Below are 70,800 nucleotides of genomic sequence, written 5' to 3'. Positions count from 1 at the left end.
GAAAGCTGGGGGTTGCGCTCGAGTCACTGCAGGGCCGAAGAGACCTCACCTAGGCGTGTGTCCGGGACCTAATATTCCTCTCCAGGGAAGGCAGGGATCTCGGGGTTGCATTCCAGGCTCCCCCGGGGAGTCAGGCCTCGTCTCGAGGGGAAGCCAAGGACTCCGCTCTCCTCTCGAATCGCGACGCGGGTCTCTTGGAGCCCCCTGAGCGGCCTCAAGGGAGTCCAGCCTCCTCTTCCATTTGGAGAGAGGACCCGGGATTGCTCTCCAGGCCATGCAGGAAAAGAAGGCCCTCAGCTCGCATGGACGGGGGCGTCTCCGGGGTTTCCTCGAGCTGCGGCGCCTGTGGGGGTTTTCTCCCGAGGCACGACGAGGATCTCAGGGAGCCTCTCGTGCGGCGCCAGGGAAGTCAGGTCTCCATGCGCGTGGCGAGGGGGAGCGCGTCCTGGCTCTCGAGTCACGGGAGGGGCCTAGGGCCTCGAGACGCGTTGAAGAAGGACTCTCGAGGTCTTTCTCGGTGGGCGGCGGGAAACCGTCGTTTCCCTCGCCTTCTGCTGGGGACCTTAGGGAACCTCCCAGGGTGCCTCTGAGAGGCGAGGGATCCTGTGGAGGTGGCGGGGCCCCTCGGGACTCCGCTGGGTCTGGCGCAACGGAAGAGGGCCTCACCTCGAGGGGAGGCAGGCACCTCAGGCTTCCTCTCCGTTTCAGACTCCGACCGCAGGGTCCCTGCAGAGTTGGGACAGGAGAGTCAGGCCTCGTCTTGTCAGAGGAAGGGAACCCCGCTGGCCTCTCGAGTTGCTCAGGGGGTCTCAGGCCCCTCGTCGAGCTGTGTGTGGAACCCGCGGGTCTTTGCGGACGATGCACGGGGGTGGCAGTGCCCCTTCGTGTTGTGCCTTCACCCACAGGGTTGCCTTCGAAGAGGGGTCCGGGCCTCGGGTCCTTCTCAAGAGCGGACCGGGGACTCGGGGGCGTTCAGCATGTGGCCCCACCCACGTGGCTCGTCTCGAATTTCCTCGTGAGACAGGCCTCATCCTGAGGTGCGCCGGGAAGGCCGGGAACCCCTTCCAGACGACGCAGGAGAATCGCCTCTCCTGTCGCGATCAGGAGGGGAGAAGGGGCTCAGAGGAAGCGGTGCCGGGACCCTCGGTGTTCCCCTCGAGGGACCCCGGCGTGTCGGGGGACTTTTGGGGGTCGCAGGAAGGCTGTCAGGGACCGTTTCGCCCTTCAGGGCGGAACAGAGGACTTCCCTTGAGACGCCGTGGCGGGCAAGGGCCTCATCTTGCCAAGAGGTGGGAACCACGTGGTTTTTCTCGAGTTGCGGCGGCATTCTCGAGTTACGCCGGGGATCTCAGCCTTCCCCTTGGGTTGGCCCTTGGAAGCCCAATCTTCCCCTCGGGTTGCGAGGGAAAGCTGGGGGTTGCGCTCGAGTCACTGCAGGGCCGAAGAGACCTCACCTAGGCGTGTGTCCGGGACCTAATATTCCTCTCCAGGGAAGGCAGGGATCTCGGGGTTGCATTCCAGGCTCACCCTGGAGTCAGGCCTCGTCTCGAGGGGAAGCAAAGGACTCTGCTCTCCTCTCGAGTCGGACGGGTATGTCTTGGAGCCCACTGAGTGGCTTAAAGGGAGTCAAACCTCCTCTGGTGTTTGGAGGGAGGACATGGGATTGCTCTCCAGGCAATGCAGGAAATGAAGGCCCTCATCTCCCGATGACTGGGGCGTCTCGTAGGTTTTCTCGAGCTGTGGCCCTACTGTGGGGTTTCTCACGAAGTAAGACTGGGAGCTCAGTGAGCCTCTCACGTGGTGCCAGGGCAGTCAGGTCTCTATGCACGTGGTGAGAGGGAGCCCGTCATTGTTCTCGAGTCATGGTAGGGGAATTGGGCCTGAAGACGTGTTAAAGAAGGACTCTCGAGGTCTTTCTTGGGTTGCAGCAGGAAACCCTGGCTTCCATCAACTTGTGCCAGTGACATCAGGAAGCTTCTCAGCGTGCCTCTGAGAAGTCAGGGTCACTGTGGAGTTGGGAGGGGCCTCTCGGAACTCCACTGGGTTTGGTGCAATGGAAGAGGGCCTCATGACAAGTTGAGGCAGGAACCACAGGGTTCCTCTCCTGGCATCGAATGCGCCGGATCTGACTCGGATCGCAGAGTCCCTGCAGAGTTGGGACAGGAGAGTCAGGCCTCGTCTTGTGTGGAGGAATGGAACTCTGCTTGACTCTCGCGTTGTTCATGGGGTGACAGGCCACTTGTCGATTTGTATGTGGAACTTGCAGGTTTTTCTGGACGATGCACCAGGGTGTCACTGCCCCTTCGTGTTGTGCCTTCATCCACAGGATTGCCTTCGAGTTGGGTTCTGCCATCGGGTTCTTATCAAGAGCGGACCAGGGAATCGGGGTCTTTTGGCATGTCGCACCACCCACGAGGCTATGTCTCGAATTTCCTCGTGAGACTGGCCTCATCTTGATGTGCGCCAGGAAGGTCGGGAACGCCTTCCAGACAAAGCAGGGGAATCGAACCTCCTGTCGCGATCAAGAGGGGAGAAGAGTCTCAGATGAAGTGGTGCCAGGAACCTCGGTGTTCTCCTCAAGTGAGACTGTTATGTCGGGGAACTTTTGGGGTCGCATCAAGGGTTCCAAGTAACTTTTCGCTCTTCAATACGGAACGTGGGACTTCTCTTGAGACGCTGTAGCGGGCAAGGGCCTCATCTTTCGATGACGGGGGAACCACGTGGTTTTTCTTGAGTTGCGGCGGGATTCTCAAGTTACGACGGGGAATTCAGGCTTCCTCTTCAACTGGCCCAGGAAAGTCCAGTTTTCATTCGAATTGCGAGTTAGAACTGGGGATTGCTCTCGAGACACTGCAGGGCCAAATAGACCTCATCTAGGCTTGTGTCTAGCACTTAATGTTCGTCCCTAGGGGCGACAGGGATCTGGGGGTTGCATACCAGACTCACCCGGGGAATCAGGCCTCGTCTCGAGGGAAGCAAAGAACTCCGCTGTCCATTTGAGTCGCGATGGGTATCTCTTGGAGCCCACTGTGTGCCCTAAAGGGAGTCAAGCCTCCTGTGGTGTTTGGATAGAGGACTCGGGATTCCTCTCCAGGCCAGGCAGGAAAAGAAGGCCCTCATCTCGCAATGACGGCAGCGTCTCGTGGGTTTTCTAGACTGCCGCGCTAGTGCCGGGTTTCTGACGAGGTACGAGAGGGAGCTCAGGGAACCTCTCTTGTGGCGCCAGGGAAGTCAGGTCCCCATGAGATGGCTAGGGGGAGCTCGTCATTGCTCTCGAGTCATGGTAGGGTAATCGGGCCTCAAGACGGGTTGAAGAAGGACTCTCGAGGTCTTTCTCGGGTCACTGCATAAAACCCAGGGTTCCCTTGACTTGTGCCTGCGACCTCAGGGAGCTTCTCAGAGTGCCTCTGAGAAGTCAGGGATACTGTGCAGTTTGGAGGGGCCTCTCGAGACTCCTCTGCATTTGGTGGAATGTAAGAGGGACTCATCTCGAGTTGAAGCAGGAACCTCAGTGTTCCTCTCCATTTCTGACTCAGATCGCAAGGTCCCTGCATGTTGGTACAGGAGAGTCAGGCCTCGTCTTTTCTGGAGGATGGGACTCCTCTTGCCTCTCGAGTTGTTCTCGAGGTGACAGGCCACTTGCCGAGCTGTGTGTGTAACCTGCCCATTTTTCCGGATGATGCACAGGTGTGTTAGTGCCCCTTCGTGTTGTACCTTCATACTCAAGGCTGCCTTCCAAGAGGTGTCCGAGCATCGGATTCTTATCAAGAGCGGACCGGGAAATTGGAGTCTTTCGGCAAGTGGCACCACCCACAAAGCTACGTATCAAATTTCCCCATGAGACCGGCCTCATCCTGAGTTGTGCAGGGAAGGTCGGGCCCCCTTGCAGACAAAGCAGGGGAATCGACCCACCGGTCACGATCAGGAGGGGAGAAGGGGCTTAAATGAAAGTGGTGCCGGGAACCTCGGTGTTCCCCTTGAGTGAGACCGACGTGTTGGGGGACTTTTGGGGTCGCATCAAGGGTGCCAAGTACCGTTTCGCATTTCAAGACGGAACCTGGGACATCTTTTGAAACACTGTAGCGGGCAAGGGCCTCATCTTGCGATGACGGGAGAACCACGTGGTTTTGCTCGAGTTGCGTCGGGATTCTCGAGTCATGACCGGGAATTTAGGCTTCCTCTTGTTGGCCTTGAAATCCAATCTTCCATTCAGGTTGCGAGGGGGAGTTGGGGATTGCGCTAGAGTCACTGCAGGGCAAAAGAGACCTAATCTAGGCTTGTGTCCAGGATCTAATGTTGCTCTCCAGGGGCGACAGGGATCTCGGGTTTGCATTCCAGACTCATCCGGGGAGTCGGTTCTCACCTCGAGGGTAAGCAAAGAATTCTGCTCTCGTCTCGAGTCGCGATGGGTATCTCTTGGAGCCCACTGTGTGTACTAAAGGGAGTCAAGCCTCCTGTGGAGTTTGGAGAGAGGACTCGGGATTGAACTCCAGGCCACGCAGGAAAAGAAGGCCCTCATCTCGAGATGACGGTGGCGTCTCGTGGGTTTTCTCGAGCTGCGGCGCCAGTGTGGGGTGTCTCATGAAGTACCACGGGGATCTTAGGGAGCCTCTTGTGTGGCGCCAGGAAAATCCAGTATTCCATTCGAGTTGCAAGTTAGAACTGGGTATTGCTCTCCAGTCACTGCAGGGCAAAATAGACATCATCTACGCTTGTGTCCAGGACCTAGTATTCCACTACTGGGCCGACAGGGATCTCAGGGTTGCATTCTCGACTCACCCGGAGAGTCAGGCCTCGTCTTGAGGGGAAAAAAAGGACTCCGCTCTCCTGTCGAGTCGCGACGGGTATCTCTTGGAGCCCACTGCGTGGCGTAAAGGGAGTGAAGCCTCCTAAGGAGTTTGGAGAGATGACTCGGGATTGTTTTCCTGGCCATGCAGGAAAAAAGGCCCTCATCTCGCGATGACGGGGGCGTCTCGTGGGTTTTCTCCAGCTGTGGCGCCAGTATCAGATTTCTCACGAGGTATGACGGGGAGCTCAGAGAGCCTCTCGTGTGGTGCTAGGGAGTCAGGTCTCCGTGCGTGTGGTGAAGGGGAGTGCGTGATTGCTCTCGAGTCATAGTAGGCGAATCGGGCCTCAAGACACATTGAAGAAGGATTCTCGAGGTCTTTCTCGGGTTGCGGCAGGGAACCCTGGGTTCCCTCGACTTGTGTCGGTGACCTCAGGCAACTTCTCAGGGTGCCTCTGAGAAGTCAGGGACACTGTGGATTTGGGAGGGGCCTTTCGTTACTCAACTGGGTTTGGTGAAATCGAAGAGGGCCTCATCTCGAATGGTGGCAGGAAGCTCAGGGGTCCTCTCCATTTCTGACTCGGGTCGCAGGCTACCTGCAGAGTATGGACAAGAGAGTCACGCCTGGTCTTCTGTGGAGGAATGGATCTCCGCTTGCCTTTCGAGTTGTTCACGGAGTGACAGGCCACTTGTTGAGCTGTGTTTGGAACCTGCGGGTTTTTCCGGACGATGCACGGGGGTGTCAGTGCCCCTTCGTGTTGTGCCTTCATCCAAAGGGTTGCCTTCAAAGAGGTGTCTGGGCATCGGGTTCTTTTCAAGAGCGTACCAGAAAATTGGGGTCTTTCAGCATGTGGTACCACCCACGAGGCTATGTCTCGAATTTCCTCGGGAGACCGGCCTCATCCTGAGGTGTGCCAGGAAGGTTGGGAACCCCTTGCAGACAAAGCAGGGGAATCGACCCACCGGTCGCGATCAGAAGGGGAGAAGGGGCTCAGATGAAGTGGTGCCGGGAACCTCGGTGGTCCCCTCGTGTGAGACCGGTATGTCACGGCACTTTTGAGGTCGCATCAAGGGTGCCAAGTACAGTTTCGCACTTCAAGACGGAACGTGGGAATTCTCTGGAGATGCTGTAGCGGGCAAGGGCCTCATATTGCGATGACGAGGGAAACACGTGGTTTTTCTCGAGTTGAGGCGGGATTCTCCAGTTACGACGGGGAATTCAGGCTTCCTCTTGTGTTGGCCTAGGAAGTCCAATCTTCCATTCAACTTGTCAGAGAGAGCTGGGGGTTGCTCTCGAGTCGCTTCAAGGCAAAGAGTCCTCATCTAGACTTGGGTCCAGGACGTAATGTTCCTCTCCAGGGGCGACAGGGATATCGGGGTCGCATTCCAGTCTCACCCGGTGGGTTATGCCTCGTCTCGAGTGGAAGCAAAGGACTCCACTATCCTCTCGAGTCGCGACACATAACTCTTGGAGCCATATGAGTGGCCTAAAGGGATTCAAGCGTCCTGTGTAGCTTGGACAGAAGGTTCACGCTTGATCTGCATACCATGCAGTTAAAGATGGCCCTCCTCTCGTGATGACGGGGGCGTCTCATGGGTTTTCTCGAGCTGCGGCGCCAGTGTGGGGTTTCTCACGATATATGATGGGGAGCTCAGGGAGCCTCTCGTGCGGCGCCAGAGAAGTCAGGCCTCCATGCGTGTGGCCAGGCAGATCGCGTCATTGCTCTCGAGTCATGGGAGGGACTAGGACCTCAAGACGCATTTAAGAAGGACTCTCCAGGTTTTTCTTGGGTTGGGGCGGGAAACACTCGCTTCCCTCGACCTCTACCGGGGACCTTAGGGAACTTTCCAGGTGCCTCTGAGTGGTGAGGGATACTGAGGAGTTAGAGGGGCCTCTCGGGACTCCGCTAGGTTTGACGAAATGAAAGAGGGCCTCATCTTGATTGGAGGCAGGAACCTCAGGGTTCCTTTCCATTTCTGACTCCGATCGCAGGGTCCCTGAAGAGTTGGGACAGGAGAGTAAGGCCTCGTCTTGTGTGAAGGAATGCAACTTCACTTGCCTCTCGAGTTGTTCACGAGGTGACAGTCCACATTTGGAGCTGTGAGTGGAATCTGCGGGTTTTTCCAGACGATGCATGGGGATGTCAGTGTCCCTTCGTGTTGTGCCTTCATCCACAGGGTTGCCTGCGAAGAGATGTCTGGGCGTCAGGTTCTTATCTAGAGTGAACCGGGAATTCGGGATCTTTCAGCATATGGCACCAACCATGAGGCTACTTTTCGAATTTCCTCATGAGACCAGCCTCATCCGGAGGTTCGCGGGGAACGTCAGGAACCCCTTGCAGACAAAACATGGGAATCGACCCTTCTGTCGCGATCAGGAGGGGTGAAGGGGCTCACAGGAAGTGGTGCCGTGAACTTTGGTGTTTCCCTCGAGTGAGACCGGTATGTCAGGGAACTTTGGGGGTCGCATCAAGGGTGCCAAGTACCGTTTTGTACTTCAGGATGGAACGTGGGACTTCCCTTGATACGCTGTAGCGGCCAAGGGCCTCATCTTGCGATGACGGGGGAGCCACGTGGTTTTTCTCGAGTTGCGGCGGGATTCTCGAGTTACGACGGGGATTTCAGGCTTCCTCTTGTGTTGGGCCAGGGAAGTCCAATCATCCATTCGAGTTGCGAGGGAGAGCTGAGGGTTGCGCTCGAGTCACTGCAGGGCAAAGGAGACCTCATCTAGGCTTGTGTCCAGGACCTAATGTTCCTCTCCAAGGGCCACAGGGATCTCAGGTTTGCATTCCAGACTCACCCAGGGAGTCAGGCCTCGTGTCGAAGGGAAGCAAAGGACTCCGCTCTCCTTTCGAGTCGCGACGGGCACCTCTTGGAACCCACTTTGTGGCCTAAAAGGAGTCAAGCATCCTGTGAAGTTTGGAGAGAGGACTTGGGACTGCTCTCCAGGCCATGCAGGAAAAGATGGCCCTCATCTCGCGATGACGGAGGGGTCTTGTGGGTTTTCTCGAGCTGCGGCGCCAGTGTGGGGTTTCACACGAGGTACGACAGGGAGCTCAGGGAGCCTCTCTTGTGGCGCCAGGGAAGTCAGGTCTCCTTGTGCGTGGCGAGGGGGAGCGGGTTATTGCTCTCGAGCCATGGTAGGGGAATCTGACCTCAAGACGCATTGAAGAAGGACTCTCGAGGTCTTTCTTTGGTTGTGGCAGGAAACCCTTATTTCCCTCGACGTTTGCCGGTGGCCTCAAGGAGCTTCTCAGAATGCCTATGAGAAGTCAGGGATACTGTGGAGATGGGAGGGGCCTCTCGGGACTCCACTGGGTTTGTTTTAATGGAAGAGGGCCTCATCTTGGGTTGAGGCAGGAACCTCAGGTTTCCTCTCCATTTCTGACTCAGATCGAAGCGTGCCTGCAGAGTTGGGATTGGATACTCAGGCCTCGTCTTTTCTGAGGAAGGGAACTCCGCTTGCCTCTCTCGTTGTTTAAGGGGTGACAGGCCAGTTGTGGAGCTGTATGTGGATCCTGTGGGATTTTCCGGACGATGAACAGGGTTGCCAGTGCCCCCTTGTGTAGTGCCTTCATCCACAGGGTTGCCTTAGAAGAGGTGTCCGGGCATCGGGTTCTTATCAAGAGCAAGACCGAGAAATCGGGGTCTTTCGGCACGTGGCACCAACACGAGGCTTCATCTCGAATTTCTTCGTGAGACTGGCCTCATCCTGAGGTGCGCCATGAAGGTTGTGAACCCCTTCTAGACAAAGCAGGGGAATCGACCTTCCTGCCGTGATCAGGAGGGGAGAAGGGGCTCAAATGAAGTGGTGCCAGGAACTTTGGTGTTCCCTTGGAGTGAGACCGGTATATTGGGGAACTTTTGGGGTCGCATCAAGGGTGCCAAGTAGCATTTCGAACTTTATGACGAAACATGGGACTTCTCTTGAGATTCTGTAGCGGGCAAAGGCCTCATATTGCGATGAATGGGGAACCACGTGGTTTTTAAGAGTTGCGGCGGGATTCTCGAGTTACAACGGGAAATTCAGACTTCCTCTTGTGTTGGCCCAGTGAAGACTAATCTTCCATTCGAATTGCGAGGGAGAGATGGGTGTTGCTCTCGAGTCACTGTAGGGCAAAATAGACCTCATCTAGGCTTTTGTCCAGGACATAATGTTCCTCTCCAGGGGCAACAGGGATCTCGGGGTTGCATTCCAGACTCACCCGAGGTAAGGCCTCATCTCGAGGGGAAACAAAGTACTCTGCTCTCCTCTCAAGTCGCGACAGGTATCTCTTGGAGCCCATTGAGTGGCCTAAAGGGAGTAAAGCCTCCTGTGAAGTTTGGAGAAAGGACCAGGGATTGCTCTCCAGGTCAGGCAGGAAAAGAAGTCCCCAATCTCGCGATGACGGTGGCGTCTCGTGGGTTTTCCCGAGCTGCGGCACCAGTGTGGGGTTTCTCACGAGGTATGACGGGGAGCTCAGGGAGCCTCTCATGTGGCGCCAGGGAAGTCAGGTGTCCATGCGCATGGCGAGGGGGGGCGTGTCATTGCTCTCGAGTCATGGTAGGGGAATCCGGCCTCAAGACGCGTTGAAGACGGACTCTTGAGGTCTTTCTCGGGTTGCGGCAGGACACCCTGTGTTCCCTCGACTTGTGCCGGTGACCTCAGGGAGTTGCTCAGGGTGCCTCTGAGAAGACACTGATACTGTGGTGTTGGGAGGGGCCTCTCGGGACTCCACTGCGTTTGGTGCAATGGAAGATTGCCGGGAGCCAGCGAGAGACATTCCACTCGTGACAAATGTCATGAGGAAAGAGTCTCGGCATACGCAAAGGCGGGATCGAGCCTCCGGGAGTTCCCCCGTATATTCTTCAGCATCTACCCCCAAAAACCAAAGTCTGCCTTCTTTATTGCTTTGTTCTCTCACCTCTGACATTACTGGGGATGTCTCCCACCACCATCTCACTCTCTCTGTCAAAGAGCTAACTTACAGCTCCAACTAATAATGTTCCTGTGCAATTAGTAGTGTTTAAATCCAAACCCCTCGGATGGTTTTCTAACTCGCCTGACAAGTTTACCCGGTCTCCTACAGCTATGCATACGACTGTGTACAGTCTCCCAGCCTCGAGACGCACGGGAAGTTTAAGATATTCAAATAGCTTAGAGGCTCTCAGAGAGTTAGAAACTGTCAGAATAAAACTAGTAAAAGATTTCATTGATGAACCAATGCTTTTTGCCAAGTTTCCGCATCCCCTGAATTGTATCCTTGAATGTGTGTTAATTAATATAGTTGGTATGTAGAAAAAATAAGTAGTGGCCTTGATGTTGGTAACTTTAGACCCTTAAGGTAATAAATTCTTTTCTTTGTTGTAAACCCATTACACATCCGCCCTATAGGAATGCAATTTTATCTTCGAAAGATGGCGCCAAACCTTAAACAATTACTCTTAGAGAAAATAACTCTTATGGTTGATAAGTCTTTGTCAAGAGTCATAAAATGTTAATAGGTCTTCTGGCCAGAAGATGATGTAAATCATCTAAACCATTTTTATACGATAAATCTGCAGAAAAGAAACCCTGGTTTTTGATAAGGATTAAAGACTGCTGACTTTGCATCCCCTATTATCCTCTATGTGTAACTTAGGGTATTAAAACCTGTGTTGAAAATAAAGCTACGGGCCTTGCTCGCCAACGCTTGGTCTCCCCATGTCATTATTCCCCTCAATTTTCAGATGAGTGTCCATCTGGAGCGCGGATATCCTCTGCGACCATTTATTTGCCTGGGCTTCGAAGACCCACTCGATAAGGTGTCTAAGGTGGGGCACCTTCCTCTATTCTAGAGGGCACTTGCAGCCTCCGTGGTCAGAGCTAACCTGGTGTCACGGGTTATATTGATTTTCCGCATAAACCAAGCTACTCAGCTGCTTTTCTCCACTGAATTTTCCTACTGAGCTATCCTCATTCTATTACTCTTTATATCTTTGATGAATAAATAAATAAATACATAGGTCGCCTACTCCATCTTCCCTTCGAATACCCTGGATCAGCTGGGGCTGGACCTCTGCAGGTGGTGCCCGAGACAGGCATTTCGAAGGTAAATCCCCAACCCCATTCCCCCAGTGTTCAGTTTTCGGGACAGATAGGATCCCACTTAGGGGGCTGCAGATCCCCCTGTAGAATTGACAGGGCGAGAGGAGTGGGAAGTGTTGAAGAGTTAGAGAGAAAAAACGGTTTCTAAAAAGGCTGACAAAAAAGGCCTAATCTTTAGATAGCTAAAAGCAAAATCTTTTACTATCCTTAAGTTTCTGACATGGGCAACACTGAATCAAATGAAAGACAGCTCTTTATAGGAGTAATTTTACAGTTATTAAGTAAAAGAAGAATCAAGGTTAAAACATCTTCCATTCAATCATTTTTTACATTTGTACAAGACCACTGCCCTTGGTTTCTACAACAAGGCACTGTTAACCTAGGTATCTTGAAAAAACTAGGAAGACAGCTAAGAGCTTATTGTGCTCAGCAAGGTTTGGAAAAAATCCCTACTTACACCTTTCCTCTGTGGAATATGACTAGAGATGTTTTAGATCCAGCTCATGAATTTGAAAAGGTACCTGTTAAAGAGGAAAGTAAAGTTGGAAAAGTACCTGTTAAACAAAAAAGCAAATCTGAAAAGGTACCTGTTATAAAGAAAAGTGAAAATGAAGAGGCTATACCTAGCTATCGACAGCTAAATGAATGGCTAGCCGCTATGACTGCCAATGAGCATGTAAAAGATAGGGATGAAAAGAAAGATCAGCTCTCCCCTCAATTTGAAAAAGGTTTAGAGGAAAGAGCAGCTCGATGCCATTCTGATGAGGATTGTTTTTTTTTTAGCTAAAGATGCTCCTAAAAGTTTAAGAAAACATCCCTAATCAGACCATCCGCTCCTAGGAGGTTGAGGGAAACATCCCCGATCAGACAGTTCGTAAGATTTAGTTACCAAACAGTTAAAGGATCTCCGGAACAGAAGAGGAAAACTTCGGGACGCTCCCATCCCCCTATGCCTCCTCCTCCATGTCAGGGTAAAGGGCCACCGCTAGGAGTTTCCCAGAGAAGGATTTTCTCTAGTCCCAAGGATGAACTTGATCCTCACCTTGAGGCTTCTTTTCTAGTCCCCTCTGCAGTTTAGCCAGGGTAAAGAGGTTACAAAATAAATAAAAATATTCTCTAAAATTAAAAAAAAAATTAAAAATGGATTTCTCTGCATCAAAGAATAGACAAATATTTATTGACTGTGGAATATGATTAGAAATGTCCTGGACCTCCGTCACGAGGCTGTTAAATAGCCTATGGGGGAGGTATAGAGGTGGATGGTGGTGAGTCTCCATTTACTGCACAGATCATATTTTCTGCCATTGAAAAAAAAAAAGGAGGGAGAAAGTGGTCTACCTCCCGAGGAAGGAGAGGGCTTACAGGACGCTGCGGCCGAGAGCCCTGGCGAGCTCCCTCCCCCTCTGCGCAAACGTTTAAAAAACTTATCCACCACTTTCTGATTTAAGGAGACCGCCACCGCCTTCGATTGTGCCTCCCAGGACCCAGGAGTTCCCCACTTTGCCCCAAATGCCTCCCAAAGTGTTGCCTAAGGCTGAGGAAGATAAAAAGTTTTTTAAACAAAGGAGCTTTTAGTACACAATATTCAGAGCGTGCTCCTTGGAGAAAACTCCCTCAGGGGGGTCTCACCCAGGCTAGGAGAAAAGCGAAAAGGCAAGGAGATTTAATAACAATATTAACCCCTGATGTGCCGCTTACTCCAATTCCAACCGGAGTGGCTGGCCCCCTATCTGAGGACATTGTAAAATTTGTCCTGGGGCGTAGCTCGCTTTCTTTTAAAAAAAAAATAAACAAAAAAAAAAAAAAGAAAGAAAAGAAATTTCGCTGGTGCATGGTGTAGTAGATTCTGATGATATTGAGAAATTAAAGTCTTGATCTCACTGCCTATCAAAACTGTACAAATTAATAAAGGTCAAAGAGTAACACAGCTTTTACTTTTACCTTACTATCAGACAAGGAAAAACTTGACTTCTCAAGCTAAGAGCCACAAAACATTTGGATCTAGTGATCTAGCCTTTTGGGTGCAGGAAATTACAGTTCCAAGGCCTTTAAAAGATCTTTTACTTCAAGAGAATAAAACGCCAGGGCTATTAGACACAGGAACAGACGTCTCTTAACATTGCTGGGAAAGACTGGCCCAGCTCCTGGCCAACACATAATACTGAAAATGAGTTGGTGGGATTAGAGAAAGTGGTATGTGGGGTGGAGATGCTGTACAGGTGGTACACTTAACAATACATTATATATTTTTATAAATACATAATATAAATATATTTGCCTAATTACAGTTTGCCTAATTAGGTATGGGTATAAATAAAATATAATACAGGTATACCTAATTCTATTTATAGATCTATACTTAATTAATTTGTATATAAATTAATATGTATACTATATACACACACATATATATATACTGTATAATTAAATATATATGGCAGTAATATAATGTGTGTGTGGCTGATATTAATTGGTATGGATTGATGTGCTGTGATGATATAAGTTCTATATACTGTATAATTATAAATGTGTGACATGTATTATTACAGTATATTGGTTTGTGTTGGTTGGTATTAGCTGTGTATGTGTTGTATTGCTGTAATATATATTAATTAATATATTAATTATAAAGATTAATTCAAGTATATTGATTTATATATATTATATGTCAATAACTTTATACTTGTTGCCATATATAAATACATATATAAATGCATTTTGCATTTAGGTATATCTGTATACCTGTATACCAAAATGAGATAAGGAGGTTATACATTTATTACTTTAATTTATACAGAGACCTAAACTAAACATTAGACCTAAATTAACATATCCATAGGGAAACAGCTAGACAAATAGTGAAGTTATGTTCCAATTGTAATTAATCACTTAAACGTAAACACACAGGGGCAGACTACAATGATGAGACACTAGATGCCTGAATTACAGGCTACGACTTGGCCCCTGGTCAAGTAAAAAGGCCTCCTTACGGGAGAGTGAAAAAGCCAGATGTGTTGCTAACTTGTGGGAGAGGGTATGCTTGTATATTTCTACAGAATGCAGATTCTCCGGTTTGGATCTCAGATAAATTCGTCATGTCACATTCCCCAAAGACCAGGTTCGCGGCGTGCGCACTCACTTGCTCCCCCTCCCCCAGCCAGCTCTCGCCTCCATGCCACCAGCAGCGCCTCGCACCCTCCTCGCTGCACCCCGTGACCTAGAGCAAAGAAGTCTGTGCAGCGAGTGAGGGCCAGAGAGGAAAGCGCGCCTGCGGAGTGCCATCCAGACCAGCATGGCCCCACTGGCAAGAGGGGACCGCCTTGAGCCCAAGCGGTGGCGGCTAGCCCTAAACCATGAACCCTGCCCCTCCGCCCGCCATAGGCGCCTTGGCCCACAGCCTGCCGCTCGCGTTCTGCCTCCTGATGCTGGGGACACTGCTCCCCCGGGCCGACGCCTACAGCTGCTCCCTGGTTCATCTTGTTTAAACCCTCAATATAATGTTTGCTCCTTTGTAATGCTACAACATCCACCTTATCTTATGATGTAACCACTTATTGAATTATGGTCTTGCTGTATTACAACAACTACAGGATTTAATGCAAACACGACGGTTTGTGGGCTTAATTATCTTGGGAACAGCAGCTTTGATAAGTGCAATCACTTCTGTTACTGTGGCAGAAATATCATTGACTCAACAAGTACATACTGCTCAATATGTTGATTCTATGTCCAAAAATGTTTCTTTAACATTGGCAACACAGGAAGCTATAGAGAGAAAATTAGAAATGAGGGTAGACGCCCTAGAGGAAGCAGTAATACATATTGGGACTGAATTGCAGGCTTTAAAGGTGAAAATGGCATTGTCTTGTCATGCTGACTATCGGTGGATATGTGGAACACCCCTGAAAGTAAATGAGACAGATTTTGAATGGGAAAAGATTAAAAACCATATTTCAGGTATCTGGAACAGCTCTGACATTGGTTGAGACGTAGGGAAACTTCACTATCAAATAGCAACCATGGAGCACTCCCGATTAGATTTTACTGCTGCTGGAACAGCAAATGATTTCTTCCATACTTTCCCTAACTACATCTCAGGAAAGAATATTCTGTCTAATGTCTTTAGCTATGCTGCGGTGGCTGCTTTAATTCTGCTTCTCATAATCATTCTTCCTTGTATTGTCAGGATTCTTCAGCAGAGTATTCAGAGGTTCGCGACTGAGCTACATCTGGCTGTTTTAAGAAATAAAAAATGGGGAGATGCCGGGAGCCGGCGAGAGACATTCCACTCGTGACAAAGGTCATGAGGAAGGAGGCTGGGCATACACAAAGGCGGGATCGAGCCTCGGGAGTCCTCCCGGATATTCTTGAGCATCTACCCCCCAAAACCAGAGTCTGCCTACTTTATTGCTTTGTGCTCTCACCTCTGACTTTCCTGGGGTCTGTCCCCCACCACCATCTCCCTCTTTCTGTCAAAGAGCTAACTTACAGCTCCAGTTAATAAAGTTCCTGGGCAATTAGGAGTGTTTAAGTCCAAACACGTCAGATGGCTCTCTAACTCTCCTGACAAGTTTACCCGGTCTCCTACAGCAAGGCATACAATTGTTTACAGTCTCCGAGCCTCGAGAGGCACGGGAAGCTTAAGATATTCAAATAGCTTAGAGCCTCTCAGAGAGTTAGAGACTGTCAGAATAAAACTAGTAAAAGATTTCATTGATGAACCCATGCTTGTTGCCAAGTTTCCACATCCCCTGAATTGTATCCTTGAATGTGTATTAATTAATATAGTTGGTATGTAGAAGAAATAAGTAGTGGCCTTGGTGTTACTAACTTTAGACCCTTAAGGTAATAAATTCTTTCCTTTGTTGTAAACCCATTACACATCCGCCCTATAGGAATGCAATTTTATCTTCGAAAGATGGGGCCAAACCTTAAAATAATTACTCTTAGAGAAAATAAGTCTTACGGTTGATAAGTCTTTGTCAAGAGTCATAAAATGTTAATAGGCCTTCTGGCTAGAAGATGATGTAAATCACCTAAACCATTTGTATACGATACATTTGCAGGAAAGAAACCCTGGTTTTTGATAAGGATCAAAGGCTGCTGACTTTGCATCCCCATTATCCTCTATGTGTAACTTAGGGTAAAAAAAAACCCTGTTGAAAATAAAGCTACGGGCCTTGATTGCCAACGCTTAGTCTCCTAATGTCATTCTTCCCCTCAATTTTCAGATGAGTGTCCATCTGGAGCGCTGATATCTTCTGCGACCATTTATTTGCCTGGGCTTCGATGACCACTTGAGAAGGTGTCTAAGGTGGGGCACTTTTCGCTATTCGAGAGGGAGCCTGCGGCCTCCGTGGTCAGAGCTAACCTGGTGTCACGGGTTATACTGATTTTCCGCATAAACCAAGCTACTCAGCTTCTTTTCTCCACTAAATTTTCCTACTGAGCTATCCTCATTCTATTACTCTTTATATCTTTGATAAATAAATCAATAGGTCGCCTACTCTGTCTCCCCTTCGAAAACCCTGGACCAGCCGAGGCTGGACCTTGTCAGAAGAGGGCCTCATCTCGATTTGAAGCAGGAACCTCAGGGTTGCTCTCCATTTCTGACTCTGAACACAGAGTCCCTACAGAGTTAGGACAGGAGAGTCAGGCCTCGTCTTGTGTGGAGGAATGGAACTCCACTGGACTCTCGAGTTGTTCACCGGATAACAGGCCACTTGTCGAGCTGTGTGTGGAACCTGCGGTTTTATCCGGACGATGCATGGGGGTGTCAGTTCCCCTTTGTTTTTTGCCTTCATACACAGGGTTGCCTTCGAAGAGGTATCCAGCCTTCAGGTTCTTATCAAGAGCAGACCAGGAAATCAGGGTCTTTCGGCATGTGGCACCACCCACAAGCCTACGTCTCGAATTTCTTCTTGAGACGGACCTCAACCTGAGGTGCACCAGGAAAGTCGGTAACCCTTTCAGACAAAGCAAGTGAATCGACCCTCTTGTCCCGATCAGGAGGGGAGAAGGGGCTCAGATGAAGTGGTGCCGGGAACCTCGATGTTCCCCTCGAGTAAAACTGGGATATCGGGGAACTTTTGGGGTCGCATCAAAGGTGCTAAGTACCGTTTCAAACTTCAAGACGGAACGTGAGATTTCTCTTGAGACGCTGTAGCTGGCAAGGGCCTCATCTTGTGGTGACGGGTTAACCACGTCGTTTTTCTCGAGTTGTGGCGGGATTCTCGAGTTAGGTCAGGAAATTCAGGCTTCCTCTTGTGTTGGCCCAGGGAAGTCCAGTCTTCCATTCGAGTTGCGAGGGAGAGCTAGGGATTGCGCTTGAGTCACTGCAGGGCAAAAGAGACCTTATCTAGGCTTGTGTCCAGGACATAATGTTCGTCTCCAGGGGGGACAGGGATCTCGGGGTTGCTTTCCTGATGCACCCGGGGAGTCAGTCCTTGTCTCGAGGGGAAGCAAAGGACTCGGCTCTCCTCTCGAGTTGCGACGGGTATCTCTTGGAGCCCACTGAGTGGCCTAAAGGGAGTCAAGCCTCCTGTGGAGTTTGGAGAGAGGACTCGGGATTGCTCTCCAGGCCATGCAGGAAAAGAAGGCCATCATCTCGCGATGAAGGGGGCATCTCGTGGGTTTTCTCGAGCTGCAGCGCCAGTGTGGGGTTTCTCATGAGGTACTACGGGGAGCTCAAGGAGCCTCTCATGTGGCACTTGGGAAGTCAGGTCTCCATGCGCATTGCGAGGGGGAGCGCGTCATTGCTCTAGAGTCATGGTAGGTGTATCGGGCCTCAAGAACCGTTAAAGAAGGACTTTCAAGGTGTTTCTTGGGTCACGGCAGTAAACCCTGGGTTCCCTCGACTAGTGCCGGTGGCCTCAGGGAGCTTCTCAGTGTGCCTCTGAGAAGTCAGGGATACCCTGGAGTTGGGAGGGCCCTCTCGGGACTCCACTGGGTTTGGTGCAATAGAAGAGGGCCTCATCTCGAGTGGAGGCAGGAACCTCAGGGTTCGTCTCCATTTCTGACTCTGATCGCAGGGTCCCTGCAGAGTTGGGACAGGAGAGTCAGGCCTCGTCTTGTAAGGAGGAATGGAACTACGCTTGCCTCTCGAGTTATTCACGTGGTGACAGGCAACTTGTCGAACTGTGTTTGGAATCTGCGGGTTTTTCCAGACAATGCACGAGGGTGTCAGTGCCCCTTCGTGTAGTGCCTTCTTCCACAGGGTTGCCTTTGAAGAGGTGTCCGGGCATCGGGTTCTTATCAAGAGCGGACCGGGGAATCGGGGTCTTTCAGCATGTGTTACCACCCATGAAGCTACGTCTCAAATATTCTCGTTAGACCGGCCTCATCCTGAGGTGCGCCGGGAAAGTTGGGAACCCCTTCCAGACAAAGCACGGGAGTCGACCCTCCAGTCGCAATCAGGAGGGGAGAAGTGACTCAGATGAAGTCGTACCGGGAACCTCGGTGTTCCCCTCGAGAGAGACCAGGGTGTCGGGGAACTTTTGGAATCGCATCAAGGGTGCCGAGTTTTCACACTTGAAGTGTGAAAACACTTCAAGAAGAAACGTGGGACTTCTCTTTAGACGCTGTAGCGGGCAAGGGCCTCATCTTGCGATGACGGGGTAACCATGTGGTTTTTCTCGAGTTTCGGCGGGATTCTCGAGTTACGATGGGGAATTCAGGCTTCCTCTTGTGTTGGCCCAGGGAAGTCCAATCTTCCATTCGAGTTGCGAGAGAGAGCTAGGGATTGCTCTCGAGTCACTTCAGGGCAAAAGAGACCTCATCTAAGCTTGTGTCCAGGACCTAATGTTCCTCTCCAGGGGCGACAGAGATCTCGGGGTTGCATTTTAGACGCACCCGAGGAGTCAGTCCTCATCTCGAGAGGAAGGAAAGGACTCTGCTCTGCTCTCGAGTCCCGACGGGTATTTCTTGGAGACCACTGAGTGGCCTAAAGGGAGTCAAGCCTCCTGTGGATTTTTTTTTAAATTTTATTTTATTTTTAAACTTTACATAATTGTATTAGTTTTTCCAAATATCAAAATGAATCCGCCTCAGGTATACATGTGCTCCCCATCCTGAACCCTCCTCCCTCCTCCCCCTCATAGCATCCCTCTGGGTCGTCCCAGTGCACTAGCCCCAAGCATCCAGTGTCATGCATCAAACCTGGACTGGCAACTCTTTTCATACATGATGTTTTACATGTTTCAATGCCATTCTCCCACATCTTCCCACCTTCTCCCTCTCCCACAGAGTCCATAAGACTCTTCTATACCTCAGTGTCTCTTTTGCTGTCTCGTACTCAGGGTTATTGTTACCGTCTTTCAAAATTCCATATATATGTGTTAGTATACTGTATTGGTGTTTTTCTTTCTGGCTTACTTCACTCTGTATAATAGGCTCCAGTTTCATCCACCTCATTAGAATTGATTCATTCTATTCTTTTTAATGGCGGAGTAATACTCCATTGTGTATATGTACCACAGCTTTCTTATCCATTCATCTGCTGATGGACATCTAGGTTGCTTCCATGTCCTGGCTATTAGAAACAGTGCTGCGATGAACATTGGGGTACACGTGTCTCTTTCCCTTCTGGTTTCCTCAGTGTGTACGCCCAGCAGTGGGATTGCTGGATCATAAGGCAGTTCTATTTCCAGTTGTTTAAGGAATCTCCACACTGTTCTCCATAGTGGCTGTACTAGTTTGCATTCCCACCAACAGTGTAAGAGGGTTCCCTTTTCTCCACACCCTCTCCAGCATTTATTATTTGTAGACTTTTGGATTGCAGCCATTCTGACTGGCGTGAAATGGTACCTCATAGTGGTTTTGATTTGCATTTCTATGATAATGAGTGATTTTGAGCATCTTTTCATGTGTTTGTTAGCCATCTGTATGTCTTCTTTGGAGAAATGTCTATTTAGTTCTTTGGCACATTTTTTGATTGGGTCACTTATTTTTCTGGAGTTGAGCTGTAGGTGTTGCTTGTATATTTTTGAGATTAGTTGTTTGTCAGTTGCTTCATTTCCTATTATTTTCTCCCATTCTGAAGGCTGTCTTTTCACCTTGCTAATAGTTTGCTTTGATGTGCAGAAGCTTTTAAGGTTAATTAGGTCCCATTTGTTTATTTTTGTTTTTATTTCCAATATTCTGGGAGGTGGGTCATAGAGGATCCTGCTGTGATGTATTTCAGAGAGTGTTTTGCCTATGTTCTCCTCTAGGAGTTTTATAGTTTCTGGTCTTACGTTTAGATCTTTAATCCATTTTGAGTTTATTTTTGTGTATTGTGTTAGAAAGTGTTCTAGTTTCATTCTTTTACAAGTGGTTGACCAGATTTCCCAGCACCACTTGTTAAAGAGATTGTCTTTAATCCATTGTATATTTTTGCCTCCTTTGTCAAAGATAAGGTGTCCATATGTGTGTGGATTTATCTCTGGGCTTTCTATTTTGTTCCACTAATCTATATTTCTGTCTTTGTGCCAGTACCATACTGTCTTGATAACTGTGGCTTTGTAGTGGAGCCTGAAATCAGGTAGGTTGATTCCTCCAGTTCCATTCTTCTTTCTCAAGATCGCTTTGGCTATTCGAGGTGTTTTGTATTTCCATACAAATTGTGAAATTATTTGTTCTAGCTCTGTGAAGAATACTTTTGGTAGCTTGATAGGGATTGCATTGAATCTATAAATTGCCTTGGGTCGTATACTCATTTTCACTATATTGATTCTTCCAATCCATGAACATGGTATATTTCTCCATCTATTAGTGTCCTCTTTGATTTCTTTCACCAGTGTTTTATAGTTTTCTATGTATAGGTCTTTAGTTTCTTTAGGTAGGTATATTCCTAAGTATTTTATTCTTTCCATTTCAATGGTGAATGAAATTGTTTCCTTAATTTCACTTTCTGTTTTCTCATTATTAGTGTATAGGAATTCAAGGGATTTCTGTGTGTTGATTTTATATCCTGCAACTTTACTATAGTCATTGACTAGTTCTAGTAATTTTCTGGTGGAGTCTTTAGGGTTTTCTATGTAGAGGATCATGTCATCTGCAAACAGTGAGAGTTTTACTTCTTCTTTTCCAATTTGGATTCCTTTTGTTTCTTTTTCTGCTCTGATTGCTGTGGCCAAAACTTCCAAAGCTATGTTGAATAGTAATGGTGAAAGTGGGCACCCTTGTCTTGTTCCTGACTTTAGAGGAAATGCTTCCAATTTTTCACCATTGAGGATAATGTTTGCTGTGGGTTTGTCATATATAGCTTTTATTATGTTGAGGTATGTTCCTTCTATTCCTGCTTTCTGGAGAGTTTTTATCATAAATGGATGTTGAATTTTGTCAAAGGCTTTCTCTGCATCTATTGAGAAAATCATATGGTTTTTATTTTTCAATTTGTTAAGGTGGTGTATTACATTGATTGATTTGTGGATATTGAAGAATCCTTGCATCCCTGGGATAAAGCCCACTTGGTCATGGTGTATGATCTTTTTAATGTGTTGTTGGATTCTGATTGCTAGAATTTTGTTAAGGATTTTTGCATCTATGTTCATCAGTGATATTGGCCTGTAGTTTTCTTTTTTTATGGGATCTTTGGCAGGTTTTGGTATTAGGCTGATGGTGGCCTCATAGAATGAGTTTGGAAGTTTACCTTCCTCTGCAATTTTCTGGAAGAGTTTGAGCATGATAGGTGTTAGCTCTTCTCTAAATTTTTCGTAGAATTCAGCTGTGAAGCCGTCTGGACCTGGGCTTTTGTTGGCTGGAAGATTTTTGATTACAGTTTCCATTTCCGTGCTTGTGATGGGTCTGTTAAGATTTTCTAGTTCTTCCCTGGTCCAGTTTTGGAAAGTTGTACTTTTCTAAGAATTTGTCCATTTCTTCCACGTTGTCCATTTTATTGGCATATAATTGTTGATAGTAGTCTCTTATGATCCTTTGTATTTCTGTGTTTTCTGTTGTGATCTCTCCATTTTCATTTCTAATTTTATTGATTTGATTTTTCTCCCTTTGTTTCTTGATGAGTCTGGCTAATGGTTTGTCAATTTTATTTATCGTTTCAAAGAACCAGCTTTTGGTTTTGTTGATTTTTGCTATGGTCTCTTTTGTTTCTTTTGCATTTATTTCTGCTCTAATTTTTAAGATTTCTTTCCTTCTACTAACCCTGGGGTTCTTCATTTCTTCCTTTTCTAGTTGCTTTAGGTGTAGAGTTAGGTTACTTATTTGACTTTTTTCTTGTTTCTTGAGGTGTGCCTGTATTGCTATGAACTTTCCCCTTAGGACTGCTTTTACCGTGTCCCACAGGTTTTGGGTTGTTGTGTTTTCATTTTCATCCGTTTCTATGCAAATTTTTATTTCTTTTTTGATTTCTTCTGTGATTTGTTGGTTATTCAGCAGCGTGTTGTTTAGCCTCCATATGTTGGAATTTTTAATAGTTTTTCTCCTGTAATTGAGATCTAATCTTACTGCATTGTGGTCAGAAAAGATGCTTGGAATGATTTCTATTTTTTTGAATTTACCAAGGCTAGCTTTATGGCCCAGGATGTGATCTATCCTGGAGAAGGTTCCATGTGCACTTTAGAAAAAGGTGAAATTCATTGTTTTGGGATGAAATGTCCTATAGATATCAATTAGGTCTAACTGGTCTATTGTATCATTTAAAGTTTGTGTTTCCTTGTTAAATTTCTGTTTAGTTGATCTATCCATAGGTGTGAGTGGGGTATTAAAATCTCCAACTATTATTGTGTTAGTGTTAATTTCTCCTTTCATACTTGTTAGCATTTGTCTTACATACTGTGGTGCTGCCGCGTTGGGTGCATATATATTTATAATTGTTATATCTTCTTCTTGGATTGATCCTTTGATCATTATGTAGTGACCTTCTTTGTCTCTTTTCACAGCCTTTGTTTTAAAGTCTATTTTATCTGATATGAGTATCGCTACTCCTGCTTTCTTTTGGTCCCTATTTGCATGGAAAATCTTTTTCCAGCCCTTCACTTTCAGTCTGTATGTATCCCCTGTTTTGAGGTGGGTCTCTTGTAGACAACATATGTAGGGGTCTTGTTTTTGTATCCATTCAGCCAGTCTTTGTCTTTTGGTTGGAGCATTCAACCCATTTACGTTTAAGGTAATTACTGATAAGTATGATCCCATTGCCATTTACTTTATTGTTTTGGGTTCGAATTTATACACCGTTTTTGTGTTTCCTGTTTAGTATTTGTTGGAGAGCTGGTTTGGTGGTGCAGAATTCTCTCAGCTTTTGCTTGTCTGAAAAGCTTTTGATTTCTCATTCATACTTGAATGAGATCCTTGCTGGGTACAATAATCTGGGCTGTAGGTTATTTTCTTTCATCATTCTAAGTATGTCTTGCCATTCCCTCCTTGCTTGAAGAGTTTCTATTGAAAGATCAGCTGTTATCCTTATGGCAATTCCCTTGTGTGTTATTTGTTGTTTTTCCCTTGCTGCTTTTCATATTTGTTCTTTGTGTTTGATCTTTGTTAATGTGATTAATATGTGTCTTGGGGGGTTTCGCCTTGGCTTTATCCTGTTTGGGACTCTCTGGGTTTCTTGGACTTGAGTGAGTATTTCCTTCCCCATTTTAGGGAAGTTTTCAACTATTATCTCCTCAAGTATTTTCTCACGGTCTTTCTTTTTGTCTTCTTCTTCTGGGACCCCTATGATTCGAATGTTGTAGCGTTTAATATTGTCCTGGAGGTCTCTGAGATTGTGCTCATTTCTTTTAATTCGTTTTTCATTTATCCTCTCTGATTCATTTATTTCTACCATTCTATCTTCGAATTCACTAATCCTATCTTCTGCCTCTGTTATTCTACTATTTGTTGCCTCCAGAGTGTTTTTAATTTCATTTATTGCATTATTCGTTATATATTGACTCTTTTTTTTTTCTTCTAGGTCCTTGTTAAACCTTTCTTGCATCTTCTCAATCCTTGTCTCCAGGCTATTTATCTGTGATTCCATTTTAGTTTCAAGATTTTAGATCCATTTCACTATCCTTATTCGGAATTCTTTATCAGGTAGATTCCCTATCTCTTCCTCTTTTGTTTGGTTTGGTGGGCATTTATCCTGTTCCTTTATCTGCTGGGTATTCCTCTGTCTCATCTTGTTTAAATTGCTGAGTTTGGGGTGTCCTTTCTGTATTCTGGCAGTTTGTGGAGTTCTTTACTGTGGCATTTCCTCGCTGTGTGTGGGTTTGTACAGGTGTCTTGTCAAGATTTCCTGGTTAGGGAAGCTTGTGCCCGTGTTCTGGTGGGTGGAGCTGTATTTCTTCTCTCTAGAGTGCAATGAAGTGTCCAGTAATGAGTTATGAGATGTCTGTGGTTTTGGGGTGACTTTGGGCAGCCTGTATCTTGAAGCTCAAGGCTGTGTTCCTTTGTTGCTGGAGAATTTGCTTGGTATGTCTTGCCCTGGAACTTGTTGGCTCTTGTGTGGTGCTTGATTTCAGTGTCGGTATGGAGGCATTTGATGAGCTCCTGTCAATTAATGTTCCTTGGAGTCAGGAGTTCCCTGGAGTCAGGGTTTGGACATAAGCCTCCTGCTTCCAGTTATCTGTCTTACTTTTACAGTAGTTTCAAAACTTCTCCTTCTATACAGCACCATTGATAAAACATCTACGTTAAAGAAGAAAAGTTTCTCTACTGTGAGGGCCACTCAGAATGGTTCACAGCGTTACATGGAGAAGAGAAGAGGGAGGAGGGAGTTAGAGGTGACCCAAATGAGATCAGGTGGAATCAATAGTGGAGAGAGTGGGCTGGCCAGTAGTCACTTCCTTATGTGCACTCCACAACTGGACCGCTCAGAGATGTTCACAGAGTTATACAGAGACGAGAAGAAGGAGGAAGGAGACAGAGGTGGCCAGAAGGATAAAAGGGGGGAATGAAAAGGAGGGAGACAGATCCAGCCAGTAATCAGTTCCCTAAGTGTTCTCCACCGTCTGGAATACACAGAAATTCACAGAGTTGGGTAGAGTAGAGAGGAGTTAGGGAGGAGACACAGGCGACCCGGTGGAGAAAAAGGAGAGTCCAAAGGGAGAGAGAGCAGTCAAGCCAGTAATCTCGTTCCCTAGTTAAAAATGGGTACTGAAGATTGGGTTCTTAAAGGTACAAAATTGGTAACAAATACATAAAAGCAAAAAAATCTAGAGTAGAGTTTGGAATTTCAAAAATACGATGTTAAAGAAAAGAAGAAGGAAAAGAAAGAGAGAAAAAACGAACAAAGAAAAACAAACAAGGTCGCAAAAATTATCAAGAAAATACAGGTACAAAATTGATAACTAATACCAAAAAGCAAAAATTAAAAATCTAGAGTAGAGTTTGGAATTTCAAAAATACAATGTTTAAAAAAAGGAAGAAGAAAACTAAAGAGAAAACAAACAAACAAAAACAAGCAATGTCGCAAAAATTATAAAGAAACTACAGGTACAAAATTGATATCAAATACCAAAAAGCATAAATTAAAAATCTAGAGTAGAGTTTGGAATTTCAAAAATACAATGTTAAAAGAAGGAAAAAAAAAACAAAACAAAAAAACAAGGTCAAAAAATTATTATATATATATATATATATATATATATATATATATATATATGAAGTTTGCTGAAGAAGAAAAAAATAGGGTCTTTTTTTTTGCAAAGTAATAGGTTATAAAAGTGAAAATTAAAGGAACAATAGAGGACTTAAAATTAAAAAAATTAAAAAAAAGAAAGAATGATCATAAAAATATATCTAGGACTTTCTCTGGTTTTGTTGTGAGTATCGTGGGTTCAGTTCATTTTTGGCTAGTTCCTTGGTCCGACTTATATTTCTCAAGATCTATAGGCACCTTCCTATGTAGTCCTAGTAACCACAGGGTTTTAATCTATTGCCTGTAGCTTCCAAGGCGATTCCCTCTGTTATAGCTTCTTTTGTTTGCTGGTCTCTTCAGTGTCTGGTTTACGCCCTGACACAAAGGGGACGGTGGAGGACACTTTTTTTTTAGGCTCACTTGTTCAGTTGCACTGTGGGGAGGGAGGGAGGGATGCTGCAAACAAATAACAGTGGCGTGCGGTCACAGTGCCTCAGCCACACTGGGTCTGCCCCCGCTCACGGCGCGTGTAGCCTCCCTGCCCACACTGCTCTGGCTCTAGGTTGTTCCACCGGGAACAATCCGAGGCTGGCCCTGGGCTACATGCACCTCCCAGGTCCAAGCCACTCAGGTTCAGGCACTCAGGTAGTCCTCAGAGGCACAGGCTCGGTTGGGCCTGCGTTTTGTGCTCTTCCCAGGTCCGAGCAGCTCAGGTAATGAGATGTTTGGCGAGCGCCAATGTTGTGACTTATCGCCTCCCTGCCACTCGGTTATCTGGGTGTAAAACAGGCGCACCTTCTCAGGCAGATGTTGACCGTCCAGATCCCCAAGAAGTTTTAGTTAGCAAAGAAGCCTGCTTACAGTTTTATAGATAATGTCTCTCTGGGGCTGCGATTGCCCCCTTCCGGCTCTGGCTGCCTGTCACCAGAGGGGGAAGGTCTGCAGCCAGCTATCTCTGTTCAGTCCTTTGTTCCGTGCACGGGCCTGGCGGTGTCTTAAGTTAGGGCTGGCTTTTTGCGTGGTAGATATCCCAGAGTCTGGTTTGCTAGCCCAAGTTATTTCGTTCAGATAGCGCTCAGGGTATTCAGGCCAGATTCTTACTCTAAGCGATGCAGCCCGCGCCGCGCCTCCCTGCCCAGCCCCTGCTTGCTAATGGTGTGAGCAGGCGTCTGCACTGCTTCGCGGCTGGGGGAGTTACCGTAGGGCTTGCAATCTGCGAGTTTTAATTGTTTATTTATTTTTATCCCCCTTATGTTGCCCTTTGTGCTTCCAAAGCTTGGCAAAGATTTGGCAGTGAAAAGCTTTCCTGGTGTTTGGAAACTTTTCTCTTTTTAAGACTATCTTCCCAGGACGGAAATCCCTCCCTCCCTCTTTTGTCTCTTTTTTTGTCTTTTATACTTTTTCCTACCTACTTTCCAAGAGTTGGGTTGCTTTTCTGGGTGCCTGATGTCCTCTGGCAGCATTCATAAGTTGTATTGTGGAATTTACTCGACGTTTAAATGCTCTTTTGATGAAATTGTTTGGGGGGGAAAAGAGTTCTCCCCGTCCTACTCCTCAGCAATCTTGGCTCCTCTCTTGTGGAGTTTGGAGAGAGCACGCGGGATTGCTCTCCAGGCCATGCAGGAAAAGAAGGCCCTCATCTCGCGATGTCGGGGGAGTCTCGTGGTTTTTCTGGAGCTGCGGTGCCAGTGTGGGGTTTCTCACAAGGTACGACCGGGAGCTCAGGGAGCCTCTCGTGTGGTGTCAGGGAAGTCAAGTCTCCATACGAGTGGCGAGGGGGCGCACGTCATTGCTCTCGAGTCATGGTAGTGGAATCAGGGCTCAACACAATGAAAAAGGACGCTCGAGGTCTTTCTCGGGTTGCGGCAGGAAACCCTGTGTTCCCTCGACTTGTGCCTGTGACCTCAGGTAGCTTCTCAGGGTGCCTCTGAGAAGTCAGGGATACTATGGAGCTGGGAGAGGCCTCTCGGGACTCCACTGGGTTTGCTGCAATGGAAGAGGGCCTAATCTTGAGATCAGGAAGGAACCTCAGGGTTCCTCTCCATTTCTGACTCAGATCGCAGGGTCCCTGCAGAGTTGGGACAGGAGAGTCAGGCCTCGTCTTGTGTGGAGGAATGGAACTCCGCTTGCCTCTCAAGTTGTTCAAGGAGTGACAGGCCACTTGTCGAGCTGTGTGTGGAACCTGCGTTTTTTTCCAGACAATGCACGGCGGTGTCAGTGCCCCTTCGTGATGTGCTTTCATCCACAGGGTTGCCTTCGAAGTGGTGTGCGGGCATCGGGTTCTTATCAAGAGCGGACCAGGAAATCGGGGTCTTTTGGAATGCGGCACCACACACGAGGCTACGTCTCGAATTTCCTCGTGAGACGGGCCTCATGCTGAGGTGTCCCTGGAAGGTCGGGAAAGCCTTCCAGACAAAGCAGGTTAATCGACCCTACTGTCGTGATCAGGAGGGGAGAAGGGGCTCAGATGAAGTGGTGCCGGGAACCTCGGTGTTCCCCTCGAGTGAGACCGGTATGTCAGAGAACTTTTGGGGTCTCATGAAGCTTGCCAAATACTGTTTCAAACTTCAAGACGAAACGTGGGACTTCTCTTGAGACGCTGTGGTGGGCAAGGGCCTCATCTTGTGATGAAGGGGAAACCACGTGGTTTTTCTCGAGTTGCGATGGGATTGTTGACTTACGACGGGGAATTCAGGCTTCCTCTTGTGTTGGCCCAGGGAAGTCCATTCTTCCATTCGAGTCGCCAGGGAGAGCTGGGTGGGAATTGCTCTCGAGTCACGGCAGGTCAAAATAGACCTCATCTAGGCTTGTGTCCAGGACCTAATGTTCCTCTCCAGGGGCGATAGGGATCACGGGGACGCATTCCAGACTCACCCAGTGAGTCAGGCCTCGGCTCGAGGGGAAGCAAAGGATTCTGATATCCTCCTGGGTCGTGATAGATATCCCTTGGAGCCCACTGAGTGGCCTCCAGGGAGTCAAGCCTCCTGTGGAGTTTGGAGAGAGGACTCCGGATTGCTCTCCAGGGTATGCAATAAAAGAAAGCCCACATCTCGCGATGACGTGGACGTCTCGTGGGTTTAATCCAGCTGGGGCGCCACGTTGTGTTTCTCACGAGGTACGATGGAGAGCTCAGGGGGCCTCTCGTGCAGCACCAGGGAAGTCAGGTCTCCATGCCCGTGGTGAGGGGGAGCGGGTAATTGCTCTCGAGTCATGTTAGGGGAATCCGGCCTCAAGACGCGTTGAAGAAGATCTTTCGAGGTCTTTCTGGGGTTGTGGCAGGAAACGCTGGGTTCCCTCGACTTCTGCCGGTGACCTCAGAGAGCTACTCAGGTTGCCTCTGAGAAGTCAGGGATACTGTGGAGTTGGGAGGGGCCTCTCGGGACTCCACTGGGTTTGGTGCAATGGAAGAGGGCCTCATTTAGAGTTGATGCAGGAACCTTACTGTTTCTCTCCATTTCAGACACCGATTGCAGCGTCCCTGCTGAGTTGGGACAGGAGACTCAGGGCTCGTGCTGTGTGGAGGAATGGAACTCTGCTTGCCTCCCAAGTTGTTCACGAGGTGACAGGCCACTTGTCGAGCTGTATGTGGAACCTGTGGGTTTTTCCAGATGATGCACGGGGTTGTCAATGCCCCTTCGTGTTGTGACTTCATCCACAGGGTTGCCTTCGAAGAGGTGTCCGGGCATGGGTTCTTGTGAAGAGAGGACCAGAGAATCGGGGTCTTTTGGCATGTGGCACCACACACGAGGCTACCTCTCGAATTTCCTCTTGAGACTGGGCTCATCCTGAGGTGCGCTGGGAAGGTCGAGAAAGCCTTCCAGACAAAGCAGGTTAATCGACCCTCCTGTCGCGATCAGGAGGGGAGAAGGGGCTCAGATGAAGTGGTGCTGGGAACCTCGGGGTTCCCCTCGAGTGAGACCGGTATGTCAGGGAACTTTTGGAGTCTGATGAAGGGTGCCAAGTAATGTTTCAAACTTCAACATGAACGTGAGACTTTTCTTGAGACGCTCTAACGTGAAAGGGCTTCATCTTGAGATGAGGGGGGAACTACGTGGTTTCCTTCGAGTTGCAGCAGGATTCTCGCGTTACAACGGGGAATTCGGGCTTCCTCTTGTGTTGGTCCAGGGAAGTCCAATCTTCCATTCGAGTTTCGAGGGAGAGCTGGGATTTCTCTCGAGTCACTGCAGGGCAAAATATACTTCATCTAGGCCTGTGCCCAGGACTTAATTTTCCTCTCCAGGGGTGACAGGGATCTCGGAGTTGCATTCCAGACTCACACAGGGAGTCAGGCCTCTTCTCGAAGGAAAGCAAAGGACTCCACTCTCTTCTCGAGTGGCGTCGGGTATGTCTTGGAGCCCACTGAGTGGCCTACTCGGAGTAAAGCCTCCTGTGGAGTTGGAGAGAGGACTCGGGATTGCTCTCCAGGCCATGCAGGAAGAGAAGGCCCTCAGCTCGCAAAGACGGGGGCGTCTTGTGGGTTTTCTCGAGTTGGGGCACAATTATGAGTTTTCTCACGAGGTACGACGGGGAGCTCAGGGAGCCTCTCGTGTGGCGCCAGGAAAGTCAGGTCTCTATGTGTGTGACGAGGGGGAGCCCATAAATGTTCTCGAGTCATGGTAGGGAAATCGGGACTCAAGACGCGTTGAAGAAGGAGTCTCGAGGTCTTTCTCAGGTTGCGGCAGGAAACCCTGGGTTCCCTCGACTTGTACCGGTGACCTCAGGGAGCTTCTCAGGGTGCCTCTGAGAAGTCAGGCATACTGTGGACTTGGGAGGGGCTCTCGGAACTCCACTGGGTTTGGTGCAATGGCAAAGGTTCTCATCTCGAGTTGAGGCAGGAACCTAAGGGTTCCTCTCCATTTCAAACTCCGACCACAGGGTCCCTGAAGAGTTGGGACAGGAGAGTCAGGCCTCGTCTTGTGTGGAGGAATGGAACTCCGCTTGCCTCTCGAGTTGTTCACAGGATAACAGACCATTTGTCGAGCTGTGAGTGGAATCTTCGGTTTTTTCCATAAGATGCATGAGGGAGTCAGTGCCCCTTCGTGTTGTGCCTTCATCCACAGGGTTGCCTTCAAAGAGGTGTCCGGACATCGGGTTCTTATCAATAGCAGAGCAGGAAATCGGGGTCTTTCAGAACGTGGCACCATCCATGAGGCTACGTCTCGAATTTCTTCGTTAGACTGGTGTCATCCTGAGGTGCACCATGAAGATCGGGAACCCCTTCCAGACAAAGCAGGGGAATCGACCATCTTGTCGCGATCAGGAGGAGTGAAAGGGCTCAGTTGAAGTCGTGCCGGGAACCTCGGTGTTCCCCTCGAGTGGGACCGGTGTGTCGGGAAACTTTTCGGGTCACTTCAAGGGTGCCAAGTACCGTTTTGCACTTCAAGACGGACTTGGGGCTTCTCTTGAGACGCTGTAGAGGGCAAGGGCCTCATCTTGGGATGATGGGGGAATCACGTGGTTTTTCTCAAGGTGCGGCGGGATTCTCGAGTTACGACGGGGAATTCAGGCTTCCTCTTGTGTTAGCCCAGGGAAGTCCAACCTTCCATTCGAGTTGCGAGGGATAGCTGGGGGTTGCGCTCGAGTCACTGCAGGGCAAAAGAGACCTCATCCAGGCTTGTGTCTAGGACCTAATGTTCCTCTCAAGGGATGACTGGGAACTTGGGGTTGCATTCCAGACTCACCCGGGAGTCAGGCGTCGTCTCGAGGGGAAACAAAGGCCTTCTCTCTCTTCTCGAGTCGCGACGGGTATTTCTTGGAGCCCACTGAGTGGACTAAAGGGAGTCAAGCCTCCTCTGGAGTTTGGAGAGAGGACTCGGGATTGCACTCCAGGACATGCAGGAAAAGAAGGCCCTCATCTCACGAAGACAGGGGGGTCTCGGTGGTTTTACCGAGCTGCAGCGCCTGTGTTGGTTTCTCAGGGGGTACGACGGGGAGCTCAGGGAGCCTCTTGTGTGGCGCCAGGGAAGTTAGGTCTCGATGCGTGTGGCGAGGGGGAGCGCGTCATTGCTCTCGAGTCATGGTAGGGGAATCAGGCCTCTAGACGCGTTGAAGAAGGACTCTCAAGATCTCTCTCAGGTCTTGGCAAGAATACCTGGGTTCCCTCGACTTGTGCCGGTGACCTCAGGGAGATTCTCCGGGTGCCTCTGAGAAGTCAGGGATACTATGGAGTTGGGAAAGACCTCTCGGGACTCCACTGGGTTTGGTGAAATGGAAGGGGGCCTCATCTCGAGGGGAGGCAGGAACCTCAGGGTTCCTCTCCATTTCTGATTCCGATCGCAGCCCCTTGCATAGTTGGGAGAGGTGAGTCAGGCCTCGTCTTGTGTGCAGGAATGGACCTCCGCTTGCCTCTCGAGTTGTTCACTGGGTGACAGGCACTTGTTGAGCTGTAAGAGTAACCTGCGGTCTTTTCCGGACGATGCACGGGGGTGTCAGTGCCCCTTCGTGTTGTGCCTTCATCCACACTATCTTCGAATAGGTGTCTGGGCATCGCGTTCTTATCAAGAGCAGATCGCGAAATCGCGGTCTTTCGGCATGTGGCACCACCATCGAGGCTACGTCTCGAATTTCCTCGTGAGACAGCCTCATCTGAGGTGCGCGGAGAAGGTCGGGAACCCCTTGCAGACAAAGCAGGGGAATCGACCCTCCTTTCGCGATCAGGAGGGGAGAAGGGGCTCAGATGAAGTGGTGCCAGGAACCTCGGTGTTCCCCTCGAGTGCGACCCATATGTCGGGGAACTTTTGGGGTAGCATTAAGGGTGCCAAATATCATTTCGCACTTCAAGACGGAACGTGGGACTACTCTTGAGACGCTGGAGCGGGCAAGGGCCTCATCTTGCAATGACGGGGGAACCACGTGGTTTTTCTCAAGTTGAGGCGGAATTCTCGAATTACTACTGGGAATTCAGGCTTCCTCTTGTGTTGGCCCAGGGAGGTCCAATCTTCCATTCGGGTTGCGAGGGAAAGCTGGGGAGTGCTCTCGAGTTACTGCAGGGCAAAAGCGACCTCATCTAGCCTTGTGTTCAGGACCCAATGATCCTCTCCAAGGGCGACAGGGATCTCGGGTTTGCATTACAGACTCACCCGGGGAGTTAGGCCTCGTCTCGAGGGGAAGCAAAGGACTCGGCTCTCCTCTCGAGTTGCGACGTGTATCTCTTGGAGCCCACTGACTGGTCTAAAGGGAGTCAAGCCTCCTCTTCAGTTTGGAGAGAGGACTCGGTATTGCTCTCCAGGCCATGCAGGAAAAGAAGGCCCACATCTCGAGATGACGGGGGCGTCTCGTGGGTTTTCTCGAGCTGTGGAGGCAGTGTGGGGTTTCTCACGAGGTACGACGGGGAGTTCAGGTAACCTCTCGTGTGGCAACAGGGAAGTCAGGTCTCCATGGGCGGGGCAAGGGGGAGCGCGTCATTGCTCTCAAGTCAGGGTAGGGGAATCGGGCCTCATGACGGGTTGAAAAAGGACTCTCGATGTCTTTCTAGGGTTGCGGCAGGAAACCCTGGGTTCCCTTGACTTGTGCTGGTGACCTCAGGGAGCTTCTCAGGGTGCCTCTGAGAAGTCAGGGATACTGTGGATTTGGGAGAGGCCTCTCGGGACTCCTCTGGGTTTGGTGCAATGGAAGAGGGCCTCATCTCGAGTTGAGGCAGGAACCTCAGGGTTCTGCTCCTGACTTCCTGGAGCCGGATCTGACTCAGATCGCAGGGTCCCTGCTGAGTTTGCTCAGGAGTGTCAGGTCTCGTGTTCTGCGGAGGAATGGAACTCCGCTTACATCTCAAGTTGTTCAAGGATGACACCACTTTTCTTGATGTGTGTGGAACCTGCAGGTATTTCGGAGATGCACGGGGGCGTCAGTGCTCCTTCCTGTTGTGCCTTCATCCACAGGGTTGCCTTCGAAGAGTTGTCCGGGCATCGGGATCTCCTCAAGTGCGGACCGGGAAATCGGGGTCTTTCAGCATGTTGCACCACCCACGAGGCTACGTCTCGAATTTCCTCGTGAGACTGGCCTCATCCTGAGGTGCGCAGGAAAGTCCGGGAACCCTTTCCAGACAAAGCAGGGGAATCGACCCTCCTTTCAGGATCAGGAGGAGAGAAAGGGCTCAGATGAAGTAGTGCCAGGAACCTCGGTGCTCCCCTTGAGTGAAACTGGTAAGTCGGGTAACTTTTCGGGTTGCATCAAGGGTGCCAAGTACCGTTTCACACTTCAAGACGGAACCTGGGACTTCTCTTGAGACGCTGTAGTGGGCAAGGGCCTCATCTAGCGCTGACGAGGGACCCACGTGTTTTTTCTCGAGTTGCGGCAGGATTCTTGAGTTACGACGGGGAATACAGGTTTCCTCTTGTGTTGGCCCAGGGAAGTCCAATCTTCCATTCGAGTTGCAAGTGAGAGCTGGAGATTGCTCTCGAGTCACTGCAGGGCAAAATAGAGCTCATCTAGGTTTGTGTCCAGGACCGAGTTTTTCTCTCCAGGGGCGACAGGGATCTCGGGGTTGCATTCCAGACTCACCCGGGGAGTCAGGCCTCATCTCGAAGGGAATGAATGGACTCCGCTCTCCTCTCGAGTCGCGACGGGTATCCTTTGGAGCCCAAGAGTGGCCTAAATGGAGTTAAGCCTCCTGTGGAGTTTGGAGAGAGGACTCGGGATTGCTCTCTAGGCCATGCAGGAAAAGAAGTCCCTCATCTCGCGATGACGAGGGCGTCTCGTGGGTTTTCTCAAGGTGCAGTGCCTGGTTGGGGTTTCTCACGAGATAGGACGGGGAGCTCAGGGAGACTCCTGTGGTGCCACGGAAGTCAGGTCTCCATGGACATGGTGAGGGGGAGCGCCTCATTGCTCTCGAGTCATGGTAGGGGAATCGAGCCTCAAGACGCTTCGAAGAAGAACTCTCGAGGTCTTTCTCGGGGTGTGGCAGGAAACCCTGGGTTCCCTCGACTTGTGCCCATGACCTCAGGGAGCTTAGCGGGGTTCCTCTGAGAAGTCAGGGATACTGTGGAGTAGAGAGGGGCTTCTCGGGACATCACAGGGACTGGTGCAATTGAAGAGGACCTAATCTCGGATTGAGGCAGTTAAGTCAGGGTTCCTCTCCATTTCTGACTCGGATAGCAGGGTCCCTGCAGAGTTGGGACAGGAGAGTCAGACCTCGTCTTGTGTGGAGTAGTGGAACTCTGCTTGCCTCTCGAGTTGTTCACGGGATGACAGGCCACCTATCGAGTTGTATGTGGAACCTGCGGTTTTGGGGGACGATGCACAGGGGTGTCAGTGCCCCTTCGTTTTGTGCCTTCATCCACAGGGTTACCTTCAAAGAGGTGACCAGGCATCGGGATCTTATCAATAGCAGACCAGGAAATCGGGGTCTTTCGGCATGTGGCACAACCCACGAGGCTACGTCTCGAATTCCCTCGTGAGACTGGCCTCATCCTGAGGTTCGCCGGGAAGTCTGGGAACCCCTTCCAGACAAAGCAGGGGAATTGACCCTCCTGTCGCCATCAGGAGGGGAGAAGAGGCTCAGCTGAAGCTGTGCTGGGAACCTCCATGTTCTCCTCGAGTGAGACCGGGGTGTCAGGGAAATTTGGGGGTCGCATCAAGGGTGCCAAGTACCGTTTCACACTTCAAGACGGAACATGGGACTTCCCTGGAGACGCTATAGCTGACAGGGGCCTCATATTTCGATGACAGAGGAACCACGTTGTTTTTCTCCAGTTGCCACAGGATTCTCGAGTTACAACGGGGAATACAGGCTTCCTCTTGTGTTGGCCCAGCGAAGTCCAATCATCCATTCGAGTTGCGAGGGAGAGCTGGGGATTGCACTTGAGTCAATGCAGGACAAAAAAGACCTCATTTAGGCTTGTTTGCAGGACCGAGTTTTCCTCTACAGGGGCGACACGGATCTCGGGATCCCATTCCAGACTCACCCAAGTAGTCAGGCCTCGGCTCGAGGGGAAGCAACGGACTCCGCTCTCCTCTAGAGTAGCGACGTGTATCTCTTGGAGGCTACTGAGTGGCCTAAAGGGAGTCAGGCCTCCAGTGGAGTTTGGAGAGTGGACTCGGGATTGCTCTCTAGGTCATGTAGGAAAAGAAGGCCCTCATCTTACGATGACGGGGGCGTCTCGTGAGTTTTCTCGAGCGGTGGTGCCAGTGTGAGGTTTTCATGAGGTAGGACGGGGAGCGCAGGGAGCCTCTCGTGTGGCACCAGGGAAGTTGGGTTTCCATGGGCGTGGCGAGGGGAATGCGTCATTGCTCTCCAGTCATGGTAGGGTATCGGGCCTCAAGACGCGGTAAAGAGGGACTCTCGAGGTCTTTCTCAGAATGCAGCAGGAAACCCTGGGTTCACTCGACTTGTGCCAGTGACCGCAGAGAGCTTCTGAGGGTGCCTCTGAGAAGTCAGGGATACAATGGAGTTGGGAGGGGCCTCTCGGGACTCCACTGGGTATGGCGCAATGGAAGAGGGCCTCCTTTCGAGTTGATGCAGGAACGTCAGGTTTCATCTACATTTCTGACTCCGATCGCACGGTCCCTGCAGAGTTGGGAAAGGAGAGTCAGGCCTTCTCTTGTGTGGAGGAACGGAACTCCGCATGCCTCTCTAGTTCTTCAAGGGATGACAGGACACTTGTCGATCTGTGTTTGGAATCTGCGTGTTTTTCCGTATTATGCATGGGGATGTCAGTACCCCTTCGTGTTGTGCATTCCTCCACAGGTTTGCTTTCGAAGAGGTGTCCGGGCATTGGGTTATTAAGAGCGGACCGGGAAATCGGGGTCTTTCCGCATGTGGCACCACCCACCAGGCTACGTCTCGAATTTCCTAGTGAGACCGGCCTCAACCTGAGGTGCGCCGGGAAGGTCGGAACCCCTTGCAGACAAAGCAGGGGAATCGACCCTCCTGTCTCGATCAGGACGGGAGAAGGGGCACAGATGAGGTGATGCCGGGAACCTTGGTGTTCCCCTCCAGTGAGACCAGTGTGTTGGGGAACTTTTGGTGTCGCATCAAAGGTGCCAAGTACCGTATCGCACTTCAAGATGGAACGTAAGACTTCTTTTGAGACGCTGTAGCGGCAATGGCCGCATCTTGCGATGAAGAGGGAATGACGTGGTTTTTCTCGAGTTGTGGCGGGATTCTTGAGTTACAACGGGAAATTCAGGCTTCCTCTTCTGTTGGCCCAGGGAAGTCCAGTCTTCCATTCGAGTTGCGAGAGAGAGTTGGGGATTGCTCTCGAGTCACTGCAGGAAAAAAGAGACCTCATCTAGGCTTGTGTCCAGGATCTAATGTTTCTCTCCAGGGGCGACAGGGATCTCCGGTTCCCATATCAGACTCACCCGAGGAGTCAGGCCTCGCCTCGAGGGGAAGGAAAAGACTCCGCTCTCCTCTCGAGTCGCGACGGGTATGTCTTGGAGTCCACTGAGTGACCAAAAGGGAGTCAAGCCTACTGTGGAGTTTGGAGAGAGGACTCAGGATTGCTCTCCAGGCCATGCTAGAAAAGAAGGCCGTCATGTCGCGAAAACGGGGGCGTCTCGTGGGTTTTCTCTATCTGCGGCGCCAGTGTGGGGTTTCTCACGAGGTATGACGGGGAGCTCAGGGAGCCTCTCGTGTGGCGCCAGGGAAGTCAGGGCTTCATGAGTGTAGCAGAGGGAGCGCGTCATTGCCCTCGAGTCATGGTAGGGGAATCAGGCCTCAAAACGCGTTGAAGAAGGACTCTTGAGTTCTTTCTATGGTAGCGGCAGTAAACCCTGGGTTCACTCGAATTGTGCTGGTGGCCTCAGGGAGCTTCTCAGGGTGCCTTTGAGAAGTCAGGGATACTGTGGAGCTGGGACGCGTCTCTCGGGACTCCACTGGGTTTCATGCAATGGAAGAGGTCCTAATCTCGAGTGGAGGCAGGAACCTCAGCGTTCCTCTCGTGACTTCACTGGCGCTGGTCTGAATCAGATTGCAAAGTCCCTGCAGAATTGGGACAGGAGGATCAGGCCTCGTCTTGTGTAGAGGAATGAAACCCCACTTGCCTCTCAAGTTCTTCAGGGGTGACAAGCGACTTGTTGAGCTGTATGTGGAACCTGCGGGTTTTTCCGGACGATGCACGAGGGTCTCAGTGCCCCTTTGTGTTGTGCCTTCATCCACAGGGTTGCCTTCGAAGAGGTGTCCAGGCATGAGGTTCTTATGAAGAGCCTACCGGGAAATCATAGTCTTTTGGCATGTGGCACCACCCGCGAGCTACGTCTCGAATTTCCTCGTGAGACCGGCCTCATCCTGAAGTGCCCCGTGAAGGTCGGGAACCCCTTACAAACAAAGCAGGGGAAGTGACCCTCCTATCACGAACAGGAGGGGAGAAGGGGCTAAGATAAACTGGTGCCGGGAACCTCGGTGTTCCCCTCGGGGGACCCCAGCGTGTCGGGGGAATTTTGGGGGTCGCAGGAAGGCTGTCAGGGACCGTTTCGCCCTTCAGGGCGGAACAGGGGACTTCCCTTGAGACGCCGTCGCGGGCAAGGGCCTCATCTTGCCAAGAGGTGGGAACCACGTGGTTTTTCTCGAGTTGCGGCGGCATTCTCGAGTTACGACGGGGATCTCAGCCTTCCCCTTGGGTTGGCCCTGGGAAGCCCAATCTTCCCCTCGGGTTGCGAGGGAAAGCTGGGCGTTGCGCTCGAGTCACTGCAGGGCCGAAGAGACCTCACCTAGGCGTGTGTCCGGGACCTAATATTCCTCTCTAGGGAAGGCAGGGATCTCGGGGTTGCATTGCAGGCTCTCCCGGGGAGTCAGGCCTCGTCTCGAGGGGAAGCCAAGGACTCCGCTCTCCTCTCGAGTCGCGACGCGGGTCTCTTGGAGCCCCCTGAGCGGCCTCAAGGGAGTCCAGCCTCCTCTTCCGTTTGGAGAGAGGACCCGGGATTGCTCTCCAGGCCATGCAGGAAAAGAAGACCCTCAGCTCGCGAGGACGAGGGCGTCTCAGGGGTTTCCTCGAGCTGCGGCGCCCGTGGGGGTTTTCTCCCGAGGCACGACGAGGATCTCAGGGAGCCTCTCGTGCGGCGCCAGGGAAGTCAGGTCTCCATGCGCGTGGCGAGGGGGAGCGCGTCCTGGCTCTCGAGTCACGGGAGGGGCCTAGGGCCTCGAGACGCGTTGAAGAAGGACTCTCGAGGTCTTTCTCGGTGGGCAGCGGGAAACCCTCGTTTCCCTCGCCTTCTGCCGGGGACCTTAGGGAACCTCCCAGGGTGCCTCTGAGAGGCGAGGGATCCTGTGGAGGTGGCGGGGCCCCTCGGGACTCCGCTGGGTCTGGCGCAACGGAAGAGGGCCTCACCTCGAGGGGAGGCAGGCACCTCAGGCTTCCTCTCCGTTTCAGACTCCGACCGCAGGGTCCCTGCAGAGTTGGGACAGGAGAGTCAGGCCTCGTCTTGTCTGAGGAAGGGAACCCCGCTGGCCTCTCGAGTTGCTCAGGGGGTCTCAGGCCCCTCGTCGAGCTGTGTGTGGAACCCGCGGGTCTTTGCGGACGATGCACGGGGGTGGCAGTGCCTCTTCGTGTTGTGCCTTCACCCACAGGGTTGCCTTCGAAGAGGGGTCCGGGCCTCGGGTCCTTCTCAAGAGCGGACCGGGGACTCGGGGGCGTTCGGCATGTGACCTCATCCACGTGGCTCGTCTCGAATTTCCTCGTGAGACCGGCCTCCTCCTGAGGTGCGCCGGGAAGGCCGGGAACCCCTTCCAGACCACGCAGGGGAATCGACTCTCCTGTCGCGATCCGGAGGGGAGAAGGGGCTCAGAGGAAGCGGTGCCGGGACCCTCGGTGTTCCCCTCGAGGGAACCTGGCGTGTCGGGGAACTTTTGGGGGTCGCAGGAAGGCTGTCAGGGACCGTTTCGCCTCTCAGGGCGGAACAGGGCTCTTCCCTTGAGACGCCCTCGCGTGCAAGGGCCTCATCTTGCCAAGAGGTGGGAACCACGTGGTTTTTCTCGAGTTGAGGCGGGATTCTCGAGTTACGACGGGGATCTCAGCCTTCCCCTTGGGTTGTCCCTGGGAAGCCCAATCTTCCCCTCGGGTTGCGAGGGAAAGCTGGGGGTTGCGCTCGAGTCACTTCAGGGCCGAAGAGACCTCACCTAGGCGTGTGTCCGGGACCTAATATTCCTCTCCAGGGAAGGCAGGGATCTCGGGGTTGCATTCCAGGCTCCCCCGGGGAGTCAGGCCTCGTCTCGAGGGGAAGCCAAGGACTCCGCTCTCCTCTCGAGTCGCGACGCGGGTCTCTTGGAGCCCCCTGAGCGGCCTCAACGGAGTCCAGCCTGCTCTTCAATTTGGAGAGAGGACTCGTGATTGGTCTCCAGGCCATGCAGGAAAATAAGGCCCTCATCTCGTGATGACCGGGGTGTCTCATGTGTTTCCTCGAGCTGCCTCGGCAGTGTGGGTTTCCTCACGAGGTACGATGAGGATCTCAGGGAGCCTCTCGTGCAGTGCCAGGTTAGTCAGGTCTCCATGCGCGGGAAGAGGGGGCGCGTGTCATGGCTCTCGAGTCATGGTAGGGGAATCGCGACTCAACACATTTTGAAGCACTCTCGAGGTCTTTCTCGAGTCATGGCAGAAAACCCAGGGTTCCCTCGACTTGTGCCTGTGACCTCAGGGAGCTTCTCATTGTGCCTCTGAGAACTCAGGGATACTGTGGAATTGGTAGGGGCCTCTCGGGACTCCACTGGGTGTGGTGCAATGGAAGAGGGCCTCATCTCGAGTGGACGCAGGAACCTCAGGCTTCCTCTCCGTTTCTGACTCGGATCCCATGGTCCCTGCAGAGTAGGGACAAGAGAGTCACACCTAGTCTTCTGTTGATGAATGGACCTTCGTTTGCCTTTCGAGTTGTTTACAGGGTGACAGGCCACTTTTCGAAATGTCTGTGGGACCTGCGGGTTTTTCTGGACGATGCACGCGGGTGTCAGTGCCCCTTCGTGTTGTGCCTTCATCCACAGGTTTTCCTTCAAAGAGGTGTGCTGGCATCGGGTTCTTTTCAAGAGTGGACCGTGAAATTGGGGTCTTTCGACATGTGGCACCACCCACGAGGCTTCGTTTCGAACTTCCTCATGAGACCGGCCTCATCCTGAGGTGCGCCCGGAAGGTCGGGAACCCCTTGCAGACAGAGAAGGGGAGTCGACCCTCCTGTCGCAATCAGGAGAGGAGAAGGGGTCAGATGAAGTGGTGCCGGGAACCTCGGTGTTCCCCTTGAGTGAGTCTGGTATGTCGCGGAACTTTTGGGGTCGCATCAAGGGTGCCAAGTACCGTTTCGCACTTCAGGATGGAACGTGGGACTTCTCTTGAGATGCTGTAGCGGACAAAGGGCCTCATCTTGCGATGACGAGGGAAGCACGTGGTTTTTCTCGAGTTTCGGTGGGATTCTCGAGTTGCGATGGGGAATTCAGGCTTCCTCTTGTGTTGGCCCAGGAAGTCTAATCTTCCATTCGAGTTGCCAGGGAGAGCTGTGGATTGGGCTCCATTCACTGAAGGGCAAACTAGACCTCATCTAGGCTTGTATCCAGGACTTAATGTTCCTCTCCATAGGCGACAGGGATTTGGGGTTGCATTCCATACTCACCCGTGGAGTCAGGCCTCATCTCGAGGGGAAGCAAAGGACTCCACTCTTTTCTCGAGCCGCGACAGGTATCTCTTGGAGCCCACTGAGTGGTCTTTGCTCTGTAGGAGAGCTCTAGTGTACATAAGCCTGTACATAAGTGAACACAGACATTCTGTGTGCATGTTGCTGCGTACCCAAAATAGGGCCACAAGGAGCCTCATGCTCTCCATGCAGCGCGGAAGCTGTGCAGCCACGCAGCAGCTGAAGAATCCAACCAATTGCTCTTTTCTTACCTCTGACAGAGCTCGCATTGCCGTAGCCCTTGGCAGTTTGGAAACACTGGACCCTAACCCCTCTCAAAGTAGGCCTGGGTTCTAGTTCGAATAGAAAGTCAATAGCGGAGTTGAGGACAGGAACGCGGCAGTCATTTATCACACGCTCCTGCAGCCTGCTACTACAGGGACACTAACGCTAGAAGCTAGGAATGTCTTTGCAAGGTGCGCAAAGGACAAGGGAGAACCTCGACCCTGACTCTAGTATTTCAGCCCCCTGAGCAGATCTGAGGTTCTCCCGCTGTAGAAGCTAACCCAGTCCTTTCAAATACAGGCTTCCTAACACAGGGCCAGTTGGCTGCTTGCTCTTCCACGAAGCAGGCTTCCTTAACTTGCAAACTGCGAATTCCGCTTAACAGCCTGGAGGAAAAATCGCTTCTTGGAAGATTTTTTTCAGAGGCTGTATCCCCGGAGCTGGGGCCAAGCTAGGGGACCCATACTGACAAGGGAAGGCAAAACCACATCCAATGTCTTTGCTCTGGAAGACAGCTTTGGTGAGCCTAAGTCTTTCAGGAATATTTCTGGCTCCAACAGAGTCAAATTCTGTGTGTGAAGCTGCACAGCCAAAATAGGGGAACAAAGACCCTGATTCTCTCTGTGTAGCTTTGAAGCTGTCATTCAAACAACAGCTTGAGAATCCATACAATGCTCTCCCTTACTGCTAAGAGAATTCTCATTGCTGTAGTCCTTGACAGTTTGTAGAAATCCGCACCCTAACCCTTCTCCAAGTAGGCCTGGGTCCTAGCTCGGAACAACAGGCAACGGCGGAGCTGAGGCCAGTAAGGCACAAGTGAGGTCTCACACACTCTTGCAGCCTGATCGTCCAGGAGCAGTAAGGCCTCTTTTTCCCTGCAGGAGGCTCGCTTGCCTTGCCTCCTGTGAACTGCATTTCCCAGCCTGGGCGCAAAGCTGTTCCTGGAGATTTTTACTCAGGGGCTGTTTCCCTGGAGCTGGGTCGGACCTCGGGGGCCCAACTCACAGGGGAAGACAAAACCACATGGACAGGTCTATCCTCTGTAGGAGAGCTCTAGTGAACCTCATCTCTCAGGAACATTCTTGGCTTCTACAGAGACACCTCTGTGCATGAAGCTACACACCCAACATAGTGGCAAAGGGAGTCTGATTCTCTCCGTGGGTGCTGATGCTTTGTGGCAAAGCACCTGCTAAGAATCCATCAGCATAGGCTTCCCTCACCTTGACAGAGGTCTCATTGCTGTAGTCCTTGGCAGTTTGGAAAGAAGCAGACCCTTACCCTTCACCAAGTAGGCCCTTGTCCTTGTTTGAATGGAAAGGCAGTAGCTGAGCTGAGGCCAGTAAGGCGCCAGTCAAGTCTGACATATTCCCGATGCCTGCTCCTTCATGGAAAATAACGTTAGAATCTGGGAATGTCTTTGCAAGGCTGGCAAAGGGCAGTCAGGAACCTCGACCCTGCCTCTGGAATTTCTATCTTCTCAGCACATCTGGCGGTCTCGGTCAGGAGAAACTAACCCATTCCTTGCAAATATAGGCTTCCAAACACAGGCCGGTTGGCTGTCTCTTCTTGCCGAAGGAAGCTTGCTTATCCCACCTCCTGCGAACTCCGCTTCCCAGTCTGGGGGATAAGAGGTTCTTGGAGATCTTTTCTCAGAGGCTGTTTCCACGGAGCAGGGGCCGATCCCGGAGACCCACACGCACAGGGGAAGGGAAAACCGCATGGATAAGTCTTTGCTCTCTAGGAGTGCTCTAGTGAACCTCAGTCTATGCGGAATGTTCTTGGCTCCAACGGGGACATCTCTGTGTGGGAAGCTGCTTACCCAACATAGAGACACAGAGACCTGATTCTCTCTGTGCAGCTTTGACGCTGTCGTTCAAACAACAAATTGAGAATCCACACAATGCTCTCCCTTACCACTGAGAGAGTTATCATTGCTGTAGCCCTTCGCAGTTTCTGGAAATCGGCACACAAACACTTCTCCAAGTAGGCATGGGTTCAAGTTCAGATGAACATGCAATAGCGGAGCTGAGGCCAGTAAGGCACCAGTCAGGTGTCACACACTCTGGCAGCCTGCTCCTCCAGGGACAGTAAGGCCTCTATTTCCCTTCAGGAGGCTCGCTTGCCTTACTTCCTGTGAACAGCGTTTCCCAGCCTGGGCGGAAAGCAGTTCCTGGAGATGTTTTCTCAGGGGCTGTTTCCCCGGAGTTGGGGCGGACCTCGGGGACCCAACTCACAGGGGAAGGCAAAACCAAATGGACAGGTCTATGCTCTGTAGGAGATCTCTAGTGAACTGCCGGGGTCCAGCCCCAGCTGATCCAGGGTATTCGAAGCAGAGACGGCGTAGGCGAGGGTCAGGGAACAACTGCTTAATTAAACGTTAATTAAGGATATAAAGAGTAATAAAATGAGGATAGCTCAGTAGGAAAATTCAGTGGAGAAAAGAGGCTGAGTAGCTTGGTTTACGCGGGGGACCAATAAAACTTCAAGACAAGAAGCTTGCACCACTTACGTAGGCCGCAGGCGTCCTTCCGTTCTCCCGAAGGAGAGGAGACACTGAGGCCTCCCCGGTCGGATCTTAGAAGCCCAGGCAAAATTAGTAAGCTTGGTGGGTTCCGCGCTCCAGATGGAGACTCAACCAGAGTGAGAGAGAGAGAGAGACATGGGGAGACCAGTATTTCGAGAAACTGATCCCAATTCTTTATTTTCCATGGTCTACTTTTATACACTGAGATGTTATGCCAAAGTCACGTGGGGTCAGCAGTCCTGACTTTTATCAAAGTCAGGTGCTTCATACAAAAGTATACAGAGGTCTTAGGGGTGTTACATCATCTTCTGGCCGGGGGGCCTGCTGACAATTTACGACCCTCTCCTTGTGACAGCGGTCAGTCAACCAGGACACTTATTTCTCCAGGGGTGATTATTCTTAAAACAGACGCCACCCAAATAAAGTTACATTCCTATAGGGTGAGGGTGTAGTGGGTTTTAGTTAAGGAAAGAATTTACTTAGCCTAAGGTCTAACGTGATTTATATCAAAGGTTAATACTTATTTCTTCTATATATTGATTAATGTGTATAAGGGCAGGGGATGTGGAGACTTAGCAGTAAACATCAGCTCAACAAATGAAAAACCCTTCACCAATATGATTTCTAATCAGCCCATTATACTTATACTAATAATTTTCTAACTTTTCTAAGGAACCTGTTTTTAGAAGGTTTAAAGCATCTCGTGCCTCTCATGGTTGAGAGGCTGTGAGCAATCACATGTGGCCGGACAAGCCTGTCAGGCAGGCTAGAGAACCTTCAGAGGAGTTTGTAGGTTAAAACACTCTTGTCACACCCAGGGGTTTTTATCAACTGGAGCTCTAGGTTAACTCCTTCTCCGAAAGAGGTGGTGGGGGACAGCCCCCCGTAAAGTCAGAGGTGTAGGTGAGAGCACAAAGTTGTAAGGTAGGCAGGCTCTGGTTATGGGGGTAGATGCTCGAGGATTTCCAGGGGGACTCCTGAGGCTCGATCCCACCTTTGCGTATGTCGAGCCTCCTTCCTCATGACCTTTGCCATGGGCGGAGTGCCTCACTCTGGCCCCCAACAGTGAACCTCCTCTCTCAGGAACATTCTTGGCTCCTATCGAGACACCTCTGTGTGTGTAGCTACACACGCAACGTAGGGGCAAAGGGAGCCAGATTCTTTCCGTGGGTTGCTGATGCTTTGTGGCAAAGCACCTGCTTGAGAATCCATCAGCTTACGCTTCCCTCGCCTTGACAGAGGTCTCATTGCTGTAGCCCTTGGCAGTTTGGAAAGAAGAGGACCCTTACCTTTCATAAAGTGGGCCCTTGTCCTAGTTTGAAAGGAAAGGCAAGAGCTGAGCTGAGGCCAATAAGGCGCCAGTCAAGTCTGACATATTCCCGAAGCCTGCTCCTTCATGGAAAATAACGCTGGAATCTAGGAATGTCTCTGCAAGGCTGGCAAAGGGCAGTCAGGAGCCTGCACCCTGCCTCTGGAATTACCGATTTCTGAGCAGATCTGGAGGTCTCCTTTAGGAGAATCTAACTCATTCCTTCCATATTGAGACTTCCAAAATCAGGCCGGTCAGCTGCCTCTTCGTGCCTGAAGGAGGCTTGCTTTTCCTGCCTCCTATGAACCCAGCTTCCCAGGCTCTGGGAAAAGCGGATCTTGAAGATCTTTTCTCGGGGGTTGTTTCCACGGAGCTGGGGCTAAGCCTGGAGACCCAAACTAACAGGGGAAGAAAAACCACATGGACAAGTCTTTGCTCTCTAGGAGAGCTCTAGTGAACTTCACTCTGTCACGAACATTCTTGATTCATATGGAGACACCCCTGTGTGCGAAGGTGCGTACCCAACATGGGGGCACAGAGAGCCTGATTCTCTCTGTGTAGCTTTAAAGATGTCGTTCAAAAAACACCTTGAAAATCCATACAATGCTCTTCCTTACCCGTGACAGAGTTCTCATTGCTGTAGCCCTTGGCAGTTTTTAGAAATCCGCACCCAAACCCTTCTTCAAGTAGTCCTGGGTCCTAGTTCGGAGGAACATGCAATGGCGGAGCTGAGGCCAGTAAGGCACCAGTCAGGTCTCACACACTCTGGCAGCCTGATCGTCCAGGGACAGTAAGCCCTCTTTTTCCCTGCAGGAGGCTCACTTGACTTCCCTCCTGTGAGCTGCATTTCCCAGCCTGGGGGAAAAGAGGTCCCTGGAGATCTTTTCTCAGGGGCTCCTTCCCCGGAGCTGGGGAGGACCTCGAGGACCCAACTCACAGGGGAAGGCAAAAGCACATGGACAGGTCTATGCTCTGTAGGAGAGCTCTAGTGAACCTCATCTCTCAGGAACATTCTGGCCTCCTATAGAGACACCTCTGTATGTGAAGCTACACACCCAACATAGGGACAAATGGAGCCTGATTCTCCCCGTGGGGTGCTGATGCTTTGTGGTAAAGCACCTGCTTGATAATCCATCCACTTAGGCTTCCCTCGCCTTGACAGAGGTCCCATTGCTGTAGCCCTTGGCAGTTTGGAAAGAAGAAGACCCTTACCCTTCATAAAGTAGGCCTTTGTCCTAGTTTGAATGGAAAGGTAATAGCTGAGCTGAGGCCAATAAGGTGCCTGCCAAGTCTGACATACTCCCGTAGCCTTCACCTTCATGGAAAATAACTCTAGAATCTGGGAATGTCTTTGCAAGGCTGGCAAAGGACAGTCAGGAACCAGCACCCTGCCTCTGGAATTACCGACTTCTGAGCAGATCTGGAGGTCTCCTTTAGGAGAAGCTAACCCATTCTTTCCAAATAGAGGCTTCCAAACAGGCCGGTTGGCTGCCTCTTCGCGCCCGAAGGAGGCCTGTTTTTCTCGCATCCTATGAAGCCCTGTTCCCAGCCTCTGGGAAAAGCGGATCTTGAAGATATTTTCTCAGGGTTTGTTTCCATGGAGCTGGGGCCGAGACCAGAGACCCAATCGCACAGGGGAAGGAAAACCACATGGACAAGTCTTTGCTCTCCAGGAGACCTCTAAGTGAAACTTACTGTGTCAGGAACGTTCTTGACACCTATGGAGACACCCCTGTGTGTGAAGCTGCGTACCCAACAAGGGGGCACACAGGGCCTGATTCTCTCTTTGCAGCTTTGAAGCTGTCGTTCAAACAACAGCTTGAGAATCCATAGAATGCTCTCCCTTACCTCTGAGAGACTTCTCATTGCTGTAGCCTTTGGCAGTTTTTACAAATCCGCACCCAAACCCTTCTCCAAGTAGGCCTGGGTCCTGGTTTGGATGGCCATGCAATGGCGGAGCTGAGGTCAGTAAGGCACCAGTCAGGTGTCACACACTCTGGCAGCCTGCTCCTCCAGGGACAGTAAGGCCTATTTTTCCCTGCAGGAGGCTCGCTTGCCTTGCCTCCTGTGAACTGCGTTTCCCAGCCTGGGCAAAAAGCGGTTCCTGGAGATCTTTTCTCAGGGGCTCTATCCCCAGAGCTGGGGTGGACCTCGGGGACCCATCTCACAGGGGAAGGAAAAACCACATGGACAGGTCTATGCTCTGTAGGAGACCTTAGTGAATCTCAAGTCTTAGGAACATTCTTGGCTCGTACAGAGACACCTCTGTGTGTAAAGCTACACACCGAACATAGGGGCACAGGGAGCCTGATTCTCTCCGTGGGGTGCTGATGCTTTGTGGCAAAGCACCTGTTTGAGAATCCATCCGCTTACGCTTCCCTCGCCTTGACAGAGGTCTCATTGCTGTGTCTCTTGGCAGTTGGGAAAGAAGTAGACCCTTACCCTTCACCAAGTAGGCCCTGATCCTAGTTTGAAAGGAAAGGCAATAGCTGAGCTGAGGCCAGTAAGGCACCCGTCAACTCTGACATATTCCCGATGCCTGCTGCTTCATGGAAAATATTGCTAGAATCTAGGAATGTCTTTGCAAGGCTGGCAAAGGGCAGTCAGGAACCTCGACCCTGCCTCTGGAATTTCTATCTTCTGAGCAGATCTGGAGGTCTCCTTCTGGAGAAGCTAACCCATTCCTTGCAAATAGAGGCTTCCAAACACAGGCCGGTTGGCTGCCTCTTCTTGCCTGAAGGAGGCTTGCTTTTCCTGCCTCCTATGATCCCTGGTTCCCAGCATGGGGGAAAAACAGATCTTGGAGATCTTTGCTCAGGGGTTGTTTCCACGGAGCTGGGGTTGTGCCCAGAGACCCACACATACAGGGGAAGGCAAAACCACATGAACAAGTCTTTGCTCTCTAAGAGAGCTCTAGTGAACCTCAGTCTTTGACGAACGTCCTTGGCTCCTATGCGGACACCTCTGTGTGTGAAACTGCGTACCCAACATGGCGGCAGAGAGCCTGATTCTCTCTGTGCAGGTTTAATGCTGTCGTTCAGAAAACAGCTTGAGAATCCATACAATTCTCGCCCTTACCTCTGAGAGAGTTCTCATTGCAGTAGCCCTTGGCAGTTTGTAGAAATCTGCACCTAAACCCTTCTCCAAGTAGGCCTGAGTCCCAGTTCGGAGGAACAAGCAATGGCGGAGCTAAGACCAGTATGGCACCAGTCAGTTTTCACACACTCTGGCAGCCTGCTCCTCCAGGGACAGTAAGGCTTCTTTTTCTCTGCAGGAGGCTCACTTGCCTTACTTCCTGTGAACAGCTTTTCCCAGCCTGGGCGAAAAGTGGTTCCTGGAGATCTTTTCTCAGAGGCTGTTTTCTCGGAGCTGGGGTGGACCTCGGGGACCCAACTCACAGGGGAAGGCGAAACCACATGTACAGGTGAGCACTCTGTAGGAGAGCTCTTGTGAGCCTCATCTCTCAGGAACATTCTTGGCTCCTGTAGAGACACCACTGTTTGTGAATCTACACACACCACATAGGGGCAAAGGGAGCCTGATTCTCTCCGTGGGGTGCTGATGCTTGGTGGCAAAGAACCTTCCTGATAATCCATCCACTTATGCTTCCCTCGCATTTACGGAGGTCTCATTGCTGTAGCCCTCGGCAGTTTGGAAAGAAGAGGACCCTTACCCTTCATAAAGTAGGGCCTTGTCCTACTTTGAATGGAAAGGCAATAGCTGAGCTGAGGCCAATAAGGTGCCAGTCAAGTCTGACATATTCCCAAAGCCTGCTTCTTCAGGAAGATAACTGTAGAATCTAGGAATGTCTTTGCAAGGCTGGCAAAGGGCAGTCAGCACCCTGCACACTGCCTCTGGAATTACCGACTTCTGAACAGATCTGGAGGTCTCCCTTAGGGGAAGCTAACCCATTCTTCCAAATAGAGGCTTCCAAACGCAGGCCGCTTGGCTGCCTCTTGCTCTCTGAAGGAGGCCTGCTTTTCCCGCCTCCTATGAACCCCACATCCCAGCCTCTGGGAAAAGCGGATCTTGAAGATCTTTTCTCAGGGGTTGTTTCCACGGAGCTGGGGCCGAGCCTGGAGCCCCAAACGCACAGGGGAAGAAAAACCACATGGACAAGTCTTTGCTCTCTAGGAGAGCTCTAGTGAACCTCACTCTGTCAGGAACGTTCTTGTTTCCTATGGAGACACCCCTGTCTGTGAAGCTGTGTACCGAACATGGAGACACAGAGTCTGATTCTCTCTGTGCAGCTTTGAAGCTGTCGTTCAAACAACAGCTTGAAAATCCATACAATGCTCTTCCTTACCCGTGACACAGTTCTCATTGCTATACCCCTTGGCAGTATTTAGAAATCCATACCCAAACCCTTCTCCTAGTAGGCCTGGGTCCTAGTTCGGAGGAACATGCAATGGCGGAGCTGAGGCCAGTAAGGCACCAGTCAGGTCTCACACACTCTTGCAGCCTGATCGTCCAGGGACACTAAGGCCTGTTGTGCCTTGCAGGAGGCTCGCTTGTGTTACCTCCTGTGAACTGCATTTGCCAGCCTGGGGGAATAGCGGTCCCTGGAGATCTTTTCTCAGGGGCTCCTTCCCCTGAGCTGGGGCGGACCTCAGGGACCCAACTCACAGGGCAAGGCAAAACCATATGGACAGGTCTATGCTCTGTAGCAGACTTCTAGTGAACCTCATCTCTCAGGAACATTCTTGGCTCCTATAGAGACACTTCTGTGTGTGAAGCTGCGTACCTAACATAGGGGCACAGAGAGCCTGATTCTCTCAGTTCATTTTGACCCTGTCGTTCAGAAAACAGCTTGAGAATCCATAAAATGCTCTCCCTTACCGCTGAGAGAATTCTCACTGCTGTAGCCCTTGGCACTTTGTAGAAATCCGCACCCAAACGCTTCTCCAAATAGGCCTGAGTCCTAGTTTGGAGGAACAGGCAATGGTGGAACTGAGGCCAGCAAGGCAACAGTCAGGTTTCACACACTCTGGCAGCCTGCTCCTCCAGGGACAGTAAGGCCTCTTTTTCTCTGCAGGAGATTCGCTTGCCTTACTTCCTGTGAACAGCGTTTCCCAGCCTCAGCGAAGCGGTTCCTGGAGATCTTTTCTCAGGGACAGTTTCCCCGGAGGTGTGGCGGACCTCGGGGACCCAACTCACAGGGGAAGGAAAAACCACATGGACAGGTCTATGCTCTGTAGGAGAGGTTTAGTGAACCTAATCTCTCAGGAACATTCTTGGCTCCTATAGAGACAACTCTGTGTGTGAAGCTACACTCCCAACATTGGGGAACAGGGATCTTGGTTCTCTCCGTGGGGTGCTGATCCTTTGTAGTAAAGCACCTGCTTGAGAATCCGTCCTCTTAGGCTTCCCTCGCCTTGACAGAGGTCTCATTGCTGTAGCCCTTGGCAGTTTCAAAGAAGAAGACCCTTACCCTTCATAAAGTAGGCCCTTGTCCTAGTTTGAATGGAAAGGCAATAGCTGAGCTGAGGCCAATAAGGAGCCAGTCCCCTCTGACACATTCCCGAAGCCTGCTCCTTCATGGAATATAACTCTAGAATCTTGGAATGTCTTTGCAAGGCTGGCAAAGGGCAGTCAGGAACCAGCACCCTGCCTCTGGAATTACCGACTTCTGAGCAGATCTGGAGGTCTCCTTTAGGAGAAGCTAACCCATTCCTTCCAAATAGAGGCTTCAAAACACAGGCAGGTTGGCGGCCTTTCGTGCCCGAAGGAGGCTTGCTTTTCTCTCCTCCTATGAACTCCAGTTCCCAGCCTCTGGGAAAAGCGTATCTTGAAGATATTTTCTCAGGGGTTGTTTCCACGGAGCAGGGGCCGAGCCCGGGGCCCAAAGGCACAGGGGAAGGCAAGACCACATGGACAGGTCTATGCTCTGTAGCAGACCTCTAGTGAACCTAATCTCTCAGGAGCATTCTTGGCTCCTATAGAGACACCTCTGTGTGTGAAGCTGCGTACCTAACATAGGGGCACAGAGAGCCTGATTCTCTCTGTTCATTTTGACGCTGTCATTCAGAAAACAGCTTGCGAATCCATAAAATGCTCTCCCTTACCACCGAGAGAATTCTCACTGCTGTAGCCCTTGGCACTTTGTAGAAATCTGCACCCAAACGCTTTTCCAAGGAGGCCTGGGTGCTAGCTCGGGTGAACAGGCAATGGCGGAGCTGAGGCCAGTAAGGCAACAGTCAGGTTTCTCACACTCTGGCAGCCTGCTCCTCCAGGGACAGTAAGGCCTCTTTTTCTCTGCAGGAGATTCGCTTGCCTTACTTCCTGTGAACAGCGTTTCCCAGCCTCAGCGAAGCGGTTCCTGGAGATCTTTTCTCAGGGACAGTTTCCCCGGAGGTGTGGCGGACCTCGGGGACCCAACTCACAGGGGAAGGAAAAACCACATGGACAGGTCTATGCTCTGTAGGAGAGGTTTAGTGAACCTAATCTCTCAGGAACATTCTTGGCTCCTATAGAGACAACTCTGTGTGTGAAGCTACACTCCCAACATTGGTGCACAGGGAGCTTGATTCTCTCCGTGGGGTGCTGATGCTTTGTGGCAAAGCACCTGCTTGAGAATCCATCCTCTTAGGCTTCCCTCACCTTGACAGAGGTCTCATTGCTGTAGCCCTTGGCAGTTTGCAAAGAAGAAGACCCTTACCCTTCATAAAGTAGGGCCTTGTCCTAGTTTGAATGGAAAGGCAATAGCTGAGCTGAGGTCAATAAGGAGCCAGTCCCGTCTGACACATTCCCGAAGCCTGCTCCTTCATGGAAAATAACTCTAGAATCTAGGAATATCTTTGCAAGGCTAGCAAAGGGCAGTCAGGAACCAGTACCCTGCCTCTGGAATTACCGACTTCTGAGCAGATCTGGAGGTCTCCTTTAGGAGAAGCTAACCCATTCCTTCCAAATAGAGGCTTCAAAACACAGGCAGGTGGGCTGCCTTTTCGTTCCTGATGGAGGCGTGCTTTTCTCTCCTCCTACGAACCCCGGTTCCCAGACACTGGGAAAAGTGGATCTTGAAGATATTTTCTCAGGGGTTGTTTCCATGGAGCTGGGGCCGAGCCTGGAGACCCAAAGGCACAGGGGAAGGCAAGACCACATGGACAAGCCTTTGCTCTTTAGTATAGCTCTAATGAACCTCACTCTGTCAGGATCTTTCTTGATTCCTACGGAGACACACCTGTGTGTGAAGCTGCGGCTACAGAGAGCCTGATTCCCTCCGTTTACCGCTGAGTCTGCATTGCCAATCAACAGCTTGGGAACGCAGCCTGAGGCGCTTCCCTTCCCTCGGACAGAGCTCTCCTTGCGGTAGGCCTTGGTAGTTTGCATACAATGGGGCCCTAAGCCCTCTGCAAGTTGGCCTGGCTCCTAGGTCCAAAGGGCAGGCCAGAGCGGAGCTGAGGCTGTCAGGCTCCAGACACATCTCCCATACTCCTACATCCTGCTCCTACCCGGGCGTGAACGCTAGAAGCTGGGAAGGTACCTGGACCGTGCAGGGGCGGGGCGAACGCGGGCGGCGTGGGGCGGGAGTCGGCTTCTGGCGGGGGTGGGGGCGGGCTTCCCAGTTGTGCTCTCCGAGGTGGACACTGAGGCTGAAAACGCGCCGGGAGCGCACCAGGGACTGGGTAAACCCGGGCTGCGGGGGTCGAGATTCAGATGGCTTTGGGTGGCGGTCGGTCCCAGTTGTGCTCCCGGGGGTCGCCACTGCGGCTGGGAACGCACCGGGAGCGCGGCAGGGGCGGGGCTAACCCTGGCGGCGCGGGGCGGGGGTCGGCTCACGGGGGGGATGGGGAAGGGTTCCCAGTTGCGCTCTCGGGGGTTGCAACTGCGGCTGGGAACGCCCATTTCGTCCGCTCCTGGGTCCCCAAGGATCGCCATCCCGTGGGTGCAGCGGAGGGCTGCGGACCACAGGTAAGGGAACTGGGACTGCGTGGAGCAGGGAACCAAGTATTCCGCCGTCTGTTGGCACATTCTCGGAGCTCCCCAACCTGGCGGTCGCAGAAAGGCCTTGCCTTTGGGGTCAAGGCCTTAACCGCTCCACCCCTCTGCTGAAAAATCTCAGAGTCTGCGCGGTTTTTCCAAGCAGCCTAGTGTCCTCTGGAAGTCCAAGGGACAGAACACTGAACTCTGGCCGGCTGGCCCAGCCCTGCTTCTGGCACTTTGTAAGCCAGCAGGCCCTTGAGCACCTGCTGGGATGGGAAAGGGAAGGGTCCACGGATTGCACCCTAGAAACTTAGTAGGGTGCATGGATTTCAAACCCTGGTGGCCGCCCAGGCAGCAAAGAAGGGGGGAGGGCACCTTGCTGCCCTTTCATGGCAGAATCTGTGGTTGTCCAGCTGCGTGGGCCTTTTCATGAGGACCCTGTGCAATAAAAGTTTGGTGTTTTGGAACTGAATAATTAGAACGTGTAAAAGCTTTAAATTATGTGGTGGTGTAATTAAAAAACAAAACAAAACAAAACCAAGCTCCAAGTGTTTTGCAAATGGAGGTTTAAATATTGAAGGACTGTATTCCTTGCACTGTGGCATTCTATCAAGAAGTGTGCAGGATTTTTTTTTTTTTTAAGAAAAGTGTTCGAAGTGAGGGAAACAGGAAACCCAGAGGTGCCCCTGTATTTTGGGGAAGGCCTTAGGAGGTCACTTGGAAATGCTGCTGGCTGTGCGGGAGCGGGACAGATGGGCTGTGCAGGCTTGTCCTTTGCATGGATGTTCTTGTGTGTGGAAACCCAGCTCGGAGCCATCTCCTGATGTGTAAGAATTTCGCAGACAAACCTTGAGCTAAGCAATGCATTTTTTCCTAAGAAAATGTTTGTCTTAAGCGATGTAAATATCCTATGTATTTCCGCTAGACTCTGGCTTCAGGTCGGTTCCCCCAAAAGGCTCAGAAGCGATTTGAACAAAACAGCATGTTTTCCTCCTAGCTTGTTCTCCTTATCTATGTTAAGGAAGTGATATATTTGCCTGCAATACTGCCTTTCTTCAAGATTCATGTCAATCAAGTTTTGGCCCGGGATGACTCACCTGCTGCCAATATTATCTCAATGCATGTCGTGGGGGAGGGGCCTGGTGCCATTCCCTGAAACAGTTCCTTTCTTTCCTTAGCTGACTGCTAGTGCCTGTAGAATATCTGGCTAAAGACCAGCAGGGGGTACTCTTACTACCCACCCCCCACCCCGCCTCGAGTCTAAGTCAGCAGCTTTCTCTATCTCTTTAATACTTTAATAACACTTGATTACACAAAAGCTCTGAGCGATCAAATCATATCAAATCTTCATTTCAGATTGAAGATGCATTCCATGGTATTGCCATCTTAAGTCTTTCCATCGTTATGGAATATCTGTCCATGTATTCAGGATAGTTTTCAGCCAGGGTGTATAATTTCCAGTGTGCCAGTCTTGTCATCCTCGTTACATCCATGGCAAAGTGTTTTATTCATGTTGATATTATTGAAAGGGAATTTTTTAAAATTCCTTTTCAGATTATTATCTGCTAATGTATACAGATAAAACTGTGTAATCATTCATTTTTATCAGTTTGGACAGCTTGAGAGTTGTCTTTAATTTCTTTACTTTCTGACACTTTAAGATTATCCTGGGACACATATGTAATGCCTCACCCCTAAATTCAGACATGTGTTCAAAGAACTTCTGTCCTTTTATTTATTTATTTATTTATTCTTTAACATTGAAATCGTTTTGACTATGCCGGGTGTTTGTTGCTAGATGGAAGTAGCTAGGACCTCTGGACTGCAGTCTCTCATCTCTTGCTGACCTCTTGTTGATCTCTGCAGAATCCTGGTAGGTGGGAGCTTGTTAGTTCCTTGTTCCTTATCAGAACCTCCTGTGGTAAGTGTTTTTCTCTTCTCTGTTGCCTGGTAAGGGTGGGTGGTCATGGGCATCCCAAAGTTGGCTAGAAGTCAATTATTTAAGCAGGCTTGTGCATAGATATGGGAGAAGGCAATGGCACCCCACTCCTGGAAAATCCCAAGGACGGAGGAGCCTGGTAGGCTGCAGTCCATGGGGTGGCTAAGAGTCGGACACCACTGAGTGACTTCATTTTCACTTTTCACTTTCATGCATAGGAGGAGGAAATGGCAACCCACTCCAGTGTTCTTGCCTAGAGAACCCCAGGGACTGCAGGGCCTGGTGGGCTGCCATCTATGGCGTGGCACAGGGTCGGCCTCAACTGAACCACTTAGCAGCTGCAGCAGCAGCAGCAGCAGTGCATAGATATCAAAGGGGATGAGAACAGTCAGGTAGGATCACATATGTCATCGTGAAACAATACTTCTCCCCTTAGCCAAAGCTAACGAAAGATTTCTGTTCTAGGTCAACCTAGAAGAGATCACTTAAGAGGTAAAGAAACTTAAACTCCATTAGCAAAGGCAGTTCAACATCTCAAGAAAACTTGTGCTAGGCACAAAACTCTTTTCTGGGGGCCTACTTTCCCTACAACCTCCTTATCCCATTCTGTACCCATTCCTTTGCTTCTCCCGTCCTGAAAATGCCACCTGTAAGACAGAACTACTTCGTTTTCCTTCTTAAAGTGTGATTGCATTCCATACATTCTTGTAATAACAAGTCATACATTTCCCTTCAGCAACCAAGAACTCACTCTTATATTGGCATTTGATAGATTGGTGAGCATACCTATCAGTGATAATAGCGCCCACCCCGCTTCCTGCAAGAACAGAACAAAACAAAACAAAACAAAAAAATTGCTTTCTTACATTTAATATGTTCGGATGGTGCCAGTCACTATTCATGCAGAGTCAAAAATCTCTTTTGTTTCTGTGTAAAAGGGAGGTCCTTTCAAGTCGTGAATGTTTAAGAAGTTTCATTTATTTGGAAGTGACCTAGCTATTCAATACACTGTCGTCACTTAGTTTGGCACCAGGATAGAAACTCAGGTAACCAAAACACCTGGAGGAACGATTGTAAGTTCAGTTCAGTTCAGTTGCTCAGTCGAGTCTGACTCTTTGGGACCCCGTGGCCTGCAGGACGCCAGGCTTCCGTGTCCATCACCAACTCCAGGGGCTTGCTCAAACTCATGTCCATCGAGTCAGTGATGCCATCCAACCATCTTATCCTCTGTCATCCCCTTCTCCTCTGCCTTCAATCAAGACTATGAGAGGCAGATATTTTAGAGTATAATTATTGTTAAGAGTTTATCTAAAAGCTCATATCACATTTACATTTTTTACATTGGTTGTTGCTGTTTCCAGGTACTTTCTTGCTGACAAGCTTGTGACACATATAACAATAGAGCAATTTTTACCTCAAAAGAAACCTAGGCACTATGAACATGTTGTGCTTAATGTTGTTGACTCTTAGACATGTCTATAGTGGAGGAACAAAACCAAAAATACTAGATATTTAATATTGACTAGTTCCCAGTTCACGGGACTCTGACATTCATTTAGGTCAATGTTTTCTTGTATTTCCAGCAGTTTGATTTGGAAGGGCTGCCTTGTCTTGAGACCATTGAAATCAGAACTCAGAACTTGAGCAATATTATCAAAAAACACAAGGCTCACACTGACATATACCTTAATCCAAACAGTCAGACAAGACATCTTCCAGTTTTCCGCCTGAGATTTAAAATATTTCTTTGAGCCGTTTTCCTGGGAAGTGGGGGGGGGGGGAGTGGGGGTGGCAGCGAGGCAGGCTTGGGTAACAAGCTAATTGTTGGTCATTGCATATGCAAAGAACCAGCTTTCCGGGTTCCAAGGAAAAAAGTTTCCTTGGTACCCAATTTTGTTTGGATCTATAGACTCTCATGGCCCTCCTAGGTCAGGACATCTTTCCTTTCTGTAGTCCTCGTTTGAACCCTAAATCATACACAGCTTGGACTGTCTCTGTGGGGTGGATGTATTGTCCTCGTGTTTGACCTGGCGGCAGTAGCGAGGTCCGAGAGCCTCTCCTGGAACCGGGCGTGGGGACGGGGCTCACCGGGAGCCCCTGGTGGAAGTGGGCAACGCGCCGGGAGCGCGCCAGGGGCGGGGCGATCCCGGGCGGCGCGGGTCGGGGTTCTGGTCGGGAGGGGGTGGGGGGCGGTAACAGTTGTGCTCTCGGGGGTCCCCACTGCAGCTGGAAACGCGCTGGGAGTGCGGCAGGGGCGGGGTGAACCCGGGTGGCGCGGGGCGGGGATCGGCTCCTGGCGGGGGTGGGGGAGGGCTTCCCAGTTGTGCTCTCGGTGGTGGCCACTGAGGCTGGAAACGCGCCGGGAGCGCACCCGGGGCGGGGTAAACCTGGGCTGCGCGGGTCGAGATTTAGATGGCTGTGGGTGGGGGTTCGGTCCCAGTTGTGCTCTCGGGGGTCACCACTGCGGCTAGGAACGCCCATTTCCTACGCTCCTGTGTCCCCAAGGATCCACATCGAGTGGGTGCAGCGGAGGGCTGCGGGCCACAGGTCAGGGAACTGGGACTGCTTGGAGCAGGGAACCACGTATTCCGCCCTCTGTTGGCACATTCTCGGAGCTCCCCAACCTGGCGGTTGCAGAAAGGCCTCGCCCTTGGTGTCAAGGCCTTTAGCGCTCCACCCCTTTGCTGAAAAATCTCAGTCTGCACGGTTTTCCCAAGCAGCCTAGTGTCCCCTGGAAGTCCAAGGGACAGAACCCTGAACTCTGGCCGGCTGGCCCAGCCCTGCTTCTGGCACTTTGTAGGCCAGCGGGCCCTGGAGCACCTTCTAGGATGAGAAAGGGAAGGGTCCGCGAATTGCACCCTAGAAAGTTAGTAGGGTGCATGAATTTCAAACCCTGGTGGCCGCCCAGGCAGCAAAGAAGTGGGGAGGGCACCTTGCTGCCCTTTCATGGCAGAATCTGTGGCTGTCCTGATGCGTGGGCCTTTTCATGGGGACCTTGTGCAATAAAAGTTTGGTGTTTTGGTACTGAATAATTAGAAATTGTAAAAAGTTTAAATTATGTGGTGGTGTAATTAAAAAACAAAACAAAACAAAACCAAGCCCCAAGTGTTTGGCACAGGGAGGTTTAAGTATTGAAGGCCTGTTTTCCTTGCACTGTGGCATTCTATCAAGAAGTGTGCAGGATTTTTTTTTTTTTTTTTAAGAAAAGTGTTCAAAGTGAGGGAAACAGGAAACCCAGAGGTGCCCCTGTATTTTGGGGAAGGCCTTAGGAGGTCACTTGGAAATGCTGCTGGCTGTGGGGGAGGGGGGCAGATGGGCTGTGCAGGCTTGTCCTTTGCATTCATGTTCTTGTGTGTAGAAACCCAGCTCGGAGCCATCTCCTGATGTGTAAGAATTTCGCAGACAAACCTTGAGCTAAGCAATGCATTTGTTCCTGAGGAAATGTTTGTCTTAAGCGATGTAAATATCCTATGTATATCCGCTGGACTCTGGCTTCAGGTCGGTTCCCCCAATAGGCTCAGAAGCGACTTGAACAAAACAGTATGTTTTCCTCGTACCTTGTTCTCCTAATCTATGTTAAGGAAATGATGTATTTGCCTGGAATACTGCCTTTCTTCAAGATTCATGTCAATCAGTTTTTGGCCCAGGATGACTCACCTGCTGCCAATGTGACCTCAAGGCATGTCGTGGGGGAGGGGCCTGGTGCCATTCCCTGAGACAGTGCCTTTCTTTCCTTAGCTGACTGCTAGTGCCTGTAGAATATCTGGCTAGAGACCAGCAGGGCGTACACCCCGCCTCAAGTCTAAGTCAGCAGCTTTCTCTATCTCATTTATACTTTAATAACAATTGATGACACAAAAGCTCTGAGCGATCAAATCATATCAAATCTTCATTTCAGATTGAAGATGCATTCCATGGTATTGCCATCTTAAGTCTTTCCATTGTTATGGAATATCTGTCCATGTATTCAGGATAGTTTTCAGCCAGGGTGTATAATTTCCAGTGTGCCAGTCTTGTCATCCTCGTTACATCCATGGCAAAGTGTTGTATTCATGTTGACATTATTGAAATGGAATTTTTTTTAATTCCTTTTCAGATTATTATCTGCTAATATATACAGAAAAAACTGTGTAATCTTTCGTTTTTATCAGTTTGGACAGCTTGATAGTTGTCTTTAATTTCTTTCCTTTCTCATACTTTAAGATTTTCTGGGCACCGTACATGTACTGCCTCAGCCCTAATCTCAGTCATGTGTTCAAAGAACTTCTGTCCTTTATTTGTTTACTTATTTTTTGCAACATTGAATTCGTTTTGACTATGCTGGGTCTCTGCTGCAAGATGGAAGTTGCTAGGACCTCTGGACTGCAGTCTTCCATCTCTTATTGACCTCTTGTTGACCTCTGCAGAATCCTGGTTGGCGGGAGCTTGTTAGTTCCTTGTTCCTTACCAGGACCTCCTGTGGTAAGTGTTTTTCTCTTCTCTGTTGCCTGGTAAGGGTGGATGGTCATTGGCATCCCAAAGCTAGCTAGAAGTCAATTATTTAGGCAGGCTTGTGCATAGATATGGGAGAAGGCAATGGCACCCCACTCCAGTACTCTTGCGTGGAAAATCCCATGGATGGAGGAGCCTGGTAGGCTGCAGTCCATGGGGTGGTTAAGAGTCGGACACCACTGAGCGACTTCACGTTCACTTTTCACTTTCATGCATGGGAGGAGGAAATGGCAACCCACTCCAGTGTTCTTGCCTAGAGAACCCCAGGGACTGCGGGGCCTGGTGGGCTGCCGTCTATGGGGTCGCACAGAGTCGGACACGACTGAAACGACTTAGCAGCAGCGGCGGCGGCAGCAGCAGCAGAAGCAGTGCATCGATATCAAAAGGGCTGCAAACAGTCAGGAAGGATCACATATGTCACCGTGAAACACTACTTCTCCACTTAGCCAAAGCTAACAAAAGATTTCTGTTCTAGGTCAACCTAGAAGAGATCACTTAAGAGGTAAAGAAACTTAAACTCCATTAGCAAAGGCAGTTCAACATCTCAAGAAAACTTGTGCTAGGCACAGAACTCTTTTCTGGGGGTCCACTTTCCCTACAACCTCCTTATCCCATTCTGTACCCATTCCTTTGCTTCTCCCATCCTGAAACTGCCACCTGTAAGACAGAACTACTTCGTTTTCCTTCCTCAAGTGCCATTGCATTCCACATACTTTCTTGTAATAACAAGTCATACATTTCCCTTCAGCAACCAAGAACTGACTTTTATATTGGCATTGGCTATAGCCCGCCCCCCTCCCCCCACCCCCAAGAACAGAACAAAACAAAACAAAACAATTGCTTTCTTACATTTAACATGTCAGGATGGTGCCAGACACTATTCATGGAGAGTCAAAAATCTCTTTTGTTTCTGTGTAAAAGGGAGGTCCTTTCAAGTCGTGAATGTTTCAGAACTTTCATTTATTTGGAAATGACCTAGCTATTCAATACACTGTCGTCACAAGGATAGAAACGCGGGTAACCAAAACACCTGGAGAAACGTTTGTTAGTTCAGTTCAGTTCAGTTGCTCAGTCGTGTCTGAGTCTTTGGGACCCCGTGGCCTGAAGGACGCTAGGCTTCCGTGTCCGTCACCAGCTCCAGGGGCTTGCTCAAACTCATGTCCATCGAGTCAGTGATGCCATCCAACCATCTTATCCTCTGTCGTCCCCTTCTCCTCTGCCTTCAATCAAGACTATGAGAGGCAGATATTTTAGAGTATAATTATTGTTAAGGGTTTGTCTAAAAGCTCATATCACATTTACATTTTTTACTTTTGTTGTTGTCGTTTCCAGGTAGTTTCTTGCTGACAAGCTTGTGACAGATATAACAATAGAGCAATTTTTACCTCAAAAGAAACCTAGGCACTATGAACATGTTGTGCTTAATGTTGTTGACTCTTAGACATGTCTATAGTGGAGGAGCAAAACCAAAAATACTAGATATTTAATATTGACTAGATCCCAGTTCACGGGACTCTGACATTCATTTAGGTCAATGTTTTCTTGTATTTCCAGCAGTTTGATTTGGAAGGGCTGCCTTGTCTTGAGACCATTGAAATCAGAACACAGAACTTGAGCAATATTATCAAAAAACATAAGGCTCACACTGACACATACCTTAATCCAAACAGACAGACAAGACATTTTCCAGGTTTCCGCCTGAGATTTAAAATATTTCTTTGAGCCAGTCTTCTGGGGAGTGGGGGGATGGGGGTGGCAGTAAAGCAGGCTTGGGTAACAAGCTAATTGTTGGTCATTGCATATGCAAAGAACCAGCTTTCCGGGTTCCAAGGAAAAAAGTTTCCTTGGTAACCAACTTTGTCTGGTTCTATAGAATATCATGGCCCTCCTAGGTCAGGTCATCTTGCCTTTCTGTGGTCCTCGTTTTATCCCTAAATCATAGACAGCTTGGATTGTCTCTGTGGGGTGTATGTATTGTCCTCATGTTTGACCTGGCGGCAGCAGCGAGGTCCGAGAGCCTCTCCTGGAACCGGGCGTGGGGATGGGGCTCACCGGGAGCCACTGGTGAAGGTGGGCAGCGCCCCTGGAGCGCGGCAGGTGCGGGGCGAACCCGGGCGGCGCAGGGCGGGTGTCGGCTCCTGGCGGGGGTAGGGGAGGGCTTCCCAGTTGTGCTCTCGGAGATGGCCACTGCGGCTGGAAATGCGCCGGGAGCACACCCAGGGCGGGGTAAACCTGGGCTGCACAGGTCGAGATTCTGCTCGCTGTGGGTGGGGGGTCGGTCCCTGTTGTGCTCCCGGGGGTCGCCAATGTGGCTGGCAACCCGCCGGGAGCCCGGCAGGGCCGGGGCGAAACCTGGCGGCGCGGGGTGGGGTGGGGGTCCCTTCGCAGCGGGGGTCGGCTCCTGGCGGGGGTGGGGGAGGGCTTTCCAGATGTGCTGTTGGGGGTCGCCATTGCGGCTGGGAATGCCCATTTCGTGAACTCCTTGATCCCCAAGGATCGGCATCCATTGGCCACAGTGGAGGGGTGCGGAACACAGGTAAGGGAACGGGGACTGCCTGGAGCAGGGAACCATGTATTCCGCCCTGTGTTGGCACAGTCTCAGAGCTCCCCAACCTGGCGGTCGCAGAAAGGCCTCGTCTTTGGGGTCAAGGCCTTTACCGCTCCACCCCTCTGCTGAAAAACCTCAGAGTCTGGGCGGTTTCCCCAAGCAGCCTAGTGTCCGCTGGAAGTCCAAGGGACAGAACCCTGAATTCTGGCCGGCTGGCCCAGCCCTGCTTCTGGCACTTTGTAGGCCAGCGGGCCCTGGAGCACCTGCTAGGATGGGAAAGGGAAGGGTACGCGAATTGCACCCTGGTGGCCGCCGAGGCAGCAAAGAAGGGGGCAGGGCACCTTACTGCCCTTTAATGGCAGACAGAATCTGTGGCTGTCCTGCTGCGTGGGCCTTTTCATGGGGACCTTGTGCAATAAAAGTTTACCGGTGACCTTAGGGAACTTCCCAGTGTGCTTCTGACAGATGAGGGATGCTGGGGAGTTGGCGGGGCCTCTCAGGACTACGCTGTGTTTGGCGCAATGGAAGAGGGCCTCATCTCCAGGGAAGGCAGGAACCTCAGGCTTCCTCTCCGTTTCGGACTCCGCCCACAGGGTCCCTGCAGAGTTGGGACAGGAGAGTCAGGAATCATCTTGTCTGAGGAAGGGAACTCGTTGCCTCTCGAGGTGCTCAGGGGGTCTCAGGCCCCTTGTTCAGCTGTGTGTGGAACCTGCGGGTGTTTCCGGACGATGCACGACTGTGACAGTGCCCCTTCGTGTTGTGCCTTCACCCACTGGGTTGCCTTCGAAGAGGTGTACGGGCCTCGGGTTCTTTTCAAGAGTGGACAGGGAAATCGGGGTCTTTCGGCATGTGGGATCACCCACGGGGCTAGTCTCAAATTTCCTAGTGAGGCCGGCTACATCCTGAGGTATGCCGGGAAGGCCGGGGACCCTTCCAGACAACGCAGGGGGATCGACTCTCCTGTCGCCATCAGGAGGGGAGAAGGGGCTCAGATGAAGTGGGGCCGGAACCCTCGGTGTTACCCTCGAGGGAACCCGGTGTGTCGAGGAACTTTTGGGGGTCGCATGAAGGCTGTCAGGGACCGTTTCGCCCTTCAGGGCGGAACAGGGGACTTCCCTTGAGAGGCCGTCGCGGGCAAGGGCCTCATCTTGCGAAGACGTGGGAACCACGTGGTTTTTCTCGAGTTGCGGCGGATTCTCGAGTTACGACGGGGATCTCAGGCTTCCTTTTGGGTTGGCCCTGGGAAGCCCAATCTTCCCCTCGAGTTGCGAGGGAAAGCTGGGAGTTGTGCTCGAGTCACTGCAGGGCCCAAGATACCTCATCTAGGCGTGTGTCCGGGACCTAATATTCCTCTCCAGGGAAGGCAGGGATCTCGGGTTTGCATTCCAGGTTACCCCGGGGAGTCAGGGCTCGTCTCGAGGGGAAGCCAAGGACTCCGCTCTCCCCTTGAGTCGCGACCAGGATCTCTTGGAGCCCCCTGAGTGGCTTCAAGGGAGTCCAGCCTCCTCTTCAGTTTGGAGAGTGGACCCGGGATTGCTCTCCAGGCCATGCAGGAAAAGAAGGCCCTCAGTTCGCGAGGACGGGGGCGTCTCAGGGGTTTCCTCGAGCTGCGGCGCCCGTGGGGGTTTTCTCCCGAGGCACGACGAGGATCTCAGGGAGCCTCTCGTGTGGCGCCAGGGAAGTCAGGTCTCCATGCGCGTGGCGAGGGGGACCGCGTCCTGTCTCTCGAGTCCCGGGAGGGGACTAGGGCCTCGAGATGCGTTGAAGAAGGACTCTCGAGGTCTTTCTCGGGTGGCGACAGGAAACCCTCGTTTCCCTCGACTTCTGCCGGGGACCTTAGGGAACTTCCCAGGGTGCCTCTGAGAGGTGAGGGATCCTGTGGAGTTGGCGGGGCCTCTCGGGACTCCGCTAGGTCTGGCGCAACGGAAGAAGGCCTCACCTCGAGGGGAGGCAGGCACCTCAGGCTTCCTCTCCGTTTTGGACTCCGACCGCAGGGTCCCTGCAGAGTTGGGACAGGAGAGTCAGGCCTCGTCTTGTCTGAGGAAGGGAACCCCGCTTGCCTCTCGAGTTGTTCAGGGGGACTCAGGCCCCTCGCCGAGCTGTGTGTGGAACACGCGGGTCTTTCCGGATGATGCACGGGGGTGTCAGTGCCCCTTCGTGTTGTGCCTTCACCCACAGGGTTGCCTTCGAAGAGGTGTCCGGGCCTCGGGTCCTTCTCAAAAGCGGACCGGGGAATCGGGGGCATTCGGCATGTGGCACCACCCACGTGGCTGGTCTCGAATTTCCTCGTGAGACCGACCTCATCCTGAGGTGCGCCGGGAGGGCCGGGAACCCCTTCCGGACCACGCAGGGGAATCGACTCTCCTGTCGCGATCAGGAGGGGAGAAGGGGCTCAGATGAAGCGGTGCCGGGACTCTCGGTGTTCCCATCGAGGGAACCCGGGGTGTCGGGGAACCTTTGGGGTTCTCACGAAGGGTGTCAGGTACCGTTTCTCACTTCAGGGCGGAACATGGAACTTCCCTTGAGACGCCGTAGTGGGCAAGGGCCTCATCTTGCGAAGACGTTGGAACCACGTGTTTTTTCTCGAGTTGCGGCGGGATTGTCGAGTGACGACGGGGAATTCAGGCTTCCTCTTCAACTGGCCCAGGGAAGTCCAGTTTTCTTTCGAATTGTGAGTTAGAACTGGGGATTGCTCTCGAGACACTGCAGGGCCAAATAGAGCTCATCTAGGCTTGTGTCCAGGACCTAATGTTCCTCTGCTGGGGCGACAGCTATCTTGGCATTGCATTCTCGACTCACCCGGGGAATCAGGCCTCGTCTCGAGGGGAAGCCAAGGACACCGCTCTCCTGTCAAGTTGCGACGGGTATATCTTGGAGCTCACTGTGTGGCCTAAAATGAGTCAAGCCTCCTGTGGAGTTTGGAGAGAGGACTCAGGATTGCTCTCCAGGCCATACAGCAAAAGAAGGCCCTCATCTCGTGAGGACTGGGGTGTCTCGTGGGTATTCTCGAGCTGCGGCTCCAGTGTGGTGTTGCTCACGAGGTATAATGGGGAGCTCAGGGAGCCTCTCCTGTGGTGCCAGGGAAGTCAGGTTTCTATGCTCGTGGCTAGGGGGAGCGCGTCATTGCTCTCGAGTCATGGTAGGGGAATCGCACCTCAAGACGCGTTGAAGAAGGACTCTCGAGGTCTTTTACGGGTTGGGGCAGGAAACCCTTGGTTCCCTCGACTTGTGCCGGTGATCTCAGGAAGGTCTAAGGGTGCCTCTGAGAAGTCAGGGATACTGTGCAGTGTGGAGGGGCCTCTCGGGACTCCACTGGGTTCGGTGCAATGGAAGAGGGCCTCATCTCAAGTGGAGGCAGGAAACTCATGTTTCCTCTCCTGACTTCCCCTGGGCCAGATCTGACTCGGATCGCAGTTTCGCTGCAGAGTTCGAACAGGAGAGTCAGGCCTCGTCTTGTGTGGAGGAATGGAACTCTGCTTGCCTCTCCAGTTGTTCACGGGGTGACAGGTCACTTCTCCAGCTGTGTGTGGTACCTGCGGTTTTCTCCGGACGATACCCGGGGGTGTCAGTGCCCCTTCCTGTTGTGCCTTCATCAAAAGGGTTATCTTTAAAGAGGTGTCCGGGCATTGGGATCTTATCAAGAGCGGACCGGGAAATTGGGGTCTTTCGGCATGTGTCACCATCCACGAGGCTATGTCTCGAATATCCTCGTGAGACCGGCCTCATCCTGAGATGCACCGGGAAAGGCGGGAACCCCTTCAAGACAAAACAGGGGAATCGACCCTCCTGTCGCGATCAGGAGGGGAGAAGGGGCCCAGATGTAGTGGTGCCGGGAACCTCGGTGTTCTCCTCGAGTCAGACTGGTGTGTCGCGGAACTTTTGAGGTTGCATCAAGGGTGCCAATACCGTTTTGCACTTCAAGACGGAACGTGGGACTTCTCTTGAGATGCTGTAGGGGGCAAGGGCCTCATCTTGCGATGACGGGGGAGCAACGTGGCGTTTCTGGAGTTGTGGCGGGATTCTCGAGTTTCGACAGGGAATACAGTCTTCCTCATGTGTTGGCCCAGGGAAGTCCTATATTCCATTCGAGTTTCAAGGGAGAGCTGGGGATTGCCCTCGAGTCACTGCAGGGCAAAATAGACCTCATCTAGGCTTGTGTCCAGGACTTAATGTTCATCCCTAGGGGCGACAGGGATCTCGGGCTTGCATACCAGACTCACCCGGGGAATCAGGCCTCGTCTCAAGGGGAAGCAAAGAACTCTGCTGTCCTTTTGGGTCGCGATGGGTATCTCTTGGAGCCCACTGTGTGCCCTAAAGGGAGTCAAGCCTCCTGTGGTGTTTGAATAGAGGACTCGGGATTCCTCTCCACGCCATGCAGGAAAAGAAGGCCCTCATCTCGCGATGACGGCGGCGTCTCGTGGGTTTTCTAGACTGCCGCGCTAGTGCCAGGTTTCTGACGAGGTACGAGAGGGAGCTCAGGGATCCTCTCGTGTGGCGCCAGGGAAGTCAGGTCCCCATGAGATGGCTAGGGGGAGTTCGTCATTGCTCTTGAGTCATGGTAGGGTAATCGGGCCTCAAGACGGGTTGAAGAAGGACTCTCGAGGTCTTTCTCGGGTCACTGCATAAAACCCAGGGTTCCCTTGACTTGTGCCTGCGACCTCAGGGAGCTTCTCAGAGTGCCTCTGAGAAGTCAGGGATACTGTGCAGTTTGGAGGGGCCTCTCGAGACTCCTCTGCATTTGGTGGAATGTAAGAGGGACTCATCTTGAGTTGAAGCAGGAACCTCAGTGTTCCTCTCCATTTCTGACTCAGATCGCAAGGTCCCTGCATGTTGGTACAGGAGAGTCAGGCCTCGTCTTTTCTGGAGGATGGGACTCCTCTTGCCTCTCGAGTTGTTCTCGAGGTGACAGGCCACTTGTCGAGCTGTGTATGTAACCTGCCCGTTTTTCCGGTTGATGCACAGGTGTGTTTGTGCCCCTTAGTGTTGTACCTTCATACTCAAGGCTGCCTTCCAAGAGGTGTCCGAGCATCGGATTCTTATCAAGAGCGGACCGGGAAATTGGAGTCTTTCGGCAAGTGGCACCACCCACAAAGCTACGTATCGAATTTCCCCATGAGACCGGCCTCATCCTGAGTTGTGCAGGGAAGGTCGGGCCCCCTTGCAGACAAAGCAGGGGAATCGACCCACCGGTCACGATCAGGAGGGGAGAAGGGGCTTAAATGAAGTGGTGCCGGGAACCTCGGTGTTCCCCTTGAGTGAGACCGGCGTGTTGGGGGACTTTTGGGGTCGCATCAAGGGTGCCAAGTACCGTTTCGCACTTCAAGACGGAACCTGGGACATCTTTTGAAACGCTGTAACGGGCAAGGGGCTCATCTTGCGATGACGGGAGAACCACGTGGTTTTGCTCAAGATGCGGCGGGATTCTCGAGTCATGACCGGGAATTTAGGCTTCCTCTTGTTGGCCTTGAAATCCAATCTTCCATTCGGGTTGCGAGGGGGAGCTGGGGATTGCGCTAGAGTCACTGCAGGGCAAAAGAGACCTAATCTAGGCTTGTGTCCAGGATCTAATGTTGCTCTCCAGGGGCGACAGGGATCTCGGGTTTGCATTCCAGACTCATCCGGGGAGTCAGTTCTCAGCTCGAGGGTAAGCAAAGAATTCCGCTCTCGTCTCGAGTCGCGATGGGTATCTCTTGGAGCCCACTGTGTGTACTAAAGGGAGTCAAGCCTCCTGTGGAGTTTGGGGAGAGGACTCGGGATTGGACTCCAGGCCATGCAGGAAAAGAAGGCCCTCATCTCGAGATGACGGTGGCATCTCGTGGGTTTTCTCGAGCTGCGGCGCCAGTGTGGGGTGTCTCATGAAGTACCACGGGGATCTCAGGGAGCCTCTTGTGTGGCGCCAGGAAAATCCAGTATTCCATTCGAGTTGCGAGTTAGAACTGGGGATTGCTCTCCAGTCACTGCAGGGCAAAATAGACATCATCTACGCTTGTGTTCAGGACCTAGTGTTCCACTACTGGGCCGACAGGGATCTCAGGGTTGCATTCTCGACTCACCTGGAGAGTCAGGCCTCGTCTTGAGGGGAAAAAAAGGACTCCGTTCTCCTGGCGAGTCGCGACGGGTATCTCTTGGAGCCCACTGTGTGGCGTAAAGGGAGTGAAGCCTCCTATGGAGTTTGGAGAGATGACTCGGGATTGTTTTCCTGGCCATGCAGGAATAAAGGCCCTCATCTCGCGATGACGGGGGCGTCTCGTGGGTTTTCTCCAGCTGTGGCGCCAGTATCAGATTTCTCACGAGGTACGACGGGGAGCTCAGAGAGCCTCTCGTGTGGTGCTAGGGACGTCAGGTCTCCGTGCGTGTGGTGAAGGGGAGTGCGTGATTGCTCTCGAGTCATAGTAGGCATATCGGGCCTCAAGACGCATTGAAGAAGGACTCTCGAGGTCTTTCTCGGGTTGCAGCAGGGAACCCTGGGTTCCCTCGACTTGTGTCGGTGACCTCAGGCAACTTCTCAGGGTGCCTCTGAGAAGTCAGGGACACTGTGGATTTGGGAGGGGCCTTTCGTTACTCAACTGTTTTTGGTGCAATTGAAGAGGGCCTCATCTCGTATGGAGGCAGGAACCTCAGGTGTCCTCTCCATTTCTGACTCGGGTCGCAGAGTACCTGCAGAGTATGGACAAGAGAGTCACGCCTCATCTTCTGTGGAAGCATGGATCTCCGCTTGCCTTGCGAGTTGTTCATGGAGTGACAGGCCACTTGTTGAGCTGTGTGTGGAACCTGTGGGATTTTCCGGATGATGCACAGGGGTGTCAGTGCCCCTTCGTGTTGTGCCTTCATCCACAGGGTTGCCTTCAAAGAGGTGTCCGGGCATCGGGTTCTTTTCAAGAGCGTACCAGAAAATTGGGGTCTTTCAGCATGTGGTACCACCCACGAGGCTACGTCTCGAATTTCCTCGGGAGACCGGCCTCATCATGAGGTTCGCCGTGAAGGTAGGGAACCCCTTGCAGACAAAGCAGGGGAATCGACCCACCTGTCGCGATCAGAAGGGGAGAAGGGGCTCAAATGAAGTGGTGCCGGTAACTTCGGTGGTCCCCTCGAGTGAGACCGGTATGTCACGGCACTTTTGAGGTCGCATCAAGGGTGCCAAGTACAGTTTCGCACTTCAAGACGGAACGTGGGAATTCTCTGGAGATGCTGTAGCGGGCAAGGGCCTCATATTGCGATGACGAGGGAAACACGTGGTTTTTCTCGAGTTGCGGCGGGATTCTCGAGTTACGACGGGGAATTCAGGCTTCCTCTTGTGTTGGCCCAGGAAGTCCAATCTTCCATTCAACTTGTCAGAGAGAGCTGTGGGTTGCTCTCGAGTCACTTCAGGGCAAAGAGTCCTCATCTAGGCTTGGGTCCAGGACGTAGTATTTCTCTCCAGGGGCAACAGGGATATCGGGGTCGCATTCCAGTCTCACCCGGTGGGTCACGCCTCATCTCGAGTGGAAGCAAAGGACTCCACTATCCTCTCGAGTCACGACATGTAACTCTTGGAGCCCAATGAGTGGCCTAAAGGGAGTCAAGCGTCGTGTGTAGCTTGGACAGAAGGTTCACGCTTGATCTGCATACCATGCAGTTAAAGATGGCCCTCCTCTCGTGATGACGGGAGCGTCTCATGGGTTTTCTCAAGCTGCGGCGCCAGTCTGGGGTTTCTCACGAGATATGATGGGGAGCTCAGGGAGCCTCTCGTGCGGCGCCAGAGAAGTCAGGCCTCCATGAGTGTGGCCAGGCAGATCGCGTCATTGCTCTGGAGTCATGGGAGGGACTAGGGCTTCAAGACGCATTTAAGAAGGACTCTCGAGGTCTTTCTTGGGTTGGGGTGGGAAACACTCGTTTCCCTCGACCTCTACCGGGGACCTTAGAGAACTTCCCAGGTGCCTCTGAGAGGTGAGGGATACTGAGGAATTAGAGGGGCCTCTCGGGACTCCACTAGGTTTGACGAAATGAAAGAGGGCCTCATCTCGATTGGAGGCAGGACCCTCAGCTTCCTCTCCATTTCTGACTCCGACCGCAGGGTCCCTGCAGGGTTGGGACAGGAGAGTCAGGCCTCATCTTGTCTGAGTAATGGAACTCTGCTTGCCTCTCGAGTCGTTCAGTGGGTCTCAGACCCCTTGTCGAGCTGTTTGTGGAACCTGCGGGTTTTTCCAGAAGATGCACGGGGGTGTCATTGCCCCTTCATTTTGTGCCTTCCCCCACAGGGTTGCCTTCAAAGAGGTGTCCGGGTATCGGGTTCATTTCAAGAGCGGACGGGGAAATCGGGGTCGTTCGGCATGTGGCACAACACACGTGGCTCATCTCGAATTTCCTCGTGAGACCAGCATCATCCTGAGGTGCGCCTGGAAGGCCGGGAACACCTTCCACACAAAGCACGGGAATCGAATCTCCTGTCGCGATCAGGAGGGGAGATGGGGCTCAGATGAAGTGGGGCCGGGAATCTAGGTGTTCCACTCGAGGGAACCCGGCGTTTCAGGGAACTTTAGGGGTCGCATCAAGGGAGCCAAGTACCGTTTCCCACTTCAGGACGGAACATGGGACTTCCCTGGAGACGCTGTAGCGGGCAAGGGCCTCATCCTGTGAAGACGTTGGAACCACGTCATTTTTCTCGAGTTGCGTCTGGATTCTCGAAAACGACGGGGATTACAGGCTTCCTCTTGGGATGGCCCTGGGAAGCCCAATCTTCCCCTGGAGTTGCGAGGGAAAGCTGGGGGTTCTGCTCGAGTCACTACAGGGCCAAAGAGACCTCATCGAGGCGTGTGTCCGGGACCTAATATTCCTCTCAAGGGAAGACAGGGATCTCGGGTTTGCAT

Source organism: Bubalus kerabau, chromosome 20, assembly GCF_029407905.1.
Source record: "Bubalus kerabau isolate K-KA32 ecotype Philippines breed swamp buffalo chromosome 20, PCC_UOA_SB_1v2, whole genome shotgun sequence".
Classification (NCBI taxonomy): Eukaryota; Metazoa; Chordata; class Mammalia; order Artiodactyla; family Bovidae; genus Bubalus; species Bubalus kerabau.
This window is presented reverse-complemented; position numbering follows the sequence as displayed.